The sequence below is a fragment of the Abrus precatorius genome, unplaced genomic scaffold (genome assembly GCF_003935025.1).
Source record: "Abrus precatorius isolate BTA unplaced genomic scaffold, Abrus_2018 Scaffold11, whole genome shotgun sequence".
NCBI classification, from domain to species: domain Eukaryota; kingdom Viridiplantae; phylum Streptophyta; class Magnoliopsida; order Fabales; family Fabaceae; genus Abrus; species Abrus precatorius.
The window spans coordinates 9,263,271-9,335,359 of record NW_020874303.1 but is presented as its reverse complement, the minus strand read 5'-3'; the positions used below and the strand labels follow the sequence as shown (position 1 = coordinate 9,335,359).

The following is a 72,089-nucleotide window of genomic DNA, read 5'->3' as shown; positions in this document are numbered from 1 at the left end:
CATGAATAAAATGGCAAGACTTCCTTATTTTCAAAATACAAGTATGACAATCATGTTAAGAATAGGAAAAACAACTTATGTATTTCAACAATAAGAATTTCAATCAAGTGCAAATCAGATTTTTATTCAAAGTAAAACAAAATCTAATCTAATATTTTCTGTTTTCTGAAAATTTTATGCAGAAATAAAGTTGAACACATGAATATAGAATTCCATGCGCTTTGATGAATCCACAATTTATTGGATTTTTACTAATCTTTTTAGTGTTGTTTAATGGAAAAAATAGATTTAGGAAGTGTAAATAACATAAAAACATCATTTTGGTCAAATTTCATAGGTTTCTTAATTTTTGATTAATTTACATTGATTTACATAGATATAATTTGCAATTTTAATTATTTGAATAATTATGTAGGAATTTCTAGACTCATTAAATGGATTTTTAGCCTTTGAGAAATTTTGAGTTGAAAGTGACCACTTTTAGAAGTGATAGTGGACACTACAACAAGTTAGATCCAAAGGGCAGGCCAGAGTAACCACTTTCAGAAGTAATAGTGATCACTCCAGAGCCAAAGGAAGCACCCAGACTTGTGTGTGTTTATTCTCGAAAATGATAGTAAACACTCCAGAGAGCCCTAGAGTTTAGGACCCTGCGCGTGTTTACTTTTGTAAACCATAGTAATCACAATGCTCGCGCGTGTTTACTCTTGTAAACGATAGTAATCACTATACTCGAGAGTGTTTACTATCGTGAACGAGAGTAACTACTCTGAAGGCGTCAACTTTTCTATATATGGATTTTTACCATTTAAGGTAAAAAAAGGGAGGAGAGCTTTTACACACTTTAAGATTGCTTACCAATTTAGGAACACTTGGAGAGCCTAGGGTGGCCTTGGGTGACAACCAAGGGTCCAACCTAGGGTTTGATTTCTATTTTCTATTTACTTCTCTTTGATTTTTGTATTGATGTTATTGATTTCTCTTTACTTTCATTTTGTAATTGTGAGACCCATCCTCATGGAGGGTTAATTTTCTTGTAATCTCTAGTGAGTTCATATGGATTCTTGAATTCTTGGGTTTTTGAATGTTAATGCAAATCTTTTTCTTCCATGAATTTCTTCCTCCCAAACTCTTGAATTGAATTAATTGTTGAATGAGGGGAGCATTGCGTAATAAACCCTAATTCGTTTTAAGGAAATTCTAAATTTGAATATCTTAATTCTTGTTTAATTCCAAGATTGCATAATCAAAGAATGAGAGATTGGAGTTCATTGGATTGCTTAATTCATATGAAAACATAAGGTTGATTTTCGCTTGTTAAATCAACCTAATTCTGGGAGGAGAGGAAGAGTATTAAATCTTGAGAGGAATAGGGATAGAGTTTATATGAATGAACTAGGGGTTACTACATTTTATCGATTGAACTTCGCAATTTAATTTTCTGCTTAAGTTGATTGAACTTGAAATCACAAACCCCCCTTTTTACTTGCTTTCTAAATACATTGCACACTACATGTTTGATATTTGGTCACTCATCCAATGATTCATGGGAGACGACCTAGGCTTGCATCCTAGACTACATAAATTTTTCTACATATTTTGATGAAGGTTGACGACAAATCTTTTTGCAAATGAGAAAATATTTCGTTCATCAAATTGGCGCTGTTGCCGGGGAATCATTGGTGCTTGATGAGATATTAAACATGTTTTGTGTTCAGTTTTTGTGTTGTGCATGTTAGTATGTTAGTTTTGTTTTGATTTTTGCATAGTAGATAGATTAGAATTAGTTTAGTTGTATTACTCCCTAGTTACTTATGCATAATTTTTTTGTTTCTGCATTTATTCTGCTACTGCATAATTTTTTGCAAAATTCTGGTAGATATTTCTGAATTCTGCATAGAGTTTGCATGCATTCTATTTGCATAATATTCTGCAATATTTTTTGAATGTTGCATCATTTTCTGCATACTATCTCTGTTGCATAATTCTGCTGCATATTGTTTTATTTGGCATGATTTTTCTGCATAATTTTTGCATTCTACTCATCACACTCTGCATAATCTTTACTATCCAGTGAGTTTAATTTTGGTTCTTTTTCTACTTCTTCGTTCTCTTTTTATTCTTATTTAGATATTATGGCTGAGAGAACTTTTCATGTTGATGATCATAGAAGACTAGAGAACAAGCTAGATGATTTAGCCTCTTTGATCAAACAATTAGCATTATCACAAATGGCTACAGTGTTGTGTGAAATCTGTACTTCACCTGAACATCATACTAATTTTTGTCGTACATTGTATGAGCCTACAGGTTGGATGAATCATTCAAACTTGGGATGGGGTAATTTTTTGCAGCAACAATATCAACCTCCACCACAAACTGTTGTACCTTCCAAGAATGAGCCTTTCTTGGAAGAGTTGATGAGGGAAATGACAATTAATGATCTAAATTTCTAGTAAAGAACAGAAGCATCCATTCAAAACTTGGAAAATCAGATTGGACAGTTTGCTTCCACTTTGAATCATTTGCAATCTCAAGGTTCTAGTAATCTATCTGCACAATCAATTGTCAATCAAGAGGATGCTAGTGCCAACACCTGGAGATTAGAAAAGACCATTCAAGACTCTCAAGAGCTACAACCAACAGATGAAGATCTAAATTCTATTGCTCTAGCAAGTGATTGCAGTGCAGAATCTGCTCCTACTCCCCATGCCACTTTTACTGATGCAGAAGAAAATTTTGAGCAACCCGTTCCTCTTGCATTTCATTCAGTTTTACATGATAATTTGTTGAATGATTTAGTTGATGATAATTTGGTTGAGTTTTCTGAATTTTCTAATTGTATTAATTATCCTAACTTAGCCAAATATCCTGATTCTTTTACTTGTGATGGTTGTACTGATTCTACAAAATGTAGCGTATATGTGTATTGTGATTTTGATGTAGCTATTGCAGATACTGAGAAAGTAAATCATGATGCATCCATTGCAAATTCTAAAAAAATGAATCATGATGCATTTGTTGAAGTGCAAGCTGCACATCCGGCTCCAATTTTTACATTGCACTCCTGCATCTGAGTTGAAGCCATTTCCTGAGCAGTTAAAGTATGGATATTACATCATTGTATATCCAAGAGAGCAACGGCCTAAGTACAGCAGCAGGACATTATATTCTGCACATCAAGGCAATGAAGAACATGAAGACAAGCTCATTGAGTTAATCAAGCAGCTGGATGTCCTTCCGCGGTTATTTCTTCCATGTTCCCAATTAAATGAAGTGCTGCAGATTTTTGAGAAAAAGGAGGAATATCTAGGGATACAACTTAAACCGTTACTATCAAAAGTATCTCTTAGAACTAAAGATCATAAGACGTCAAGCTAGTGACGTTAAAAGAGCGCTCTGTGAGAGGCAACTCACAAATTTCCTAGGAATTCTTAATTATTTTTCTGCATTCAATAATGGTCTTACATTTGAGTTGTGATGATTGATGAGTTTGTTGCATAATTTTGCTGCACAAGCACTTCACTCTGCATTAAGCTTGTTAATGATATGTGTTTATGCATAACTTCAGTTTTGCAAAGAGAAGTTGCAACCTTTGGACCCAATTCTTGCTTAAATTCAAGAGAGGTTTAAGTGCAGCAGGAGTAAACACTTTCAAAGCTTCAGGTAACCACTTTGGTGAGAAAAACAAGAGTCTGTCTTGAAGGTAATCACTTTCCAAAGCAAAAGTAGTTACTCTCAGCTCAGGTATGTATCTTTGCACTCTCTGTAGTACGCATTTCTGCCCTCTGTAGTGAACATTTTCATTACTGATAGTAGTTACTTTCGAAGCACTTTAAGCATTTTTGAATTTTGCTGCCCCTGTAGTGATTACTATCGTGCACAATAGTAAACAGGCGCAATACCCGTAAGGATTCTTAAAAAAAAAAAAAAAGCGCACCAGAGTAACTACTATCGTAAACGATAGTAACTACGCGCACCAGAGTGATCACTATTGCTTACCATAGTGATTACGCATAGCTCACTCACTTCATCCACCTCTCTGGAGTGATTACTTTCATTATGCATAGTGATTACTTTGCACACCCAAACTACATAACCACTATTTTTGCATAGATTTTTGCTGTAATTTCACCTAATTTGATGGAATTGCATGTACTGCACACCGTTGCTGCTTACTTATAACTTGCATAATTCACTCACTACTTCTCTCTATGTAGCAAAATGGTGAATACACCTAGAAACACCTCAAGGACCAAAGAGGCAGGACTGCTGGAACACTTTCCTCTCTTTAAGCTCCTCAAAGGAAGAAGGAGAGGATGCAGCTGATAGTTTTTCTTCCTCCAACTCAAATGAAGACCTGATTTAGTTTTAGTTTCTTTTATGTCATTTACTTTTTAGTTATTTTTATTTCATTTCCTTGTACATATTACCCACCATTTCCATAGTTATTACACTTTATCACTTTTCTTTTCTTGCTTTATTTTTACTTTACTATTTTATATTTTAATAGTTACTTAATGCTTTCGTCTTCTTTTATATATAAATATTTGTCCAGTCTCCAGACTTCCTTTTTATGCTGAATCCATTGTGCGTCTCTCTGCAGAGTGTGCCCTCAATCCCATCAAGAAGAGCATCAATTTGATTCCTGAATTGTGAGCCATCATCCATGAAAGGGGAGTGATCTCCTTGCTTTTATTTCATGATTGCTCAATCTAAATTCCTTGCACAGTAATAGCCAAAAACATACAAAAAGATATTTTTCCTTTGTGCTTTTGTTTTTAATTTAGTCCAATTTTGTAATTTCAATTTTATATTCTAATTGCACTTCCCATTCAACTCACAATCATTCTCTATTTTGTACATATTTACCATTCGTACCATACTGAACATATTTTCTTGAAAGGTGAACTGTACTCACATGTTACTAAGAAATTATCACCTTTGCCTTGGTAGAGAATTGAGCCTTTAATTTCTTTTTTGTGTGCACTATAATATGTATTGTTGCATCTATACTCTAGAACTTGCGCTGTTTCTTAATTGAATATGCATTGTGCAATTTTTCATCTAAATGATTGAGGCCTTCTTTGTACACACCCACACACACACCCTTGCACCTAATTTTCCTTGTTCCACATTTTTTTTTTGGCCAAACTTAGTCTGCAAACATATTTCCTTACCTTAAGAGAGGTATTTCTTTTGAGTTGCATCAAGAATGAATGCAAGAAACTAAGTTTGGGGTGCTGATTATTACTATAGTTGCTTGAGGACAAGCAAAATCTTAAGTTTGGGGTGGTGAACATCATACATGTTAATAATACATGTAAAAAAAAAGTTTGAAATTGAAGAAGAGAATGATTGTCAAGTTCATAAAAAATTAATGATGAATGAATGAAAAAGAAAGAAAAAAAAAATACAGCAAGGGCCTTGAGTTAGAAAGAATCCCACATAAGGCAAAATAATGAAAAACATGGTGAAAGAATGCTTGAACCTCATAAACTGCATCATTTAATGCATTCCATTCTAGTTGTTGTACTCACTCACTCAAAGGAATTCCCTCATTTTGAAAACCCACTTGAACTTTTGTCCTTCCTTGATCAAAATTGAACCTAACCTAACCCCATTTGTGACTAACAAAGCCCTTATGATAGGTGGTTCATTGTATCTAGGCAAGGGAGATTGAGAATATGGGCAAGCATATGGTAGGATGATGCAAAATGCATGAATTGAGAGAAACACTTAGCCTGAAACATTAATGAGTGAAGAGTGAAACACTATACTATGAGCTGGATGATTTCTTTGCATTGTGTGAATTGCATGAAACCTTGCTGGATTTTTGTTTCAGTTTAGTGAGACTTTGCTTGAAAATATTTGATATGAGTGTGATTTCTTTGTTGAATGAATCCATGATTTTTGAAATATTGGAAGTGCCAATTAGAGTGTAAGATTAGAATGAAAAATTTTGAGAAAAACTTTTGGATAAATCCAACCTTTTACTTGTAACTTTCTTGAGTTTTGATTTGCTTGAAGATAAGCAAAAGTTTAAGTTTGGGGTTGTGATGAATCTAGAATTTATTGGATTTTTACTAATCTTTTTAGTGTTCTTTAATAGAAAAAATAGATTTAGGAAGTATAAATAACATAAAAACATTATTTTGGTCAAATTTCATAGGTTTCTTAATTTTTGGTTAATTTACATTGATTTATATAGATATAATTTGCAATTTTGATCATTTGAATAATTGTGCAGGAATTTCTAGACTCATTACATGGATTTTTAGCCTTTGAGAAATTTTGAGTTGAAAGTGACCACTTTCAGAAGTGATAGTGGACACTACAGCAAGCTAGATCCAAAGGGCAGGCCAGAGTAACTACTTTTAGAAGTAATAGTGATCACTCCAGAGCCAAAGGAAGCACCCAGACTTGCGCGTGTTTACTCTCGGAAACAATAGTAAACACTCCAGAGAGCCCCAAAGTTTAGGACCCTGCACGTGTTTACTCTTGTAAACGATAGTAATCACAATGTTCATGCATGTTTACTCTTGTAAACGATAGTAATCACTATGCTCGAGAGTATTCACTATCGTGAACGAGAGTAACTACTTTGAAGGCGCCAACTTTTCTATATATGGATTTTTACCATTTAGGGTAAAAAAAAGGGAGGAGAACTTTTACACACTTTAAGATTGCTTACCAATTTAGGAACACTTGGAAAGCCTAGGGTGGCCTTGGGTGACAACCAAGGGTCCAACCTAGGGTTTGATTTCCATTTTCTACTTACTTCTCTTTGATTTTTGTATTGATGTTATTGATTTCTCTTTACTTTTATTTTGTAATTATGAGACTGATGAATCCACATTTTACTAAATTTTTATACATCATTTATTACTTTTTATAGAAAAGAATAGACTTAGATAGTGTAAATAAGATGAATATTCCAATTAGGCTAAATAATATAGGTTTCTTAGTTTTTAGTTAATTTACATTGATTTATATAGTTTATTTACATGTTTTGATCATTTGAATAATGTGGCAGGAATCCCCAAGTTTATTTTGAAGAATTATTAGATTTTGAGGAATTTGAGGTGAAAGTAACTAGTTTCAAAATTGATAGTGACAACTACAACAAGCCATTTCCAGCAAAGGGACCAAAGTGATCACTTTCAAAGCTTAAAGTGACAACTACAGCAACCCAGAATCCACTAAACCTGCGCGTGGTTACTATGAATATTCATAGTAGTCACTCCAGAACATGCAGAATTGAAGGTGCTGCGCGTAGTTACTATCAAAATTCATAGTGACAATTCCTGAGAGTCCAAAATGTCCCAGTGTTGCGCGTGATTACTATGAATATTCATAGTAATCACTGCAGAGAGGCAAAACCCAACTGATGCTGCACGTGTTTACTATGAAAGAATGAGAGTAACTACTTTGGAGGGCGCCAGTTTTAGTATAAATAGATTTTTACCAAATTAAGGCAGGGAGTTCTTACACTTTTTGAACCTTTTTCTCTTCTTTACTCAATTTAGGATATTTTCCAGAGCTTAGGGCAACCTTGGGTGACAGCCAAGGGTCCAACCTAGGGTTTGGTTTCTCATTTCTCTTTCTTTTACATTAATGTTAATGAGTTTTCTGCATTTCTCAACTGCGTTTTTGACCCCCATTTCCATGGAGGGCTAAATTTTGTGTAATCCTTAGTAAGTTCGCATAGATTCTTGAGTTCCTTGAATTTAATGATAATATAATTCCTTTGTTTCATGAATTACTTCTTCCTTATCTCTTGAATTGAATTAATGGTGAATGAGGGGGGTATTGCTCAATTAACCCTAATTTCATTTTAAGGAGATTCTAAACTAAGGATTGCTTAATCCTAGGTTTAATTCTAAGGTTGCGTAATTTTGGGATGAGAGATTAAAGCCTAACAAATTGCGTAATTTCGTTGGGACCATAAGGTTGATTTTCGCTTGTTAAATTAACCTAATTCATGGAAGAGAGGATGAATGTTAAATCTTGAGTGGAATGAGGATAGAATCTATGTGGATGAACTAAGGATTGTTGTTTTCTATTGTTTGAATTAATTAAACTCATTTGCTCATTGCTCTTTATTTTGATTTGAAACCACAAAACCCCCTATTTTAATTGCTTGTTCAATTAATGCCTTCAACATGTTTAATGAAGATTAATAACCAATGTTCACGGGAGACAATCTAGGGTTACCCTAGTATTACATTAATTTGTTTAAATTTTGATGAGGATTTACGACAAATCTTTTAAACACCTCGAAATAAACCATCGTCAGAGACTCATCCTCATGGAGGGTTAATTTTCTTGTAATATCTAGTGAGTTCATATGGATTCTTGAATTCTTGGGTTTTTGAATGTTAATGCAAATCTTTTTCTTCCATGAATTTCTTCCTCCCAAACTCTTGAATTGAATTAATTGTTGAATGAGGGGAGCATTGCGTAATGAATCCTAATTCGTTTTAAGAAAATTCTAAATTTGAATTGCTTAATTCTTGTTTAATTCCATGATTGCGTAATCAAGGAATGAGAGATTGGAGTTCATTGGATTGCTTAATTTATATGAAAACATAAGGTTGATTTTCGCTTGTTAAATCAACCTAATTCTGGGAGGAGAGGAAGAGTATTAAATCTTGAGAGGAATAGGGATAGAGTTTATATGAATGAACTAGGGGTTACTACATTTTATCGATTGAACTTCGCAATTTAATTTTCTACTTAAATTGATTGAACTTGAAATCACAAACCCCCCTTTTACTTGCTTTCTAAATACATTGCACACTATATGTTTGATATTTGGTCACTTGTCCAATGATTCGTAGGAGACGACCTAGGCTTACATCCTAGACTACATAAATTTTTCTGCATATTTTGATGAAGGTTGACGACAAATCTTTTTGCAAATGAGAAAATATTTCGTTCATCACGCTCCTTGTTCAGGATTTTTGAGAGGATGATATGCACAAAACATCATAGTTATTCATTAATTATCAATCAAAAGTCAATTAAATTCAAAACTAGTAGATATTTAAAGCATAATTGTTAACCAAAGTTAAACCAAAATGTAATTACAACTGCAAAAGTTTGAACACTAATTACAATTTGTCTACACAATTCAACTAAATGACAGAAATTGAAATCCCTAAACTACTCTTCTGTATCCTCTTCATATGAGGTATCTTCCTCCAAATCATCTGCTTCTTCTTCTACAGCTGCTGCTGGTGGAGGAAAATGGGTCCTATAAATAAGAAGATCTTTGAAAAGTATGAACCTAAGGCACTGAGCATTTTCTGCCACTTCTGGTGTGTGGTATAGTTCATCTTTGGTCATTCCCATTTTCTGACCAATATTCATCAAGACACACTCCAACAACATTATTCCAGACTTCACACTGTTGTGCAACTCATTTTTCCTTTCAGCCAATGAGTTCTGTCTTTCAACAGTAAATGTTATCTTTTCCTTCATCATCATTGGATTTTCTCTCTTGAATTAGGAAGGTATAGGAGCTGCTAATGTACATGATGTAGTAGCATAGATTTCCTTCATCATTGCTACTGTAATTGAAGGAGCTGCTTTGACCCTCTCTTAATAATCACCAAAATCTATCCCTGCACCCTCACACAACACAGTTGTTAATAAAGGAAAAGGTAAAGAATCTATTTTTCTTTTCAGGATGTCTAAGATACATCTACTAATCACTTCCCCTACATCAATATACATGTCATTCATTATAGCAAATAAGAGTTCAACTCCCTTTACTGCTAAAGTGGAGCTGTGCTTGATTGGCATGAATGAACTTAGAATGAAGGCACTCCACAATTTGGCGAATGGTAGGAGGTTCTTGGAAGTGATGCAGTTGGGTTTCTCTGTTGTGTTTAGCTCCTAAGTAGTCCCCGGTCTTCTAATCCTTTGCAAGATTTCAACATAGTCCTTGTCTTGAAAGTCCCTGAAAGCACTGAATTCTTGCTGTCCAGATTGTTTTTGGGTGTTGATGTTGAGGACCCTATTGATGTTGTTAGCAGAAAAATCTACCCTCATTCCCTTAACCATAGTGTGAAATTTTGGTATCTGATCTCCCTTGAATCTCATGGCATGGGCATAAAATTCTTGTGTAATTTCTTTCCAACCTATGCCAGGCATTGAGTAGAAGGATTCTCACTCTCTTTTCTGAATGTCTTCTTTGTACTCTGGGTAATGGTCTTCAGCAATTTCAAAAGCTCTGTCCTGGACTGTTTTCGTCCTTAGAATATTAGCTCTAAAGTAGTTTTCATGAGCTATGCTTCTGAATCTTGGGTCATGTTGAGGAATTGGTCTTAAGGAAGAAGCTCGTACTAGTCTACCCCTCTTTGTCCTTGGGGTTCCCCTTGAAGATCCAACTGGAGTGTTGTTAGATGTTCTGGCCATTTCTCAGGTATCTGCAAGAAAAATCAATTTTTTTTTTAAAAAAAATGCTAAAATACGTATGAAAATTGCAAATACACATGGTCAACATGAAATGCAAAATACAGATGCCAGGCATTATTAATCAAAGGTAGAGAATTTCATCTTGCATTCACAATGTACAACATACTTCAGAAATCATATTGCCTATTCCATAGGCTTCAATTTAATCACAAAATATCATAGTAATGCAGATGAACATTTCCATAATTTTCAATTAGGCCCTTTAGTTCAACTCACTTATTAAAGATATTGTTCATGCAAATATCACAATGTAACTAGAAATCTTCCAATGAAATTGTCAATTGAAGTGAGAACTTAGCTACATTATCTTTTAATTTCATATTCAAAACAATCAATATCAGAAATTTTCTCAGTTTCCCTTTTCAGAATTTGTCCCAGAACTTTAACTATGAAGAACCCTAACCTTGGTTGTAGGAACGAAAAGGAACTTACATGGAATAGAAGTGTAGAAGTGTGGATTCAAAGCTGTTAGAGAGGAAAAAGTGCTTGCTTGATGAGCAAAGGACGAAAATCAGAGAGAGATTAGAGAAAGATGTGAGTTTAAGTTTTGAAAGTGTGTGTGCGTAATTACTCTTTTATGAGTTTATAGCCACGTGGATGCACGTGACCGCTTTTAAGAACAAAATTTAATTTCAATTAATTAATAATTTCACAAATTTGAATAATCAAATTTTCATAAAATACTTCGAAATAAGGGAAGGGTTACAAGTTAATATCAAATGACTGCTACAAGACTAGTTCAGTTACAACATTTTCAAAATAAAAGCTAAGTCCTATAGCAGTCCATTTGTTCCTTCACTGAGTCCGGTGCAGACCGTTTTGATTACCTGAAAAATAAGTGTAAGGGTGGGTACTCTACACTACCAAAACACAATCAAACATAGATTCTCACATCTAACTCATTTCTAATTAGGGATGGAAACAGGCTAGGCCAGGCCAGGCTTTACTCTAAACAGGCCTGGCCTGTAACATAATTATTAGGCCTGAGCCTGGCCTGTTACCTATTAAAAACTTTATTTTAGGCTTGACCTGGCCTGTTTAAGTGGCCTGGCCTGGTCTGAAGGCTGTTAACAAAGCCTGTTACAAAAAAAAAATTAATATTAATAAAAATATAAATATTTTATTATCAAATTACCTTATACATTTTTTTAATTTCTATCTATGTTCTTAATAATTATTAAATAATTATAATAATATTTATATAATTTTATAAATAATTTTTAAAATATTATTTAAGTATTAATTATAAATATTTTATATTAATAAAATTTATATTTATATTTTTCTTGATTTATTTTTTAAAATTATATAAATAGTAAATATTTTAGTTTTATTTTAGAAACATATTTTGTTTATTTAAAGACATCTTATATTCAACAAATAAAGTTATAGTAAATACATAAAATTGATAAAAAAAAATAACATTCACAGAGTTTGTTGAATCAATTAAAAAAATTATTATGTTTTAAAAAAAATAAATTTAAACCTAATGCAAAATATATATATATATATATATATATATATATATATAATGACAATAATAATAACTATTAAATTAAAAAAATAATTACAAAAAATAATTACAAAATTTATTGACTCAGCTAAAAAAATTATTATATTTTAAAAAGTAAATAAATATCGTCATTATAAAAATTATATATGATAAATACTTATATTATAAAATTCATAGATGCAAAAAAATAACGTATGAGCATAGGAAGAATTATTAAAATTTATATTTAAATTAAAATAATTTATATTTCTAAATTTTTATCTTAATTAAAAAATATGTGATAAAACTTAATATAAAAATTTAAACTTAATGTACTATATATATATATATAAAATGAAAACAATAATAACTATTAAATTAAAAAAAATAATTACAAAATATTTAATTTTATTTTGTTTCATTAATTTGTTATTTTAAATTAAAAAATAAATGTAAAATTAACTACACTATAATATTAATGTAATATAGAAAATATTACTGATATAATAAATTAAAATACATACTTATATATTATATATAAATTAATGAATTAACTAATAATTTAATTAAAACATGTGCACGTTACAAAAATATATATTATTATATAATTTATTTATAATTATATTATTTATATTATTTACTACATGGTTTGATTATATATATATATATATATATATATATATATATTATAATAATAATTTTTTATTTAATTTTGTTATCATGTTTTTAATAAATTTTTACTTTCAAATAAAATATAATTCAGATTTAAGCAATTTCTATTTATTATAAATAAAAAGAATTATAACATAATATATTAATATAATAATTAAATAATTAAATTAATAATAGTAAAAATAAGAGTATAAAAAATATGTTAATATAATTTTATTATTTTATTTTTAAATTTTATTTCGTTTAGTTTTGATTACGTCTTATTCCTATTCAAAGACTTAACTATTTTTTAAATTATAATATATATATATATATATATATATATATATATATATTTATATATATTTATATTTATACAGGCCGGCCTGTCAGGCTTATCAGACTTTATAAACAGCTCAGGCCTGACTTATTTACTTAAACAGGCCTTAAAAAAGGTCTGAGTCTGGTTTGTTTGTTAAAAAGGTCAGGCCAGGCCACAGGCCCCTATCAGGCGGCCTGGCCTGTTTCCATCCCTATTTCCAATGCATTTATACAGATATAACACAAACAACATTATTATACAGTACATTTGAATTTAACATCAATATACTAATGGCACCAATAACACTTCACATTCAAAATTACAATTAATAACAATCCCATGCATACACACACACACACACACCAACTACCCTCACTGTGACATTGTAATCACAGATTTACACAATGAATGGTCGCCGGTTACTCCCGCCTCACAGGTCACTCAGTAAGGATAGTAGTCAGAGGTCTAGTAAGGAAGAGAGTGTGTAGCCCATGGTGCACCCGTTCCACAGTTGGTGTCACCACCACTCCCTCTTCCCCAAGGTATTTCTACTGTCCTTATCTTCCACACCCAGTGTATCGCTGAACCATTTATAACACATTACAACGACGCTAATACGCCCCAGTCACGCATGCAATATTCATGTTTCACACGACACACAGCCCACATTTCATTCATAATATACGGCACTAGGCCCACATTTCATTTCATTTCACATATCACGACACATAGCTTACAATTATCCATTCATAATACACAGCCTTCGGGCTCACATTTGTTCACAATATTCATTCTATCATGCAACATCTAGCATACAATTCACATTCATCCATCTTGGTTAAATACACACAATGTTCACATATCAATGCATATGACCCACATTTCATTTCTCAATCAACTCTCATTATCTGCACGTTTTCTATCTTCTAACTTAGCCACAACTCCATATTCAATCAATTACACATAAAAAGAGTAGGGTAGAGTCCCCCTTACCTTGGATTGAAGACTCACACTCAAATTCGACCACGGACGTGCTCCCTACACAGATTGCGGCCTAAAACACATGGAAGAACTCAATGAGAACCCAAGGCAACCGAGAAACAGAGAAAATGGGATGAGAATTAGAACCCTAACCATTAAAACTCACTTCCAAGCATTTCCCACAAGAATTCAACCTTTAATCAAGCTCCCGAACAACTTTGGAGGCAATTAATCAGTGGAATAGGGCTTTGGGTCGAGATGATTGAAGAGATTTGGGAGGGAATTTGAGAAATGAATCTCAAATCCCTAAACCCCCTTTTAAAACCCCTCTAATTTTAACACTCTTGCTACAGCGAGATATTCTTACTGCAGCGACGCCCTCTGTCGCCACAGCGAAATCTCAGACGAAACTGCATTCTGGTTTCTGCAGAATCTCGTTACAGCGAGACCCTCTAGCTGTAGTGAGACTACTCCCAGAAATACACCCCAAAGTGTCGCTCTATCACTACAGCGAGATGTCTCTCACTCTAGCGAGAAGGCAACAGTTTCGATCCCTCCTCCTAGGGCCCTCTCGCTAGCCCAGTATTACACCCTTAACTTGTTTCCAGCATCAGAAAATCCAATTCAATCAATCATACACCCGCGCATACATATACATACATATATTCATACTCATTACACACAAAACCACCATCATTACGCCTTCAATGCAAATTTACAACATCCATTTACATTTATACGCACACATATATACACATTTATACTTATATAAATAATAATAATTAATATCACAAAATTCGGGGTGTTACATTGAGTGCTTCAAAAACATTAAATATTACATTTTCATCCTGCATTCTAAGCATGAGCTCTCTTTTTTGAACATCAATAAGAGCTCTTCCAGTTGCAGGGAAGGGTCTTCCCAAAATTAGAGGTATATTTGCATCCACTTCCATGTCTAGAATGGCAAAATCTGCAGGAAAAATAAATTTGTCAACCTTAACCAACAAATCTTCTACAACTCCATATGGATACGTGAAAGATCTATCAGGTAATTACAGTGTAATGTTGGTTAGTTTCACTTCTTCTATTTCTAACTTCTTCATGATAGCTAGGGGCATGAGATTGATGCTTGCTCCTAGATCACATAAAGCTCTTCCCACAGTGCATTTCCCAATTTCATAAGGGATGCTGAAGGATCTTGGATCCTTGAGTTTTTAAGGAAGTTTTCTTTTAAGAATAGGACTGCATTCTTCTGTTAATGGCACTGTCTTGTCATGTTCCAACTTTCTTTTCTTGGAAAGTAATTCTTTCATAAACTTAGCATAAGATGACATCTGCTCCAATGCTTCTGCAAAAGAAATGTTGATCTGTAATTTCTTGAATACATTCAAAATTTTTTCAAACTGTTCCTCTTTCTTAGGATTCTGCACTCTTTGAGGATAAGTTAACCCTTTTATATTTTTCTGGATCAATTGGTCTGCAAGCATCCTCAAAGAGCTGCTTCTTTGTCTTTCTCTCAGAACTTGTAAAAGCTTCTACCTCATTTTCTAAATGTTCTTTCTTTAGTAGCTTGAAATTTCCTTATTGTAGATCTTTTTCTATTCTTCCTTTTTCTGCTGCATCACTAAATTCCTTTTCTGCAAGTTTTGGACTGGCTACCACAGCTCCACTCTTTGTTGTTATACACTGCTCTTTTGGATTTATCACTATGTTACTTTGAAATCTCCCCTCATCTCTATTTGCTAGTTGTTCAGCCAACTATCCAATCTGAGTTTCTAGCTTCTTCATAGAAGCTTCTTGATTTTTAATGCTGGTTTGAGTGACCTTCATGAACTGCAACATTGTCTCTTGAATCTCATTCATTCTTTCATTCATAGGTCAGGACAAATTTTGATTTCTTTGATGTTGAGTAGAGGGATTTCCTTGAAAATACTGTTGTTGCTGTGAAGTTCCTGCATTCGAAAATGGAAGAGATGAGTTAGCATTTTTCACAGCAGAATTTTGAGGATTTCACTTATAAAATTATGGATTTTTGTTATATGGATATTGGAACCCAGGAGGAAATGATTGCTAAGGAAAAGATTGTTGCTATCTTTGATAATTTCCCATATAATTGACTTGCTCTTGTCGATCTGGTGTAGGCACATATGATCAATTGGATTTTTATAACCTTATTTCCTCTCATTCCTAGCTCATTAATCTTCTTTTGTGTCTAATTGGTTTGAATTGAATCATTTTATGATGTTTGAATTTTATTTGGGCTTTATTTAATTTTTCCAGTATTTGGCAAATTCTGATACTGTTTTGGTTTCTAGACTATATCTTGAGTTGTACAATTCATTTCATTGTAATTCTTGATTTTTAGGAATGCTAAGAGAAAGGTGCACAATTCCTATGAAGAGGTTAGAAACCAATTTTGATGATAAGAAGCTGAAACTGGGCCTGGAAAAAGTCAAAATGCTGCAGTCGCAGATCCTGCACAAGGTGCAGTATTTAGGCCATATCTCCGTCCACAGACATCCGATTAAGCCCATTCCAGTGGTGTTTTGAAGCTAACATCCAAGCCTACAATTGTCCTTCAGGCCACGAACCAAAAGGAGGCCGTTTTCATAGCCGAAAAAAAGGAACAAAGTGACGGACGGAATTTTTTAATTTTGAATTTTAAATTTTAATATTTTTGGCTCCTCTCCTCTTTTCTTCTCTCTTCTCTCTCTGTTTTCGTTTTTTTTCTCCCCTTTCATGAATTGTTTCCCTCCATCCATGGAGGCTTAGATTTCTATCTAGTCCAAGGATTGAAAAAGGGCTGAGACACTCTTGAAGATCGGTTTCGTAATTTATTCAACAACAAAATCGGTTTCATCTCTTCCTTCTTTCTCCTTTTGCTAATTATGATTTCAAATTGAAGTTCTTCATTTGGATTGATAATTGTGCAGTTGTTTGATTACATATTATTCGGTTGATGTATGTAATTAATTCTTGAAGGAGTGTGACATAGATTTTCAGGTTTGAGAAGTAAGATTAATGGCATTGGTGAATTAAATTAACACAAATCGATTAGGTTCTAGAGGTTTCTGAACTTTGAGCGAATTGTGTGTTAATCAAATGCATGAGGGTTCTCGTGTGAATGCTTAATTTGAATTGAGGTTTCATTCAAATTTAATGTTAATCACTAATTTGTTGGTTGATGCATCTTCTTGGAATCCGGTGATAGAGTGGTCGTAGTTCTTCTAAATTCTTGGATTAGAGTTTTTAAATAATTTTAACTTTTGATTCTAATTAGTTATTCTATAAATCAAACCCCTTCTAAAAATTTTATAATCGTATAACGTTATCATCGTTGGGAGATGACTCAGATTGCACCTCTTATTACATAATTTTTATGCAATTCAATTTTTATGAATTTGTCCGAGAGCGACACTCGCGATCAAATTTTGGCGCCGTTGTCGGGAATGATGATGTTATTTGATTTAGTAATTTTGTGTTGGTGTGATTGCATTGCGTGCTCTGTGTAGCATTTTTTTATCGAATTAGGATTCTGCATAATTAGCATTTTTCATCGAATTAGGATTCTATATAATTAGCATTCTTTATCGAATTAGGATTCTGCATAATTAACACTTTTCCTTTAACATAATTGTGTCTCTGCATTCTGTTTTGGTAGCCTTTGAATAACATAGTAGATAGTCATCTATCCTTACTTAGTATTACATCATTCACTTCTCTGTATTCTGTGTTGTGTTTATGCATTTTTGCATTTTGCATTCATCGAAAAAGTACACGGCTGTATATCTAAACGTGTAGATCTCTGTCCAAACTTAAAAGTGACATAACTTTTTGCATACAACTCCTATTTCTTATTGTAATATATGTATTTCATATAGCTCGACGAGATTTATGCAATGGTAATAGGTCAGAGGTCGGTTGGTGGTTTTTGAAAAAAAAATTATTTCTTTTCATTCTTATTTAGATATTATGGCTCAGAGAATTTTTTATATGGCTGATCATACAAGACTAGAGAACAAGCTCGATGATTTAGCTTCTTTGATCAAGCAGTTGACATTGTCACAAATGGCTACAATGTTGTGTGAAATTTGTAATTCACCTGAACATCATACTGATTTCTGTCCTACATTGTATGAGCCTGCAGGTTGGATGAGTCATCCAAACTTGGGATGGGAGAATTTTACGCAGCAACAATATCAACCCCCACCACAAAATGTTGCACCTTCCAAGAATAAGCCTTCCTTGGACGAGTTGATAAGGGAGATGGCAATTAACGATATGAATTTCCAACTAAAAACAGAAGCATTCATTCAAAACTTGAAAAATCAGATTGGTTAGTTGGCAACAACAGTAAACGAGCTGAAGTCTCAAGGTCCTAGTAATCTTTCTGCACAACCAGTTGTTGAACTACAGAATGTTACTTTGAGTTCAAGAAATACCATTCAAGACTCGCAAGAGCAGCAACCAATAGGTAAAGATCTTAATGCTACTGCTCCAACAAGTGATTGCAGCCCAACAAGTGTAGAATTTGCTCCTACTGCTCATACCACTTCTACCGAGGCAGAAGAAAATTTTGAGCAATTTGTTCCTCTTCCATTTCATTCGATTTTATATGATAATTTGTTGAATGATTTAGTTGATGATAATTTGGCTGAGTTTTTTGAATTTTCAGATTGTATTAATTATCCTAACCTAGCCAATTATCCTAATTCTTTTACTTGCGATGCATGTAATGATTCTGCAAAATGTAGCATCTGTGTTGAGATTGATACATATGTTTATGGTGATTTTGATGTAGCTATTGTAGATTCTGAAAAAGTAAATCATGATGCATCCACAGCAGATTCAGCTCCAATTTTTACACTGCCTCCTTCTCTAAGGTTCCCCTTGCATTTGAGTTAAAGCCATTTCCTGAGCAGTTGAAATATAAATATTACATCATTGTATATTCAAGGGAGCAGCCTAGGTACAGCAGCAAGACATGAGGTTCTGCACATCAAGGAAATGAAGAGCATGAAGAGAAGCTTATTAAGTTCATGAAGCAGCTGGAAATCCCTCCGCGGCTATTTCTTCCATGTTCCCAATTAAATGAAGCGCTGCAAATTTATGAGAAAAAGGAGGAATATCTAGGGATACAACTCAATTATTTTTTTTTTTCTTTTAGAAGTTTTCAATTTATTTTCTGCATTCAATAATGGTCTTGCATTTGAGTTTCTCGCCTCATGTTCTTTTTTGGTAAGCTTCGTTCTAGGTGACTTGGTCCTTATATCGTGACTAAGATTTTTTCCTATGGTGCTGTGCAGATTTTGAAGCCTGGAACGGATAAAGTACTCACAGTGAATGGCCACTACTTAAAGTCATTTCATGAGGACGTACCCTTAGAGACCACTGAGGAGGTCCGCTTACTAGCGGCCACTTATGCTTAATTAAGGAGTTCCCCTCTTCCTTTCCTTACTATATTTTACTTACATTTCTATTATACATTACATTGAGGACAATGTAAAATTGAAGTGTGGGAGGGAGAATGATAGGTTATTAATAAAAAATAAATAAATAAATATTTTTAATTTTTTTAGCATTGTTTTTGTTTTGTTTTCCTTTGTTGAATTGGAAGTTGTTAAGTTAAGGCATTAGTCATTAAGGAGGATAGAGTTCCTACATGATTTCATTCTTACTTCTTCCTCTTGATATATGAGAATTAGGTGATTGATTTTGATTTGTATGATTGAGTATGTTAGACTTTACCTTTGTGAGCTTTTGAGCCTTATTTTTGGATGGTTGAAATTCATGCCATTCTTTTCTTTCTTGTGTGCTTTCCCTCTTAGATTTTGTCATTCTAGAACTTGTTTTGATTCTTCTTTGAGGCTACAATTTTCATATGCAATTATGAACATGATAGAGGCATTTCTTTCAAATTTTTACCCACTTGGCCATATAGCTTACCTTGCATTTTGCCCTTTGTTTAGCCCCTTTGAGCCTTATTGACCATTCTTTGGCTTCTAGCACATTATAAGCTTTAAGTGGAAAACCATGTTATACCTAACCTTAGGGAATAGGGAGTGCATTGGTTTCATTAATGTTATTGCATTTCAAGTGTAGGGGTTTGGAAAGAATGCAAGAAGAGAAAAAAAATGAAGAAAAAGAAAAAAAAAAGAGAAAAAAATAAATAATAATAATATAAAAAAATTACAAAGAAAACGAGAATTTTTTATAAAGGGAAAAGAAAGTCCAAGGAAAGTAAATGGGTGTTATGGCTTGATTTGTCTATGGACCAATGTTATTCCTATTCTCTTCGGTTATATCTTGTCATATCCTCATATTTCCCTATCCTTACATTAGCCCCATTACAACCATTGAATAAAGCCCCTCTTGATTTGTTTTTGCATATGATTGTAAGTAGTGGAGAAGTAGAAGATTAACAAGCTTATGGTAATGCATTGTCTTTTGAGGTGACTTGAGTGAAATACTTTGAACATACACTTGAGAGTTGAGTTGTATACACCATTTTGTGAGATCTTTCATGCTTGATCTATACACTTTGAATGATATTGCTTGACTTGCATTTCTGAGAGGTTGGGAGTTAAATGTTTGATTGTTGTAGAACTCTTGATGCTTTATTTGATCTTGTATTCCTGAGTTCAGCATTTCTAAGGATTCATTGGAAAATTTATTTATTTTGATTATTCTGCGATTGTTAGGTTACATATTTCTATTTGCTTGACTCTGTCTTACATGAGGACATGCAAGAGCTAAATGTGGGAGAATTTGATCAATTGGATTTTTATAACCTTATTTCCTCTCATTCCTAGCTCATTAATCCTCTTCTGTACCTAATTGGTTTGAATTGGATCATTTTATGATGTTTGAATTTTATTTGGGCTTTATTTAATTTTTCCAATATTCGGTAAATTTTGATACTGTTTTAGTTTCTGGACCATATCTTGAGTTTTAGAATTCATTTCATTGTGATTCTTGATTTGTAGGAAAGCTAAGAGAAAGTGCATAATTCCTATGAAGAGGTCAGAAACCAATTTTGATGATAAAAAGCTGAAACTGGGCCTGGAAAAAGTCAAAACGCTGCAGTCGCGGATCCTAAGCAAGGTACAGTATTTAGGCCATATCTCCGTCCACAGACATCTGATTAAGCCCATTCTAGTGGCGTTTTGAAGCTAACATCCAAGCCTACAATTGTCCTTCAGGCCACGAACCAAAAGGAGGCCGTTTTCATAGCCGAAAAAAAGGAACAAAGTGACGAACGGAATTTTTTAATTTTAAATTTTAATTTTTAATTTTTTTGGCTCCTCTCCTCTTTTCTTCTCTCTTCTCTCTCTGTTTTCGTTTTTTTTCTCCCCTTTCACGAATTGTTTCCCTCCATCCATGGAGGCTTAGATTTCTATCTAGTCCAAGGATTGAAAAAGGGCTGAGACACTCTTGAAGATCGGTTTTGTAATTTATTCAACAACAAAATCAGTTTCATCTCTTCCTTCTTTCTCCTTTTCCTAACTATGATTTCGAATTGAAGTTCTTCATTTGGATTGATAATTGTGCAGTTGTTTGATTACATATTATTCGGTTGATGTATGTAATTAATTTTTGAAGGAGTGTGAATTAGATTTTCAAGTTTGAGATCTAAGATTAATGGCATTGGTGAATTAAATTAACACAAATCGATTAGGTTCTAGAGATTTCTGAACTTTGAGCGAATTGTGTGTTAATCAAATGCATGAGGGTTCTCGTGTGAATGCTTAATTTGAATTGAGGTTTCATTCAAATTTAATGTTAATCACTAATTTGGTGGTTGATGCATCTTCTTGGAATTCGGTGATAGAGTGGTCGTAGTTCTTCTAAATTCTTGGATTAGAGTTTTTAATTATTTTTAACTTTTGATTCTAATTAGTTATTCTATAAATCAAACCCCTTCTAAAAATTTTATAATCGTATAACGTTATCATCGTTGGGAGATGACTCAGATTGCACCTCTTATTACATAATTTTTATGCAATTCAATTTTTATTAATTTGTCCGAAAGCGACACTCGCGATCAACATCACATACACCATTAACATGATTCCCTCCACAAAAACCACAACTTAATTGATTGGTTGCAACATTTCCAGCTTGTAAATTGCTAATCTGCTGAGTCAAAGCCGCTATTTGCTCAGAAAATAATTGATTCTGCAGCTGATTCTGTGCTAGAAAAGTTTCTATAGCTTTAGCTTTATATCCATTACTTCTCCCTACATGTCTTGAGTTAGAATTCTGGTACATAGATGAAGCCATCATCTTAATAATTTTTTGAGCTTCTTCTAAGGATTTCATGCTTAAAGAACCTCATGTAGCTGCGTCCACCATGGTTCTAGTCACTACATTCATTCTATTGTAAAAGGTCTCCAACTGCATCCACTCCAAAATACAATGATGTGGACATCTTCTCAACAACTCTTTATATCTTTCCCAAGTTTCATACAGTGATTCTCCTTCTTGCTGCATAAATGATGTGATTTCCCCTCTCAATTTGGCAGCTTTTGATGAAGGAAAATACTTGGTTAAAAATTTGTTCACAAGTACTGTCCATGTGGTGATGCTCCCTTGAGGCTGTGCTTGTAACCAACATTTGGCCTTGTCTCTCAAAGAGAATGGAATAGCCTCAGTCTTATAGCATCTTCACTCGCTCCATTCATCCTTATAGTGTCACATAACTGTAGAAAATTAAAAATATACAAGTTAGGATCATCAGAAATTCCACCAGAAAATTGATCCTGTTGTACCAAATGAAGCAAGGCTGGTTTGATTTCAAAGTGATTAGCTTGAATGGTTGGTCTAACTATTAAAGAATTATAACCCTGCATATTTGGAATTGCATAATCTCCTAATGTTCTCATTCTATGTTCTGCCATTTCAATTTCTGGAGTTATCTGTCCTAAAGGTGAATGTTTTTTCTGCAGAAGAAGAGTACTCTGAATTTTTGGAGAATGTATAGTTTATAAATCACTATAACCTTCTACAGAACTTTCTGCTCTAGCCTCTTTTCTTAATCTTCTTAAAGTTTTATCTATGTCAGGATCAAAGACAAGAGTAGACTTATTTTTGTTTTTACCACGCATATAAAGTTAAAATGAAGTGAAAGTGTGAAAAATCAGAAAACTACAAAATTGTACATAACTTCAGAAACAAACACAGATATAGAATTGCACTACTTCAATATGCAAATAATGAAACTGCTTGTAAAAATACAGAAATCTATCAGAAATCCAGATTAGGCAAGTACAGAATTAACTACTAAATTGATTACAAAACAGAAAAATTCTAAACGTAATATGATATTACAGAAATTTAAAGAAAACAAATGCTCAATCTAGTTATTTTGCTGTTACTAATGATATTGAAAACAACTATTCCTTGGCAACAGCACCAAAAACTTGTCACCTTCTTAACAGAAGTAAATTTGACTAGCAAGTATACTAGTGTTATTGCAACAAGTTATAAAAAATGTTGAACTATGTTTGAGTCCCAAATATCGTCCTTAGGGAATAGATTTTCAATTATCACTTCACAAGTTCATAATTAGTTGAGCTTAATGAATTTCAGATGAAGTTTGAAAGTAAAAACAAGAATTATTAAATGGAGAAGACAAAACAGAACAATGAACATGCAAATATGTGTTTAACAGATGTAGAAAACATAGTTAGGGACTTGTTTCACAAAAACTTTAGTGTTGATTCAATAAAGTTCTGAACTTGCAAGCACTTAGATGGAATGACAATCAGTTTCACAATATATTAATCAAAGGTTAATTCCTTAACTCAATGAATCTGACATTCAATTCAATCATTCTAATTCTTGAGATTCGGTTCAATTAAATGTTGCATTAAGCATGAGAAACCAAAAGATTGCAAGATAAAGATGTCTTATCCCTAAGAAATCAATAATCTTGGTAATTAATTCAGATTTGAGAAACAAGTTCAACTTCTATTGATAAAAGTTCCTCTGTAATTAGTTAATCAAATTTCCATTCAACAACTACTTGAAAAGTAGAATCAATTACTCAATCCAATCCAATACTCAAAGTTCAGATCCAAAATCAATTTAACACTTCCATTTCAGATTCACAATCCCTAACTACAAAGAGTTTAAGCAACCATTACAAAATGAAAAGAGAAAGAAAGAGAAGAAGAAGATGAACGAAGAAGCATCTTCAAGCCAATCTTCAATCCGATTCCTCAAGATTTAAAGCTTGGTGTTCGTCCCTAATCTCTCTCTTAGACTCTCTCAACACCAGAAAATAAGTGGAAAGTAAAAATGAACAAAAGATTCCTATAAATTTGAGCTAATTCATATTTATAGAATTCTCAATTTTCTGGCGTGATCACTATTTTTCACTAAAGTAACCACATAGAGGCCTTTTTGATAATCTTCATGACTGGAATGATCACTTTTCTTCATGAAAGTAGCAACGTAGAGGTTTAAGGTTTGCACGTGTTCACTTTAGTGAACAATAGGAGACATACTCGACTTGTAGGGATGGAAGACTCTGAAACAATCACTTTTGTGAACAAAAGTCATAATGCGCAACTTTCTTTCCTAGAGGCTTCTTTGGAACGATCACTTTAGTGAACAAAAGTGATCACGCGCACCTTTGCTATGCTGGAGCTCTCTCTGGAATGATCACTATCATCAGCGATAGTGATAATGCCCAGGTCATCTTTCATTGTTAGGCTTTGGAACAATCACTTTTGCCAGGAAAAGTGATGACGCCAGTTCTTGCTTCATTAGACCTTGTTCTTTCCTTCCAATTTTTGCTACTTTTCTTCTATCTTTTCCTTGATCTTCCAATCTTATGAACTTAGCTCAAAATTTCTTACAAAAATATGATTAAATCATTACTTTTTACACAGAAAATTCATAAAATCTAAACAACTATGTATTTAAGAAAGATTTTAAACATTCTATTATTTTTATGAGTTTTTCAGCTTTTCTTAACATGTTTTCTTTATCAAATGCATTAAAACTAAAGTAAAATACTGGTAAAATATAGATTTATCAATTACATAAGTTTTAAGTTAACCTATATATGCATCACTATCTCTTTCAATTTACATTATCTAACTATCTGTGTTTTGTTTTATGTTATCTTTACGATACCTTATCACAAAACACCCCCCGACAATAAGTCAGAATTAATAGATAGACACAACATCTTGTCTCAAGTACTTAGTGTACCTGAGTATTATTCATGTTAAAATTGTAGGATTTGGTGTCACCCAAAAATATGCATTTGAGCTATCACTATCAACTCAACATCCATAATCTACTAAGTGGCAGAATATGAAGCATTGGGTAGCATATTTGACACAGATTGTTGCACAATTGACATTCATGTCTTTATCAGTGCAATCATCTTTGACTATTATCACTCATGTCAGGTCAAACAATGTTCATGCCTTTATCAGTGCAATCATCTTTCAACATCCTTCTCAAATGCTTTATATGGCAAAACTTGGTCTCCAATGGCCATCAAATATACCATGTAACAGTCAAATAGATAGTTGCACACCAATAAGTTCAATAACGATTCCATAGGTACTTAAAAATATTATTTTTATTTATTTATTTATGCACATTTCTTACTTTAGATTCTTAATAAATATTATGGCCATTTTATTCTCTAGGGTGACTATGATTATATGTGGCATTTGAACACCCCATATTGACTTGTTGTAAGGGAAAGAGTGTATCATACACTAGTTAGGAACACCTTACATACTATGAATCTTCCTTCAAACCATGCTAAGGTCTCAATTGACGTAGTTCAACAACATAAAGAAATTTTTGCATTGCCTCTGCCTAATGATGAAGCAAACAATTTTTTGCCTCAAAGATGTAATAGGTACTTTTGTTACCTAGCTAGCCATTATCCCTAATAACTTTACAACCAAAGGTATGTATGCAATTTTTTTATAACTTTAGATAACATGCATAATTTATAAAGGAATAGGAAAAGAATGATTTCAAATTTCACCATCATTAAGTAAAGGAATAGGAAAAGAAACAAGTCACACTTAGGAGTATTATGACATGGTTGGGAAGTAAAATATCATGGATATTATACATCACTAAAGGTTGAGTGTCTCTACCATTTTCTTTATATAAGGTAATACCATTGTATAATTTGTTATTAATAATGTTACTTTATGTTGATGTTGTTTTGATGTATTTTATTTGTTTATTTGTACTACAAAATATTTATGTAAAGCATATTTGCATGACACTAATAAGGTAAGTATGTTTTCATTTATATCTCCATATGAGCTGGATAAGAAGATCAATCCCACCCCACATCAACCTATAGTTAAAATGTTAAAAGCGTTATATAGGAGAATATTTCTTGGTAAAACACCTTATAATGTTGGGTGAGTCTTATTGTCATGCATATTTGACTCATATTTTCATTATCATTTTTTTCTCTTATAATTAACTTCAAGGTATTCAGTTAATACCTCCGATGAGACATTGTATTATATGGATCTACTTTGTTAGCAACATAAAAATCAAACACACGTGCACAACTTATTTAATAAGTCAGCATCAAATTTAGTATCATATATGTGTGTGTGTGTGTGATTAAATTGTAACATAATTCTTTGATTTATTTTGTCAGTGTCATTATCGCTTATCAAGTAAGTAAACAAATAGTGATGACTATAGATATTATTTTTGTCTCTTCATTATAGATATTTTGCATTATGAACAAATTACAATCCAAATTATAGATATTTTGCATTATAGATATTAAAGTAAGGAATTCATATCCAAATTTAATAATTTTGGTTTACTTAAATTCTACCACATTCTCCATTTAACTTGACTTTGTGTATTTGTAATGTAACGCCCCAAATTTTGTGATAATAATAATATCTTGATTTATTAATATAAATGTGTGGGTCACTATTTGAATGTGTATTTGATGTATATGATGATGTGGATATATGTGTATACATGTGTAAATATGGATGTTGATTGTGCATTGAGATTGGATGTACTAGACTAATTAAAAATAGGTTAAGTATGTAATGCAGGGGTATTCTCGCTGTAGTGAGAAGGCCACAGAGAGGAGTGCATTTTTGGATGCAATTTCATTGTAGCGAAAGGGTCTCGCTGTAGCGAGATTTTACAAAAACCAGAGTACAATTTCCTCTGAGATTTTCACTGTAGCAAGAGGGGATGTCGCTGCAACAAGGGGAGAATATCTCGATGTAGCAAGAGTGTTGCGACTAGAATAGTATTTGAGGGGTTTAGGGTTTAGAAAACACATTCTCACTCTTTTCTCTTCATCTCTCTTCTGATTTTCTCTATTCCCAACCCATTCTTACCGATTAAACTGCTTCCAAAGCTGTTTGTGAGCTGGATTGAAGGTGAAATTGTGTTTAGGAAACTTGAAGGTAAGTTCTAAGAGTTAGGGTTCCAATTTTCCATTCCTCTTCCTTGTTCTTTCGATTTCTCATGGACTTTCCATGTATTTAGGACAAAATTCATGTGGGAAGCATGTTCTTTGTTAATTTCGTGTTTGGATCTTCAATTTGAGGTAAGGGGGCCTCTACCTTATTTCCATTTGTTTTGAATCCAAATATTTGCTATAAGTTACAATGTGATTGAAATGAATATTAGACATGTGTGAGTGTAGAATGGCTTGATTGTGGTGAGGTTCTAGGAAAATAGGATGTTTATGTGTAATTTGATTGGATGTAAGCATACGTGTAGTGTGTGAAAGTGAATATTGTAATGTGATTGAGATTGTGGTTGAAACTAGGTGTTAGCATGCTATCGCTTGATGCAAAATAATTGAATGGTTGGAAATATGTGTGAATGGTATGTTGATGTTGATTATGAACGTGTTTGAATATGTTGGAAAGTTATGAATGGTTCGGCGATATACTGAAGGTGTGAAAGATGAGAACGGTAAAATACCTTAGGAAAAAAAGGGTGGCGGTGACACCAACAATGAGCGTGGGTGCATCACAGGCCACACACTCTCCTCTTGACTCGGCCTCTAACTAACGCCTTCGCTAAGGGGTCCATGACCACACACATTGTATCCGTGAGGCGGGAGTTATCTGACAACCATCCATGGTATGAAACTGAGTAAGTCCCTGAGGTTGAAGACGTCAGGAAAACTGTGATCACATTGCCACAGTGAGCATGACTAGCGTGCAATGAGCATACGTGGGTGTAAATTGTTTGATAGTGCAGTGAGCGCACTTGTATGTGGATGAGAATGAAATGCTGAAATTATTTCTTGTGTTTGTATGATGAATGATCTATATTATTTCCATCTTTGCGAAATTTATTTATTTATTAAAAATTAAATTAAAGTGTTATATGTAATGTATGTAGTATTTTCAAGAGTTTCAATTCTCAATCTTTCCTAACAATAGAATGCAGCAAATTAAGAGGAAGTGGCGTGCATATCTCTACCATAAGTTTGTGAAAGACAAATTAAGTAGAATAGATTCGTAGTGATTTTTTCATGAATACAATGTATATCCTTAAACACATTTGCATCTGTGTAGACTATTTTTCATTATAATTATATTAATTTTTTCTCTTTTATATTGTTTTGAAATTTTTAGATATTAAATTATTTTCAATTTAATTTAATTAGTGATTGTCATATTTAAATTGGTTTATCGTGTGTATTTGGAATATTAAAATATTTCTAATTATATTTAATTATTTATTATTGTATTACTTAGTCTATCAAGGGCAATAAATTTAAATTTGTTTATTTTTTTATAAAAGAAATTATAAATCAATTTGTGGAAGATAAATGCAAACTATATTGACTGTGAATGTAGAACAAAATTACTTAAAAAGAGAGATTGTCAAAATAATAAATAATTTTGCAATCCTTCGTGCAATAACAACCTAAATCATATGAGATATCATTTATAATTTGAAGTAAGACGAATTCAATTCATGAATATATAACCATGTAAATATAACAAATAAAAAATGTCTTCAATGAATAGAGAAGCTTTTTTGCAAAAAAATAAATAAATTAGAGAAAATAAATTTAATGAATTTTTTAAATTATTTTATTGGTAAGTACTTTGAACATTAATTTCCTCACGTGTAGTAGTTTAGGACCTGTTTCAATTTTCTATTCGTCATATTGTTTTCATATTTATAATTTTTATTTTTATTTTAGAGCAGTTCAAGGGTTTTTGAGGTTTAAAGCAAACTTAAAAATGAAATTTTTTTATTAATATAATAATTTATTAAAATTACTATAATTTTATTTAAAATTTAATTTTTTTATTATTAATTTTATCTATATCTATATTGTTATTTTATTCATTTAAGTAACACTTGTCTATATTTTTTTATTCATTTTTTTTATATATTTTTATAAATTTATTTATAATTTCTTTTTGTGATTTAATTAAAGTCTTGACTCTATTTTTTAAAAGTTTTGAATGGCTTGATTTATATTTTTTAGTTGACATATTTATATATTTTTATATAAAATTAAAAATTATAATATATAAAGTACTAAATATAAGTATATAAAATAAGATTAAATTAAAATAATAAAACTTGATTGTCAAGAAAATGAACTTGATCTTAGTATCTTATCTTGATGTCTCTATTTGTTCTTTAATAAATACTTATATTTAATTTCTAAATTTTAATGCTTTTCCTTGGTCTTCTACAAATTATTTTGAGATTTATAAAATAATAATAAAATTATTTTGATATTAATAATCTATCAATTGAGACAAATGATAATTTTTAATTTTTAGTTTTTACAATTTTATCTTGAACTAACATACTTAGAAGGAATAAATTAAATATCAACATTGATAATAAACTAGTTTTTTTTTTACCATTTTAAATAGAAACATACAATGACACAATGATAAGAGATAAATAATACTTAAATTAAATGTCAAATCAAAATAAAATTTAATAATAACAGATAGTAATTAGATAAAAGAAAAAGATATATATAATAAGAGATAAAAAAAAATTAATCAATTTCTTTTACTATTCAACAATTCTCTTTTTTTAAAATAATAAAATAAAAAGAAATTATTATTTATTAGTTAAGTTTATTACTTATTAAATGTTATTTTTAATACCAAAAGAAATTAATAATCACTTAAACTATTTTAATTAAAAATTATTTTTAAATATAATTTATTTTTTATTTTTAAAAATATATTAATACTAAAAAAAATAATTTTGGGGGGCTAAATTTCATTTACTTCCATCTCAATCGTTGGTCTCCAAATATGTTAAGTCCTTGATAATATTGAATGTTAATACAGTGCATATGTTACAAAACCAGAAATAACAATGTCTCTAAAATGAGATTTTGGCTCTTGTTCTTTATACATTTCTGCATCAGAATTCTCCTGTGAGTGAAGAAAAAAGGATAATAAGAATTAATTACATATGCATCAACAAATGTATTTGTTAAGATTTCTTGAAAATACGAGACACACACCATAGAAAACTTATGTTATCATTAGAGTCAAATTCTTTCTATTGGGTAATGCAAATATTAATATAGTTTTTAATTGGGCATCTCAAATGCTTTCTAATTGATTTGTATAATTATTATACTAGTGCTCAATTTGCTCTTGTAATTTTTTATTATTTTCCCCTATTTTTTTTGTGATGTTCATGAATAAATTTTTGCATTCATTCGTAACTAAATAAATGTTAGAATTCAGCATTAGGTATAACTCAGGTATTATTAGCATTCACCTTAGGTATAAACCACCAATCAACATGCCCAGAAAAATTTGGATAGATTTTAATCACTTAACCTCAGGAAAATTTAGCATCAAGAATAATAAAAAATAAAGCAATTTAAATTCTAGGACCACATCAAGCACACTCTCAATAGCAAATATAATAATGGGAAATTTTAGCATTCACCCATAATTGAATGCGTTTATTACTGTCACCAAAAATCTATGAATCTCAGCACAAAAGCTGTCAAGCAATAGTTTCATACATTTTGATCAGATCAGCTGCCATGCAGAGGCCATTAATGTCATATAAAGAGTCTACATCAAGAAAACGTTAACACAACCACACGGAGAAACTGTAACGAGTTCACATGTGATCTAATAAGCACAAAATTCTGTTTTTTTGTAAGAAAAAGAAGTGTTTATCCAAGAGTATGAACTGTGAATCATTCATTCATAATTACTTCCTTTTAATGCTTTTGGCCATAGCAGGATGTCACATTTGCTAAATCATTTTATCTCTGTTGTGCGACATGAAATAGGCAATGTGTGAACAGTGTAAAAAATTAGGCCCTTTCATGGCTAGAACGAGAATAAGAGTAAATATGATAAGATAGCATTCTATATCTAATTTTAATCAATCAAGTGTTTATTGAGTTATAAAAATAGGATTAATTTCTTATATTACCTATCCTATTAGACTAATGTAATTATTAATTTGAAAATATGGATAAGTTAAAAGAGTAAAGAAAAGATAATATTTGTCTTCTTAAAATACTCAGTTTATTTTATTCTCTCTATTTCCTTCCTTCACACTCCTCTTTTTCATTTTATTCTCTCTTCTCTCGTCTCTATTTTTATACATATTAACAACATAAAAATATATTAAATTATTTTTATATTTTCTATAAATTAAAAATAAATAACTTATATAGAATAAAATAAAAATTAAATTTAATAAATGTAAACAAAATTTTGTCAACTTGGTCCCTAACCCAATATTTCGATAGAGTAATTCTAAATTAATAAATTACATATATTGAATAATAAGAAATAATATTTTTAAAACACTTCAAAATTTTAACTAAATAATTTTTATGTTAAATAAAAAAAGTTTAAATGACATGTCTTCAAAAGGAATTTAAAATTTCTTTTATTATATTTATTTTTTTAATATAATTCATTACTTTTGTCACACTTGAATTTCATTTTAATCATTCCTTATTATTGATTTCATATCCTTTAGAACTTTAAAAATTTTCATCCAAACACAACCTTAAAAATTTGGTCTTAAAATTTGTCAAATTTACTCTCCAAAGAATTCATTTTCTGACAAATTGGGCCTCAAAGATTCTTTAATTAAACAATTTTATCCTCAAATAATCTCTAATCAATCAATCTAATCTCCAAAATAATCCATCACAACATAGTTGCTTTATGTTTTTTATTCAAACATTATCACTTGGTCACATTGAAACTGACAACCCAGACACTGTTATCTTGTTAAATCGACTATCTCACCGTTAGACTCCGGGAACTAATCCCATCAGCTATAACAAAAGATGAATTTGGAAAATTTTATAATTCAGAGTTAGACCAGATTAATTGATTAAGAACTATAAGTTCTGAGACCAAATTGATGAATTTTTTATAAAAAAATTATAAACTTCGAACAGCGTCACATTTTACGAGAGAAATAAAACGAACACAACAAGCATAGAGCCAGCACAGTGAGATATCAATGTTTCTGTTTTTCTCTTAAAAATATAATAATGAAATTAACTGGGATCACCTTTCATTAATATCAAACATAATATCAATTTTTTTTTCTTTTAAAATATATAACAATGTCAATTTTACAAGAGAAAACACAAATGAAATTAAAAAAACTCTGTAGACAATGATAGAAATCCCACTAAAATTTTTATTATCATTTTCCAAACATGACATCTTAATAACAATTACTAAAAGAGGATCCATGTCCCAATCAAACTAAATCCACATTACAGAAATTGTCAGACAAGATGAGCCAGAGTTGTTTCTTTCTTTATTTTAAGAGAAAGCTAGAATTTATCTATACGTAACCACTCCAAGTAAATATGTTATTAATTAATATTATTGATCATTAACCAAATGGGGTAATTCTCATTTAGAAAGAGTACAAGAGGATAACCCCAAAACAATAATGCCTTTATTCTAGATTCTCCCTCAAACCTAATTTATGCAGTTTGGAAAAAGTGGAAAGACAACTGAGGGTGATAAACTACCCTTTTAACTATATCAAAATCTTCTAAAACAGAAACGGCCGGAGAAGGGGAGGGCGAGGGTAATGAATATTTCTCAATGCAATCATATCGATTTTTCAATTCAACCCACCACAGTAACATCCCAATGCGCATTTTAACAATTATTAACACAGAAATGGTGCTTTGAATTTCAGGACGATTTGGCGCACAATTGCTCGAGTTTCTCCAGCGTGACACTTTTGGGCCTTTCGAGGGGCATTCCGAGAGCCCGGTCCCAAATTAACTGCGTTCAATAATAGAGAAAATGTTAATTCCGGGTTAACAAGAGGAGAAAAGTTAACTAGGAAACAATGCGACATGACAAACCTGAGGACCAACTCCAATACTCCTAGCTACACCAAAGAGAACAGTATAATAGCTGTCCACAATGTTAATAAATAATCAGATTCACAAGTTAATGGCAAAATGAAAACTATTTCAAGTCAAACAGGCGAGGCAAGAGAAGTAACACCATACTTTTCCTCAGTTAGACCGTAGTAGTTCAGTAGCACTCCACTGTGAGCATCAACATTAGGCCATGGATTTTTAACCTACATCATTGAAGACCCAAGTTCAACCACCTTAGGAATACATTACAACTAATAGCAAAAAAGAAATGAGTACATCTTTTATATGGTTCAGTGTCTCAAATTTAATGTGGGAATCTACATGAAAACAAGTGGTAAAACATCCAATTGCAAATCATTAAAACCAAGACAAGAAAACAAAAATACAAAGCAAACAGAACCAAACTAAAATGTCAAGGACCGGATCTGAATTCATCTAAAGAAATGAACAGAGCGACTGACTAAGGACTACCCGTGAGAAAAAGCCAATACTTGCTTCATAAAAAATTGTATACAAAGACCTCGACAACCCCTCTTGAATCTTTATCCACAATTTCGTTTCTTTTGAACTAAAATGCTTTATATACAAAATTCACCGTGATTTGTGGAAATGACTGATGTCATTAAATTAAAAAACCCTAGCAACTCAACAAAGAACTAAGAGTTCATAATCTAATGAGAAATGCTTGCAACACTCTTAACAATGCTACATATCAAGGAAATATCTAGGTCCATTAGGGGCTCCGGTTATTTACTGAGATATACTTTTAAATTCACCTAATATAAGAGTGCATCAAATAATGTGTTGCACTAACATTTCTCCAATCTAACACACAACCCCAAGTGGACCATCTTCCTTGCATTGTGTATAATTCAATGCCATTGCCCAACCTTAAAATCCTACTACAATCTTAGCACAAACACGGATTCATGGAATACTGGCATTTGGCAGTGCATTCAGTAAGAATAAATCATTTTGAACTACAAGAGAACAAAGTTAAGGAAAAAATAATTCCATAGAAATGTATATTGAAAAATAAAAATGTAAACATTACCTTGCCTAACTTGGTAAGAATGGGAGGCACAACCTCTTTTATTTTTGACACCTGAAAGGGTCAGAGTCACATTAGATCATGACAAAATTAAATTACTATAAGAAAACTTTGGTTGTACTGTCAGAAAGAACTCCAAAGCAAATACAACCTGGAATTAAGAAATATGTGATTACCAGCTGGAAAAGTGGATCATTAGGCAAATGCTTCAAAGCAAACTCCCTCTGGCATGTGTATCTTGGATCTGTCTTGCGCAAAACCCCATGTCCATATCCAGGCACAACCTGCAAATCCAAAAAGTGCAATGGCCAAACCCTATTATAAGAGAGGCTGACAGATATTCTGTCTAAAGAATCCTTAATGCAAAGATATGCATATTATACCATATGAAAAAACCCTTGCCTCCCCCATGTGATTTTACAAAAACCTCCCATAAATATTGTTACCTCCCCCATGTAATTTTAAAAAATCTCCCTTGAATTATATAAACGGACATGCACTAACTTCCTGTCAAAGAAGATGTATTGTAATGAAAAAATTTGTGGGCAAGTATGTGGAAAACATATAAGGGGAACTGAAAAACCATAATGCCCTCCAGCCAACAAATTATTTTGCTTAAGAAAAGATTTTGAACATAACATGTTGGACACAGTGGCATGAGTTTCTTGATTTTTTTATTTTTTCTTTCTTTTTTCTCCAAGTGGAATTCTAATCCTCTGCTCTTCCCCAATGAAGTTAGGTACTTATATTGGCCAAAACAAAAATCATTAGAAAATTTACCAATATAATTAATTGACCAAAACACAAAAGCTTAAGTGAAAACAAAAGGTTTCAAAAATACATTCACCATCATGGATTCATATCAGTTACTACATTACCTGACCACTATTCAATGTTTTATGAATGTAGTCAGACAATTGTTCAGTGCTTATGTTTGGAGTTCCAAACTCTGCAACAATCGACCTGATCCATCGTAGAACCTCCTGTAACATAACAACATAGTAGAAGTGAACAAAACTAAAAATATAGGTGTCTGACTGTACTTATCATAACATCATATACTAGTAAAGCAAAGCAGTTTTATTTATAAAAAATTATAACAAAACAATGTAGGACTGAGTAAATATTATAACCAAACATGATTTTGGAACAGAAAGATGAACTCTAGCAAATTATAAGAGATACAGAAAACTGATTATTAGGTAAAACTAAATAAGAAAATAACCTGATTGGCCAAACCATGCAGGGGCCCAGCTAAACCATTCAAAGCAGCTGCAAATGCAAGGTAAGGATCTGATAGTGGACTAGCAACCTGCAGAGAACAGAGAGTAAAATATATTAGAAAAGTAAATAGATAAATAAAAACATAGGCATTTATCAAAGCACAAGTTTTCTATATTAAAATTTATTTTTTTTATATTTTATAATTCAGAATTATTACAACAGGATGGAGAAAGAGTTTGATTAAGTGAAGTAACTCACTAGGTGAGCTGTGTGTGAACTAACATTGCCACCTTCATGATCACTGCAAATGAAATTTAACAATAAATAAATCATAGAATAAAAACAGGGGTTGCTGCTTGCTGATAGTTAAAAGAGAAATATACCACTCATCATGGTCATAATATGTGCCATCATATGTAACAGAATACGAACCTATGGATGGAAATATACAGCCTCATAAACTCCAGCATTTCTGGATCATCAAATCCTAACATGTGAGCATAGTTTGCACCATAATCCAAAGAATCATCCAATGGTATGATTTTTCCATCTTTGTATTTCCTTTAAGATAGAATAACAAGTTAATCCAAATGTAAGAAGATTGTAGAAAATTGTCAAATACTTTTGATCACTGTCATCCCAAAATATGATACATCCCATTGTTTTTCTATATAATATACCATTGCATGTTAAATTTGTAATTTTGATTAGAATGATATGCTTTACATACCGTCGATAAATATAAGCAGCAATGGCTGGCAAACGAGCAATTAAATTCAAGCTATCCTCATAAGTTGGCTCCCAGTACCTAAAATCCAAGCAGTAAACCAGCTAGAGTAACATACAAGGTTGCAAGTAACACAAACACCATTTAGAATCTTACCTTGCCTTAGCTATCCCACCCTCATATGCCTTCTGAAACTCACTCTGCACCTGAAATGCAACGAATTGATTGTGAATCATTCTTTCCTATTACAAAAACATCAATAATATAAACATTAGGCAATCAATTTATTTTACTATGTTTTTCCGGACAGATTTGAGAAAATGAGATGAGAAACAAGCACTAAGGAAATGAGATTAGAGGGTTCTTAAACTAGTAAAGTCTGTGAAAGTATTGAGGTGGAAAAACCTCTAATCCATTCAGCATAGTAATAAACAGATAGAGCTCTCATGGCATCCATAGAGGAATGAAGTGGCAAAATCCCATAATTCCCTGGATATAGGATGTCTATTCCCCTTGTTACCAATGTTTTTCCAAAATCGAGATTTTAGGTAAGATCAGAAGGGGAGTAAAAGATCGTAAATTGTAGGTAGGATCATAACATGGATCATAAAATTCTACTAAATATGCAAAACTATACTTGAACATCTATAAATGCATAAAAAATAACAGAGATAATGAAAATAACCTTTAAATCACAACATTAAACTAACTTAAACTGAAAATTCAAAAGCATAACATCCACTACCACTCATAACTCATGAGTCACAATTAGTCACATAAGTTTTTCATAACAATTAAAACACAAAAGAAAATAGTCCAAACGTTCAATTATAAAATCTAGAATTCTAGATATTTCGTGTAACAGAAAATCTCTAATGTCCTAGACACTCCCACCAAGCCCAATAGATACCACCAGCACCATCAGACATTGCTACTTCCAGATGAGAATAGATAGTCAGAAACAGACAAGAGAAAGGGCGTTTGACATAAGAGAAGAGAAGCTTCTTTCCTCTGCCATGAACCATGCTGCACCTAGATGTCTGTGTGCAAGGGTGAGGCATGACTTATGAGAAAGCAGAGGAGAGCGTGAGGGTGAGACAACAGATTACAGCAGGTGGCAAATGTAAGTTCCTGTTCTGATTAGGGTTATGTTTGGGAAGAAATGAAAGGAAGAGATGTGTGAATGAAGTTAATGTTTTCGTACTGTACAGGTTTAGAAAAAACCAAAAAACCAATAAAACGGTTTTTCATACAGGTCAGCAAACCCCAAAGATAACCCATGTCTGGAGGAATCATGCAAGCTGATCCAATTCAACAATTCTGCCATCCTACTCCGCAATGCCACTACAATTTCACATTCCCACTATTCTACTAGTGAATCAGCTCAGAAGGCAGTAGAAAAATCAGACAATTGTTCAATTTCATGATTAAACTCATAATTTTAACAACATTGCTTGTTACACATGAATTATGTGAGGACAGTTTGTCACAAATTCAAGTGCCAAAGGATCAATTTGGTCAACTAAGCAGTTCAATTACAGAAGAAAAATAATGAAACAAAAATGAGAAGAAACCATATAACTTAGATGTTGAAGAAAGAATCTGTTACTCAACCTGAAGGGCCATGACACCAGTTGTAAATTGAGTCATCGGATGAGCAGAAACAGGTAATGCATCAATTGCCTTATAAGCATAATCTGCAATTAAGAAAATAACAAATTTACAACTTTTGGGGCATTACAAGAATGAACTCAAGTGCATGAGAAACAAGCTAGCAAAAACTTTTACTTTAAAAACTTCTAGATACATTTGACAATGCGACATTTGAGCAAGGGCAAGTAGGGGATGTTGGTAACACAGACAAAATGCACCAAAGCATGTTCATATTTTTTAAGTAATAAGCAATTACATATCGATGCAGAATTTCTTACGCAAAAACCACACATACAAAAATGAACAATTGAGATGCTAGCTGTAAAGTTCCTTCACAACAAATATTCCAAACAAAACATTAGCTACTATGATAGACCTTAAGTTGTAACCATATCTACGCTCTTGAACATATTGTCATGCACTATCTATATTGTGTTAATTCACACATTAATGAGTCAATCTATTATATTACAATGAAGTATGAACAACACATTGATTTCAAGATAATCATAACCAAGGTATAACATCAAAATAAACTGAACCTGGGATAGTTGCACGACTTCTCAATTCTTGGGCTAATGAATCTACTTGCTCTTTGCTTGGTATCTGTGACAAAATGTATGAATCAAAGATTATACAACAAAATTTCAACTGCAAACACATATTAAAACACCTTCAGACAAAGTTGTGCTATACTGTATTGCAAAGTCAGTAATTATCTAAAACTATAGCTTACCTTTCCTGTCAATAGAAGCCACAGTATAGCCTCAGGCAAAGGCTCCCCACCAGGAAAAGCACCTGGAAGTTTCTTCTGGCATTCAGGAATTGACATGCCCCGAAAGCGAATTCCCTGGAAGACATGACATGCTGATATCAGAGATCCATTCAGTACATATTAACAAACAGGGACACTACTAAATCAGAGATTTATCAACTAATCAACAATTCAACATAGTCATTAGTATGAGATAATTCACTTCACGTTGATAGTTCATAAATATCTGTAGTGTGAAGAGTGAAGACTGAGTTAAATTAGATATATACCTCATCTGGGTCAACAGCTGAGCCTAGCCACACTAAAGCCGTCATTCCTCTCATTCCACCAAGCACCTTTTAATAGTGACAAAGGGTGCTCCATAAATAAGTGATATTGCAAGCTCATTGATGAGAGCAGAGGACAGTATTTAAATGCCGCTAGTACCTAAAAATAATATATCTACACAAGGATAATATGATTACCATATCAACAGTGATTTTCCCCAATTCAACATTTCCATGATCTTTCTTGAGCTTCTTAACACGTTCCTGTAACCAGGTTTTATGTATAGATTAAAACATAAGGCAGACAGACAACACACTATTGAAACATATTAATAGTAATTAGACATTTGTAAGTTGCAAGCTAAGTATGAAGAAACAATGAAAAGAGGTAAGCATTGTTTATGAACCAATCAACACTGGAATTACAAATCAGGTAAGACACCTACAAAGCATCTCATACTCGTGATACCATGTGCACAACACAAATAGCCACAACTAAAATGTGCATTGCAAGTTGAGCACAGGCAAGAATTTATTTCACACTAGCTAGCTCTCGCCCATTAGGCCCAAAGTAATTTTAAACTAAACCATGAATACAGCAATGAAGCCCACCCTTCATATATCAGACATCATAAAACTGTTACCCATCTGAAGGAAAAGGCAGACAGAAAATACACATTATACCATCAGAAAGCAGCATGGATGAACATTAATGAATCCAAAAGTAACACTATTATCACCACCGAAGCATAAATTGAAGATATACCTGATATTCTGGAACTAATTCCTTCAACTCAGAATAAAGATCCTGAAAAACAGAAAAATAACCCTCATGAACAAAAGTCAAAATAGACAATTTGATAGATACTTAACTTCATGCATACATAAACAGCGATTAGTTTCAGATATCCCGCAAAGTCCAATCAACACCACTAAACTACTGTACACGATTCCAAACTTCACCACAATAACAGTAATAGCAGCACCATCCTCAGATAACAAATTGCATCTAATAATGCTCACTAGAGACATGTCATCAAGCACCAAACATACAGTAATAAGGAAAGGAGAAAGAGAATACATTGTTACCGGAGGTCGGAGTCTGGAGCCATCTAACCGAATTGGTGACATTAGATTGCTGACCCTGTCATCAAACATAAATAAATAAACCGTTGCATAAACCAATAATAATAATAATAATAATAAATGACGAGCAAAAAGCAAAACCAAAAAATAAAAAAAATAAAAATCAGCAAGTGACAAGAAGAATGAAACAAAATGAATCACTAAAATTGAACTTTTATTTTCAGTTACCATACGAGAGCGAAGCCGAGAAAGTGCAGAAACGCTTCTGAAGAAGGCCATTAGGACAACGCAACAACCTGCATCAGCTCGTCAATGTCATGAATTCAAAAATTACGGAATAAGAAATTCATGAATTGAGGGGGGAGAAAAAAAGACGTATGGCAAAAAAAAAGGTACAAGAAGAGGGATCACGAATCCAAACAATGAGGAAGAGAATGGTTGAAAACAGAAGAAGTAAAAGGAAGCAAACTAGCTAGGGTTTGGAACCCAGCGAAGAGAGAAAAGCGTACCAGTAAAAAGCGAAGGAAGAAGAGAAGAAAGATCGTGGATCCAGAAAGTTTGCGAATTGTATTGGTCTTTATAAGGAGAATGATATTAACGTGGTGCTGCTGAGTCTTAAGAGTTTAGTGGAAACACGGGTTAAAAATAGGTGTTTGACCTTGCAATTTTAGACAGGGATGGTAGCAACGGAGACCAGCCCACGCTGTTTTTCCTTTTTGGTTTTTTCTCTCGTTACATTTTTTCGTAATTTCTTACATTAGTTTGAAGATTAAGAGCATTTCCATGCCTTCTGCATCATGATTATTAATATTATATTATATATAATAAATAATAAGTGATAATATGAAAGGGTGTCATTGTCTAATACGTTTTTGTCTATTTTTTTCAAAAACAAATATTGTAATCGAATAACTTCTTTAATCCCACATTAACTAATCCAAGAAGAACCTGCGTGTTTAGTTTACAATTGTTTGTAAATGGAAGTTGAGAAGAAAAAAAGTGTAATTTGATTATTCTTTAAGACAGTTTTATAATCATGAAGAAATACTGGTCAAAAAAATATAGCTGCGGTTTAGAGCTGAACTTGTATCTTTGTTTCTAGTGTTATAACTTCTAGACCTCAATTTTTTTTTCCTTCAAAGTTCCAAAAGGATGAATAGTTAAGTTAGGTCGCTCAAAGCTGGAAATGTAGTTTTGACCTGTCTAAAAGGGTTGGCTCCTAACACAGATGCACACGTACCTGGAAATTATTAAAATAAAAAAAAGGTACAAAGCTTTTTTCTCTACACTGAATTATTATTTTTATTTAAATCATGTCATACTGATTAATATTATAGGATAGTTATGTTAATAAGAGAGAAATATATTCAAATTTATTTTTAATGTTATTATTGTTACATAAAGAAATGTGAGCGACACATTTTTTTTAAATTAACTGTATATTTTTATTAAAAGCTAAGATATATAAAATAAATATTAATTTAAAAATGAAAAAGAGTAAAATGGAATTTGTTTCAATTACATATTCATATTCTCTCTAGAAAATAAGAACCAAAGTTGGCCATTCTTTATGGCGAAGGATCCGCATCCGATGCTTGAGTTTTTGGTGGGTATTATCTATTCTCAATTCGGCTTGTTGGGGTTTAAACATTGCGGAATCCCTTCTCTAAGGCTAAAAAGCAATCCTTCAATCAGAATATTTCTATACAAAACAAATAAATCCTTTACAAAATATCTCTAAAACGTAAAAAACAACGTCAAAAAAAATATTAGAATCAGAATATTCTCCAACAGAACAGATTAAATTAAAAGTAAAAGATAAAAGACAGTATTGATATAAATCTAAAAATCAATAAAAAATTAAGAAAAATTTAAAAGAAACTAAAAAGATTATATAAAAAAAACAAAATAAAACTCCACAAATTAATGAAATAATACAAGAGAAAAAATAAAAACAAAAAATCAATAAACTAATAGAAAAATTAGAAAAAACTAGTAAATGATTTTATTAAAAAAATTAAATATTCTAGAATCTTCTTTTGTAAAAGATAATTCTACATCTAAATCCCCAACTATAAAAGATCTACAACATAAAATAAAACTAATAAAACAAGAAATTAATAGTCAAAATAAGGACTCTAGATATGAAGAATTATTAAACTCAATAATAGTACATAGAGGTACTATGAAATACATTTAATATTAGAACAAGAGAAATATAATATGATAGTTCTTATAGACTTAGGAGCAAATATAAACTGCATACAAGAAGGACTTATACCAACAAAATATTATATTAAGACTACAGAAAAACTAACTTCAGCTAATAGATAAAAAATGAATATACAATATAAGTTATGTAAAGATTTGTAAAGATAATATACATTGTTCCTGTTTCGGAAACACTAATCTTCTAACCTCTGCCTGGGTAGGATGACGTCTTTCTGTACGTAGATGACATGGGGAGGGTACCTGCAAAAGACACTTCGATGCTGAAGTCAGATCTCGGTTCTGAGTAGCAAATACTATTTTAATAATTAAAAGTCAATGCTTTATTTGTACTTCCTACCTTTCTTTTATAGGCATCGTTATGCGCTAATGAGCTTGCTGAATCAGCCTTAGTTTTGGCCCTTTAATTAAAGTAAATAATATTCTGATTATTACCTTCAATTGGGTTAATTACCTCCTAATCCGATAAGGGGTGTTTGGTCATATTAGGTCGAAGGGGTACTCGGTTACCTTTTTCTACGAGTAGGACCGAGTAAGGCCTTATCCAGTACACTAGCCCCCAAGCTCGAAGAGGTACGAAGTGAGGGCTTAATAACAATGATATAAACACCAAGGGTATGTAGATGAGGAAGTACTCGATTTTAAGAGAAAGTAGGTATACCGAGGAGGTACTAGGTTTCTGAAGCGGCTAGTATATAAAGAAAGTATTCGGTTTAAGGGAAGGCCAGTAAACCGAGAGGGTATTCAGTTTAACAAAAAAGGTGAATAGGTCGAGGGGTGTAATCATAAAGAAAATTATAAGGTGGAAAATAAAATAGTAAATAATTAAATAAAGATTTCGGTCATATCCGGTCAATTTTTAGGGTTTCCTCGTAGTATGTGTCTGAAACGAAAAGGTGTCTGATCTAAGCCATAGATCTGGAAAAGATCTAAAGGTCCAGAGGGAGTGCAACCTTTCGCTTGCTCGATGCCATGTACTCTATAAATACGTGATGGTCTAGGCTTCAATTTGTCACTTTTGTTCTGAACCGATAGGTATACTACTGCTCTAAACCGAGAGGGTATTGGGGTGTTTGCTTGCCAAGAGCTCCTCTGAGTGGGAGGACTCTTTATCTGATTCGTCGGGGCCGACTACTGTTGAGGTTGAAAGCATTAGAAGAATCGAAGAGGGTGAGGTTTCTTCAAGACCGAGTAGGGCAGAGGATGAAGTAGAACGGGTAGTTAGGGAAAGCAATGATGGTGCTGAACCGTCAGGTGTAGCCGATAACTCTGAATCTACTCAGTCATTACCGAATGTCATCCCCCCTAGGGAAAGACCAGTATTCTCTCCTTGTACAGTTCCTAGATACGAGTGGGTCCATGGGAAGGTGGCCGCCTACTTCTCTCACTTTCAAAGGAACCGAGACCTTCAATCTTTTGTAGATCACTGCGATATTTCATTATGGGAGTCTTCTACTCCCTATCAATAATGATTGACACTTACCGAGGGAACGACTTCGACAATCCCGATCTAGTGTTCGTAGGAGGTGTTGGAATGGCCGACACCTTCTTAGTATATGAGTACATGTTTAGGGAATTAGGTATAAAGTTACCCTTTGACGACTTCCAAATGCAAGTGTTGAGGGTTTTAAATGTAGCGCCAACACAACTTCATCTGGATGGGTGGGTGGCTATACAAGCCTTTAGAATCTTATGTAAATTTCATTACATAGAACCTAGTGTAGGTTTATTTCTTCATTTCTTTTGTACTCGTCCTTAAGATTTAGTAAGGTGAGTATCCTAAATAAGGCAATCTGAATTGCCATTATTCAAGCCTTATACTTCATCTTTCAAAGGTTTTAAGACCGGCTACTTCAAGGTAACCGTGCACCCTGTAGGTAGAAATTATTTTTTTGATAGCAAAGGTAACACACTTTTCCCCTTCCACTGGACTCGGGTACCTTGTCAATATGACATTTTACCCGAGGACATGCTATCGACTGCCGAGGTGTTGGCCTTGGAATACTTGAAGTCTCTTCGTAGAGAGCTTTTTGCCCGAGCCCTCATTCTCTTATAGAAGTCCCCTCATCCACGTCTAGACATGGATGGTATGATTCGTTTTTATAGTCTGTTATTTTTTTGAATCAAATTGTATTGATTTGACTCTACATTTTTGTTGTAGGTTTAATGGCGCAGAAAGGGGTAAACATGCTGACCTACCATCATGGTCTAAGAAGGCGGACTCCAGGTGATACACCAGTTGAAGATCACCAACACCCCCCTCTTGACCATGTTCCCAAGGTAATTGAGCCTCGTCCTCCACCCTAAGATCTTGTCCTTACAAAAGGGCAAGGAGAAAGTAGGGGAGAAGGAGAAGAAACGGAAACACTCCCAGTCGGTCTAGCCGATTGGTGTTGATGGGGCACGAAAGTAGGCCCGAGTTGCTGGGACAGGTGGGGCCAGTAGCTCTTCAAACTCTGTGATTCCCCCAGCGGTTCTATCCGACTCCTTCCTAGCTGACGGGGTTTGGGCTGGACGAGTGGTTGCCCCCAATTTAGTCTCTTATTCGGGTAGGGACGTTGTCAACAATTTAAACCACTAGTTTTTGTGGCAATGCTACGCCGAGCTTCAAGCCCGAGCCATGGTGATGCTTCGAAGGCTGGCGTTGGAGCCCCTGTTGGAGTTGGAGAAGGTTCAAAGGGCTATGCAAGAGAGGGAAGAGATCCAAGCTGCCCTTGCCGAGACCAACAAGGCTCTGGAGACCGAGGTCGCTCAACTTAAAGAACATTACAGTATAACAGAGCATCGACTTCAGAGCACCGAGCAGGCTCTGAGGGCTAAGGAAGCCGAGATGGAGGAGGCTTTAAGGGCAAAGTCACTGGAGATGGAGAAAGCTCTCAAAGCTAAATCCCGCGAAATGGAAGAGGCCTTGGCTCATGAAAGGCAGAAAGTGGAGGCTGAAATGAAGATATTTTCTGACAAATGTTTAGACAAGATGGTTGTCGAACATGAGGCAGGCTTCCAACATGTTGTCCGCCAATGTCGTGAATTTTGCCAAGTTCCAGCCGACTTCCATTCGACCTAACCAGAGACTTCTTCGGCAGAAGATTCTTGCGATATGACGAAGTAGATGATGACATAGAACCTGACGCCGAGGCCCCTAGCCGAATCCCAACAGCTGAGAATGCCCCTGGTCCTGATGCTGGGGAGGGGGATTTAACAAAAAAATTTCTTTTTTATAATTTCCCTTTGTATTCATGGGCCGATAGTGCCCCAATTTTGTAACTCCTTTGGTTTAATCAATACAGATGCATTTTTTCTCTAGTCTTCCTTGTTACTGATGAATCCACTTTTTATTATATTTTTACTTGCCTTTTTGGTGCTCCTTGATAGAAAAAATGGACTTAGATAGTGCAAATAATATAGAAATCACATTTTGAGTAAATATCATAGGTTTATTAATTTTTGGTTAATTTGAATTTAATTTTCTTGATATAGATTGCAATTTTAATTATCTTGATAATTTTGCAGAGTCCCCAAGTTAATTCTGAGATATCTTGGCCCTTGGATGAAAGTTGCCCCCAAAGTAGCCACTTTTAGGAGCAAAAGTGGCAACTACAGCAAGTCTGGGCATTAAAGGTTCCAAAGTAGCTACTTTCAACCTCCAAAGTAGCAACTCCAGAGAGCTCCAGGGACGCCATTTGAGAAGCATTTTGCGCGTGGCCACTATTGCCTTTCATAGTGGCTACGCGTATCCAAAGTAGCCACTTTCAAGTCCAATAGTAGCAACTCCAGAAAGCTCCAAGACGCCATTTTTGGAAGCAATTTGTGTGTGGCCACTATTGCCTTTCAAAGTGGCTACACGCATTCAAAGTAGCCACTTTCAAGTCCAAAAGTGGCAACTCCAGAGAATTGGCAAGCTTACGTAAATATGCGCATGGGCACTTTCAAGGCCCAAAGTGGACACTTTGCTGACATGTCCCCCACTATAAATAGATTTTAGGAATTAGGGTACGGGGACTTGAACATTTATTTTTCTTTCATTCTTTTTGCCAAATTAGGACATTTTCTTTCCAAAGCTTTAAAGCCTTGGGTGACAGCCATGGGTCCATTATAGGTTTTAATTTCCAATTTCCCTTTGATTCTCATTGATTTTACATTAATGTTGCTTACGTTTCTGTATTTCTTTCTTTCATTTGTGAAGCCCATCCATATAGAGGGCTAAATTCTCTTATAATTCCTAGTCAACTCATATGGTTCTTGAATTCTTAGGCTTAATGGCAATATTACTCTTTCTTTCCTTGGATTTATTAACCCCAATCTCTGAATGAAATGAAATTTGCATGAAGGGAGCATTGCTTAATGAACCCTAAATTACCCAAACGAAATTCTAATCCAAAATTGCTTAATTTTGATTAATCTTTGAGATTGCTTAATCTTAGGGATAGAGATTAGAGCCCATTAAAATGCTTAATTTTAATTGGGATGCTAAAGTTAATTTACGCTTGATAGATTAACTTAATTCAAGGGAAAATTTGGGGATTATTGAATCATTCGAAAGAATAGGGATAGAACTCATTGATTGACTAGGGATTATGCTTCTTAATTGATTGAATTTCACTAGTTTATATTTTGCTCTTGATTAAAATTTGTAAATTGACAAACCCCTCCCCCATTTACTTGCTTTAAAATCTATGTTTACATGTGTTCGATGTATGTTCCCAACCAAAAATTCCTTAGAGACGACCTAGGACAACACCCTAGTACTGCATTCATTTCTTTGCATATTTGATGAGGATTAACGACAATCTTTATGCATAACGAGTAGCGAAAATTCATTCCATCATTACTTAGCTGAGTACTACTACTTATATTGTAAATAACATATATAGCTTGACTTTGATTAGAGTGAGTATATCTGACTAGTTGATATAATGAAATTTTCCAATATACTGAAGACAGATTGTATTTTGCTAAGGTAAAAAATAAAATTCATTCCTCTTTGACCGAGTAGGGTACTCAGTAGGGAAAGAATTCAACCTTGGCCAAGTAGGAATACTTGGGAGGGAATTTAGTAAATGATTCATCCTTAGCCGAGTAGGGGTACTCGGGAGGAAATTTAATTAATTTCAACCTTGGCTAAGTAGGAATACTTGGGAGGGAATTTAAGAAATGATTCATCCTTGGCCGAGTAGGAGTACTCGGGAGGGAATTTAATTAATTTAAACCTTGGCTGAGTAGGAATACTTGGGTGGAAACTTAAGAAATGATTCATCCTTGGTCGAGTAGGGGTAGTCGGGAGGGAATTTAATTAATTTCAACCTTGGCGAAGTAGGAATACTTGGGAGGGAATTTAAGAAATGATTCATCCTTGGCCGAGTAGGGGTACTCGGGAGGAAATTTAATTAATTTCAATCTTGGCCAAGTAGGAATATTTGGGAAGGAATTTAAGAAATGATTCAAGACAACCGAGTAAGTGTAGAGGAAATATTTTATTGACAATGTGCCTCGTTAAAAACCTTCCCAGGAAAACTTATTTTTCACATTCTTTTAAGAGAACAAAACCTGGTGAGGAAAAGAGTGTTATTCTAAGTCCTTGGTATCGTCTTCCCTTCCAGTGTCTCAAGCCTGTATGACCCATTGTCTAGCCGAGTCGTTACTCGAAAGGGCCCTTCCCAATTAGCAGCCAATTTCCTTTCTCGTCGGTCCTGGCGTGCTTTCCTTGTTACTCGCCATACCAGGTCATCAACATAGAATTGTCTTGGATTAATTTTGAATTAAACTTCCTTGCCATTATCCTTTTGCTAGCTTCGACCACTATCGCTGCTTGACCCCGTACTTCATCCAATAAATCTAGGTTGATGGCAAAGGATTCGTCGTTTGCCGATTCCTCGAATTTTTGTCTTCGAAACAATGGCTCTTCAATCTCGACCAGCACCATGGCATTAGTACCATAGGTCAACCAAAAAGGTGTTTCTTTTGTGGTGTACACCAATAAGCCCATAAGATCTCGAACAACTTTTCTGACCATTCTCCTTTTTTGCCGAACCCAATCGTCTCTTAAGTTCATGTAGGATGTGATGAACGAAAATTTTCTCGTTTGCAAAAAGATTTGTCATCAACCTTCATCAAATATGCAGAAAAATTTATGTAGTCTAGGATGCAAGCCTAGGTTGTCTCCAATGACTTTGGTTTGTAACATACATTGAACATGTTGTAAACATTCACTATAAAAGCAATTAAAACAAGGGAGTTTTGTGTTATTCCAATTTTAATGTAAAGGCAAGTGATGAAATTAATGAGTCCAGTCAATGAAATGTGCAATCCTTAGTTTGTTCATGTAATTCTATCCCTATTCCTCTCAAGATTCAATACTTTTCCTCTTCCTCTGAATTAGGGTAACTCAAAAAGCAAGAATTAACCTTAAAGTCCCATATGAATTAAGCAATTTACATGGGCTCCAACTCTTTTCCCCAAGATTACGCAATCTTAGAAATTAACTTAGGATTAAGCAAACCAAATTAAGAATTTCATTAAAACAAATTAGGGTTAATTAAGCAATGTCTCCCTCATTCAACCATTAATTCAATTTAAAGAGTTGAAAAATGTAAATTCATGAAGAAAAGGGAATTATATTGACATTCATACCCAAGAATTCAAAAATCCATAAACTCACTAAGGATTACAAGAAAGTTTAGCCCTCCATAAGGGTGGGTCTTACAAATTCAAGATAAAAACAAAGGGAATCAATATCATTAATGCAAGAATTAAAGGAAAATGAAGAGAAATTGTAAATCAAACTCTAAGATTGGTCTTGGCTGTCACCCAAGGGTCCTAAGCTCTGCAAAATGCTCCCCAAAGTGGCAAAAGAATCTAAAAGTTATGAAAAAGCTGCATACCCTAATTTCTCAAATTCTATTTATAGTGCAGAAATTTTCGCCCATAGTAACTACTATGGTTTCATAGTGATAACACGCAGTGCTCCATAGTAGTTACTATCGCTCTATAGTAGCTACGCGCAAGTCTTGTGATTTGGGCCTCTCTGGAGTTATCACTTTGGTATCATAGTGATAACGGACAGTACTCCATAGTGGTTACTATCTTTCCATAGTAACCACGCGTAAGTCTGGTGCTTTTGGGCCTCTCTGGAGTTATCACTTTGGTATCAGAGTGATAACTTTGGCTGCTCCAGAGTGTCTACTATGGATCCAAAGTAAGCACGTGTAGCACTTCTTCAAAAATGGGTCTTTGTAGTTGTTACTATGGGTTCATAGTGATCACTTTAGTCTGCCCTTCTGGATTTAGCTTGCTGTAGTGTTCACTATGGGATCCAAAGTGATCACTTTCATATCAAACTTTCTCAAATGTTGAAAATCCATAGAAAAAATCTAGAAATTTCTGCACAATTATTCAAATGATCAAAATTGCAAACTATATCTATGTAAATCAATGTAAATTAACCAAGAATTAAGAAACCTATGTAATTTTACCAAAATGATGTTTTTATGTTATTTACACTTCCTAAGTTTATTTTTTCTATTAAGAACCATTAAAATGACAAGTAAAAATCCAATAAAATGTGGATACATCAAGATGACCTTGTTCGCGGCCTCGACCTGTCTATTGGATTGAGGATATTCAACAGATGTAACCTTGTGTTTGATATGCAACCCTTCCAAGAATTCGTTGAATCGTCGATCTGTGAATTGTATCCCGTTGTCTATGATCAGGGTATGAGGGAGACCGAATCGTGTGATAATATTTTTCCAGGTAAACTTTTGTACATTGTTAGCCATGATGGTGGCGAGCGGCTCTGCTTCAATCCATTTAGTAAAATAATCCATGGCGACAATCAAGAATTTACACTGTTCTTTTGTTAGGAGAAAAGGACCGAGAAGGTCCATTCCCCAAATGGCAAAGGGCCAGGAAACACTGATGGGATAGAGGGTGTTGGCAGGTTGGTGTATGTGAGGACCGTGTTGCTGACAGGGAATACACTTCCTTACAAAGATGTCGCAGTCTTTGGATGGTGTCTACCAGAAGTATCCGACTCTCAGAATCTTAGCTGCCATGGTTCGTCCACCCGAGTGGGTACTACAGATGCCTTCATGAATTTATCTCATTACATAATTAGCCTGATCCTCATCAAGACATTTCAACATGGGTGTTGAAATTTCTCTTTTATATAGTTCTTTACCGAGAATGGTGTACATGGCTGCTTGCATTCTTATTTTCCTAGCCGAGGTCAGATCATTTGGCAGGCTGCTATCAGTAAGATACTGGACAATTGGGGTCATCCAATTCTGAGGCATATTTTCTATGTCAATACACTCTTGTTTAGAAATGTTTGGTTTATGGATCTCCTGATGAATCACGGTTTGTAATTGCCCTGATTTCCTTTGGCTAGCCAGCCTAGCAAGCATATCGGTTTGTTCATTCATGGTCCTCGGTGTGTAATGAACATGTACCTCGTCAAATTCCTCTTCCGTATTCTTGAATTCTTGGTAGTATTGGAGCATAACTGAGTCCTTCACCTGAAAAGTTCCATTGACCTATTCGGCCACTACCGTAGAATCAGTCCAACAAGTGATGCATTTGACTCCAATTTCCTGTGCCAGCTTGAGGTCGGCCAGTAATGCCTCATACTCGGACTGATTATTAGATGCTTTGAATCCAAACTGAATGGACTATTCAATCATTATAGTGTTCGGTCCTTCTAGTATAATTCCTGCTCCATAACCTTGTCGGTTTGATGATCCGTCTACATGCAGGTTCCACATCTCTGTGCTGGTCTACTTCTGGGTGATGAACTCATTGACAAAATCTGTAAGCACCTGAGCTTTAAGAGGGTGCCGGTTTTCAAAATGGATATCAAATTGGGATAGCTCAATTGTCCATGCCACTAACCGACCAGCTAACTCCGGTTTTCTCAAAATTTTGGCCATCGGGCAGTTAGTACGTACAATAACCTAGCGGCTTTGGAAATAATGTCTTAGCCGACGAGCTGTGTGAACTAGAGCCAGCACTATCTTCTCCATCGGCTAATATCGGGTTTTAACACTTTAGAGCGTTTGGCTAATAAAGTATACTAGAGCCGGTTCAGGTGTTTCTTGTAATAAGACTGAGCTGATTGCATTTTCTGATACAGCAAAGTAAATAATTATATCCTGTCCAGGTTTTGGTTTTATCAACACAGGCAGTGCAGTTAACACGTTTTTATACTAGAGAATTCGCATTCATCGAACCAAGTGAATTTTTGCGATTTCTTGAGCAAATCAATAAAAGGCCGAGACCTGTCTGCCATAATGGGCAGAAATCTGGCGAGGGCAGCAATCCAACCGGCAAGTCTTTTGATCTCCTTGATATTCTGAGGACTGGTTATTTTAATGATGACTTGACACTTGTCAGGATTTGCCTGGATCCCTCTTTCAGAGAGCATGAATCCGAGGAACTTGCCACTGGCTACTCCGAATGTGCACTTCTCAGGATTAAACTGCATCCTATGTTGCCTAGCTTCACCGAATACCTCCTTTAGATGAGCGAGATGTTGCTCCGAGGGAATGGATTTGACCAACATGTCATCAACGTATACTTCCATGCATTTCCCTATTTGCCACCGGCTACTCCGAATGTGCACTTCTTAGGATTAAACTGCATCCCATGTTGCCTGGCTTCGCCGAATACCTCCTTTAGATGAGCGAGATGTTGCTCCAAGGAAATGGATTTGACCACCATGTCATCCACGTATACTTCCATGCATTTCCCTATTTGTTTTTCAAAAAATTTATTCATTAGCCTCTAATATGTTGCCCCTGCATTTTTCAAGCCGAAGGGCATCACTCGGTAACAGAAATTTGCTGAGTCCGTGATGAATGTCGTCTTTTCCTCGTCCGGGGAATACATCTGGATCTGATTGTATCCAGAGTAAGCGTATAAGAAGCTAAGTATCCTGTGACCAGCTGCACCGTCCACTAATATGTCAATGTTTGGAAGAGGATAGGCATCTTTTGGGCATGCCTTGTTGAGGTCCGTGAAGTCAGTGCACATTCACCATTTCCCATTGACCTTCTGACCATGACTACATTGGCCAACTAGGTGGACTATCTTACTTCTCAGATAAAGCTGGCCTGTAGCAGCTTATTGGTCTTCGCTTTGACTGCTTTCGCTCTATCACTTTTGATTTTTCTCTTTTTCTGTGCTATCGGCTTGGCTCCCTTATACACTGAGAGATGATGACAGAGCAATTCTGGGTCTATACCAGGCATGTCAGACGCTGACCAGGCAAATAAATTAGTATTTCGCAGCAAGACTTTCTAAAGGTCCTGCCTTTCTTGTGCGGATAACCCGGTGCCAAGATAAGTGATCTATTCAGACTTCAGTCCCAACTGGAAGGGCTGCTTATTTTCGTTGAGCTCGACTCAACATCCCTCGTCAATCTTGGGATCCAACTCTATATCTAGATTTTCTTCTGACCGAGGGAAGACAATATTGACGTCGCGCTTGTACCCTTGGAACGGTTCTAAGCGCAGGCTTGGAAAATAGCATTCTCTGGCCGTCTTTTGGTTAGCATGGATTGTAACAATCCAGCCCCTTTCTGATGGAAATTTAATAGCCAGGTGAGGAGTAGACACTATGGCTTTCAATTTATTAAGTGATGGTCGACCGAGTAGTATGTTGTGCGAAGTATTCACGTGCACCACCAGGTAAGTGACCTTGATGCGTTTTCCTTCATTTTTGGACCCCGAATGAGGTATACAGGTCGATACAACCATGAGGTTCTACTCGTTGCTTAGAAAAACCGACCAGTGGTTCATGGTACTCTTTGAGTTCATCTTCTGGTATCCCCAGTTGTTTGAATGTGTTCCAGTAGAGGATATTGGCTGTGCTCGCTTGGTCAATTAGTGTTTTCCTGATGGTGCAATTGAGGATATCTACACTTAAAACCATAGGGTCATTTTGCACTGGATGTATCCCCTGAAAGTCGTCATCAGTGAATGTGATGGGGGAATCCGGATTCTACTAGCGATATATTGTTAACAGAGCGAACTTGTCTCAGATGTCTCTTTCTGGTCGACTTGGTGGGTCCTCCACCTGCAAACCCATCGGCTATGGTGTTAATAACCCGCTTCGAGTATTTCTCCCATTCCTCATATCGTTTCACAGGAGGTTCTCTTGACCGTCTTCATTGTTGTTCGGGTTGTTTATCATCATGCCTTCTTGAGGAGTAGGGATATCGATCTCTACTTCTTTCAATATGACCAGTGGGATTTGTCTACAGAAATCCTCGAAGATGCCCTTCCTTGATCAGATCTTCGATTTTATCCTTCAGGGTCGTGCACTCTTTTGTGCTGTGGCCCCTATTGTGATGATATCGACAAGATTTTCTTTTGTCTGCCCGCAGGGGGGTATTAGCACGCCTGAGCATGCTCAATATTTCAGTAGCGAGAGCTTGGTCAAGTACCCTAGACCGGTTGGTGTTGAAAGTAGTATATAAAGGATACTTGGGACTTCTAGGCGGCCTCTCAACATTATTTCTTCTAGTTTTGTTTTCTTGTCGAGACTTGAAAGTTTCTTTTTTGTCCGCCTCTCTTACATTGGACCCCCATGATCTATCCAAACTTGGTTCCGGTATTCAGTTAACTCCTCCATTTGCATATATTTGTTTGCCCGACTCCTTAATTCGTCTAGGCCCATGGGTGGTTTCTTACATATGCTACTAACAAAAGGTCCTAGTCTAACGGTCATTGTGAGGTGGTGCATGGCCACGGCTGGTTCTAAATTGTGGATAGAAAGGGTTACTTTGCCAAAGCATTCTATGAACGCTCTAAGTGTTTCTCCTTTCTCCTGGCAAATGTTGACGAGCGCCAGGGATGTCAGGGGGTAAGGTCTGCTTTGCGAACTGTAGATTGAATCGTAGTGTAAGGGTTGCGACAGAGTCAATGGAGGAAAGGGGAGTCGGGTGAACCAACTAAGAGCTGGTCCTCGAAGGGAAGTAGGGAAACTTCTACACCATAAGGCCTTGTTTTTTGTATATAGACCAACTTGGGTTATGAAAATATCCAAGTGTTCTCTTGAGTCAGATGTTCCATCATACTTTTCTAATGTTAAACCTCTCCAGTTATCGGGTAATTTGGCCTCCAAGATAGGTTGAATAAAAGGGTTTCAACCTGAGACATCGTCTCGTTCAGTAGGGGTTCCAACTTGTGGAGTTACCTTGGGCTTTTCTTACAATGTCGAGAACTCTCCCTTCTCTTGAGCGAATGGGGTAGTCTGAGAGGCTATATGGGTTTTAATTTCCTCCCTCAAGTTAGCGTTCTCCCTCCTTAAGGCTGACATCTCAAGAGCATCTCTCTCTCTGGCCTGTTGCATTTCCCTCATCTCGGCCTGGAGCTGTCTTACTATAGAAGAGAGGCTTGCATCTCCCCCTCTTTCGGCCAAAACTTCAGGGATCTGGTGATTGGGTGTGACATCTTCCTATTGACGAGAAGTTCATCCTTGATAATTCTATCCCTCCTGTTGGCTTCTTGTTAATACCCTGATGACTGGAAAAGCGAGGCTATTTGTGCCCCACAGTGGGCACCAAAATGTTTCTATTTGGGAAACACTAATCTTCTAACATCTGCTTGGGTAGGAAGACGTCCTTCTGTACGTAGATGACGTGGGGAGGGTACCTGCAAAAGACACTTTGATGCTGAAGTCAGATCTCAGTTCTGAGCAGCAAATACTATTTTAATAATTAAAAGTCAATGCTTTACTTGTACTTCCTACCTTTCTTTTATAGGCATCGTTATAGGCTAATGGACTTGCTGAGTCAGCCTTGGTTTTGGCCCTTTAATTAAAAATAATAATATTCTAATTATTACCCTCAATTAGGTTAATTACCTCCTAATCTGATAAGGGGGTGTTCGGTCATATTAGGCCGAAGGGGTACTCGATTACCTTTTTCTACGAGTAGGACCGAGTAAGACCTTATCCAGTACATATACTTTACAACATCCTTTGTATTAGTAAAAATATGACAAATCAAATAATATTAGGTACACCATTTTCAATATTATTATATCCATGTAATATTTGTAATAAAGGAATTATTAGTCATGCAATAAAAGAAAAAATAATAGAATTTAAATTCTTAAATGCACCAAAAATTGAAGAATTAAATAAATTACAACAAGTTTTCATATCACAATACTAACTATTTGTTATTTTGCAGAATGGAGCAAAAAGAATTTGGCAAGGTCAAAATCCCTATATTACCTTTAAACACAAACAAAAGTTTTAGACCACCAAAGGATATAAAAAATTTAACAAAAAGTCAATCTTTTTTACTTAACAGCTTATGGAAAGCCTATAATAGTTCACAAAAACTTAATTGCATAAATATTTTAGCATATTGCCTTTCTGAAAAAAAAAATCAAAATAGATGTATAGAATCTTTAAACTATTTTCTAGCAATAAATGAAAACTTTGCTAGAATAGTTAGAAGAATTGAAATTGCCAATATTTTATGTATTAAACTTAAAGGAGATATATTCCTCTTTGATGATCTTCAAGATACATGTCAAAGTGTTAGAATTTTTGTGGGATTAAATTATTCATAGAATCATATTGTATCAATATAGAAAAAAAAGCTATCAAAAAGAAATTGAGAGCTTGAAAAAGAACTACGAGAATTACAAAATATGATTATTAGACCCTTACGAAAAAGGCCCTCTCTACATACTTCAAATGATAAGAAATCTTCTATTTATAGAGGATCTGATCCTATTGAGAGATTCTTTCTAATCTCTTGTACTGTTTTCTTGCCCTGTCTTGTTTGCTATTCTGGATTCTGTTGAGAGATTCTTTTTTATCTCTTGTACTATTTTCTTGTCATGTCTTGTTTGCCCCTTTTCTGAATTGTGCTTCATCTTTTTATGGTAGTGTAGTCTTGTCGTGGTTGCTTGTCTTTTATTGCAGTCTTGTCGCGGTAGCATTTTCAATCTTCTAGATATTCTAAGTTGTCAAAATTTAACATCTTTCTTGTGGGAGTCTTTAAAACATCATTATAATGTAATAATGGTTTTTTTTAGATAAATGTGATGTTTTTCACCAAAAGCTAGCTGATAATTATTCATATCTTGATCTTTGATATCTCGTATGTAATGTTGTTTATGCCTTTTACTGTAAAATGCATCTTCTATATCTTCATCATCTTTCCAAATTTTTGTAGTAACTAGTGGTATCCTACTTTTCGAAGTAGAGATGGTTATGTTGTTTGGAGTTATACATATATGATTGAATGGTGGAACTATCCCAGTCAATTCTTATACAGGTGGTATTGATGAGAACATAACTTTTGTTATATCAGTATGGCTGAGAGTATGCTGAATACTACATGAGGTTGTTATTTGTCTTCCCAAAGATGAAATTTGTGATAAACTAGTGAATCTCATAGTATTTAGAAATTCTAAATTCATGAGAACTTGAATTGTTATCTTTTTATGAATGGTGGGCATTCTTGGTGGAGTATAACTTATAACTTTTTATTGAAACACTAATAAGTCTAGAATTATTTGGGGTCAGGAAGTAGCTGGTAAATCTTTTTGGGGTCTTTCCAAGTAAAGACTTTTGAAATATAATCCAGGAATTTCAATATTGGATATAATATTGTATATAGATAAAGCTTTAGTATAAAAATTGGTTTTAGCTTTTGTCCAAATAATTTCTTGTATTCAGCAAGAAAAGAAGAGATTATAGGAATAGGCATAAAAAATAGTCTGGGTATAAGATTTTTGTGACTAAGATTAATGGTTTGTAAAGAGGGTCTTTTTTGTAAGGGTCTAATAATCATATTTTGTAATTCTTGTAATTCTTTTTCAAGCTCTCTATTTCTTTTTTCCAAACTATCATATTTTTCTCTTTCTATTTCAATAGCTTTTCTTTTCTACTTTTTGATAGCTTTTTCTTCTATATTGATACAATCTGATTCTATAGAATAATTTAATCCCACAAAAATTCTAGCACTTTGATATGCATCTTGAAGATCATCAAAGGGAAATATTTCTCCTTTAAGTTTAATACATAAAATATTGACAATTTCAATTCTTCTAACTATTCTAGCATAAGTTTCATTTATTACTAGAAAATAGTTAAAAGATTCTATACATCTATTTTGATTATTCTTTTCAGAAAAGTAATATGCTAAAGCATGTATGCAATTATGTTTTTGTGAATTATTATAGGCTTTTTGTAAGTTAAGTAAAATAAACTAACTTTTTGTTAAATTTTTTGTATCCTTTGGTGGTCTAAAATTTTTGTTTGTGTCTAAAGGTAATACAGGGATTTAGACCCTGCCAAATTCTTTTTGCTCCATTCTGCAAAATGTAACACCTTAATTTAATTTCAAAATGATAAATATCGCGAAATGAGAATAATAAAATTTTTCATTTAAATATAATTTTCCAACACAGTTTTATCAAAGTATTTCAAAATAATAAGGGTTTACAAGTTTTGATCAAGTAACTGCTACAGGATTACTCTAAATACATCACATTTTCAAAATAAAGTCTAAGCCCTATAGTAGTGTCATTCATTCCTTCACTGAGCCCGGTGCTGATCTTTTTGGTTACTTGAAAAATAATGTAAGGGTGAGTACTTTACACTATCCATCACACACAACATAGAGACTCACCAGCACACCCACATGTATTCTAACATGTTCTACTAAAGTATTATTAATCACAAACAACACTGATCATACATTCCATTTCATATTACAACTGGTGCAGTCACTGCACCAACAACATTTCATACATGTGTGCTCACTGCATGTAGTCATGCTCACTGTGGCACTATGATCACAGTTTTACACCATGGATGATCGTCGATTACCCCCGCCTTACGGATACAGCATGTGCTGTCACAAGTCACTCGGAAAAGGTGTTGGTCAGATGTCTAGTCAGGAGGAGAGTGTGTGGCCTGTGGTGTATCCACGCTCATTGTTGGTGTCACCGCCATTCTCTCTTCCCCAAGGTATTTCTACCGTTTCCATTTTCCACATCTCCAATGTATCGCTGAACCATTCATTGCATATTCATAATTGCATTTAACATGCCTTTTTTCACACATTTTCAGCCACATATAGTATTTATTTTCATACACGGCATACATGCCCACATTCATTCACAATACACGACACAGATGCCCATATTTATTCGCATTACATTTAACGCACAACAATTCCATACACACAACATTTTCAACATAATCCACATTCATCAATTTATTCCATCATACACATTATACTCTATTCAATCTTTCCACCACAATCTTACTACAGTCAATCAATTCCATTAAACACTCGCATTTTTGTTTTTTCTCTTGTATTATTACATTAATTTGTGGAGTTTTATTTTGTTTTTTATATAATCTTTTTAGTTTCTTTAAAATTTTCTTAATTTTTTTTATTGATTTTTGGATTTATATCAATACTTTCTTTTATTTTTTATTTTCTGTTTTTAATTTAATTTGTTCTATTGGGGGATATTTTGTTTTATTGAATGTTGTGCTCGATCTTTCCCTACTTGGTATCATAGCCAAAACGAGTTCTGATTTTGAGGGGTAATAGAGGGTAAGGTAAAATCATCACTTCATCTCTCTTAATACTAAGAGGTTATAAATTTCAAGGGATAATTTTCTTAGAGTTCTTGTAAAACTATTTGTTTTTAAGAAAAAAGTGTCTAAGTGTAGCAGCAAGAGCTGTTTAGGCGTCAGTCAGCCGTGTTTGGTATTGGTCCTAGTAATAAGGCCAAGGGAGTGGCAGTAAAACTGTTGGTCAGCTATGGTGGTCCCATCGTAGTAAGGACACAAGAGTCTTAAAAAATGACTAGTTTATCAAGAACAATAAGTAAATTAAATCTAGGAAGAGATAACCAAATAGTAAAAAGAGAAATGAGTGAGGAGGGAACCTCAACCCCTAAATCATTCCCACAACAGATACCATAGAAGAAATAAAGCAGTCTTTACATAACTGGTCAATACCAATAATAAAAGAAAATGAGGTTTACATTAAAAGAACTTTGTGGAATTTTAATAATAATAAACAGATTCACAAAATAGAATATTCATATCCAGGAACTCAAGGTAAAAAAGATATACAATTATTAGAAGATGGTTTATTAGAAAAACATAAAAAAGATGGATTTAACTTTATTCATTTAGGGGTTAATCCAATTAGCAGTAAAACCAAACTTTAGATTAGGAATATACTTTACTATTCTTGTATTATTAAAAATAATGAAATTAGTCTACCTTATGAAGAAGGTTTTAGTGAAATTAGTCTACCTCATGTATAGGATATAGAGATGACTAATGTTGTTAAACAAATAAAAGCTTTGGTACAAAATCTTCCATGTCTAGGAATTCTTGATCCAAACGCCTTTTTAATAGTAGAAACAAATGCTTCAGACTTAGGATATGGGGAGTATTAAAACAAAGATTACAAGATAAAGAACAAATAGTTCAATATCATTCAGGGATATGGCATCCTACACAACAAATTTTACAAAAAGATGTTAAAAACCTAGTCTCAAAACATATTTTTGCCAAATAGCAAGCCTTATTATCAAATTTTGATTTTGAAATAGAACATATAAAAAGAAACAAAAATTATGTACTAGACTATCTTACAAGAGAATTTTTACAGGATAAACATGTCAAAAATAACTAGTTCTCATTATGGTACTCCAAAAAAGAAGAAGGATTCAAAGCCTTTCTCTCCTCCTACTCCATCAAAACCAAAACTAGAAAAAGGAAAAAAGGTTATGAAAGCTTTACAAGTTTTACAAACACCATCCCAATCCATAAAACCAATTACTCCTTTACACATTATCCAATCAGCCAATAAATTTGTAATACTAGGATCTCCTAGTATAACAAACCAAATACCTCTAGAAAAACAATACGTTGAAAAGGAAGGGTGTATTCCAATAATAGCCATAGAACCATAATGATTTTCATTGCCTAAGAATAAGATAGTTAAAAAAATCTTTCCTCAAAATTGTCATGTTATCCCTTCATTAGCACAACAGAGACGAGAGTTCTATGAACTCATTCTAGTAGATACTTAATCTATTGAGTTAACTCATTAGTGAGATGAGCAAACTCAAGAGATAATATTCTCAAAATTTAAAATAAACAGGATTCTGACAATATAGGATTGGGGTTGCCCCCTTTTCCATTATAAGTTATTTACAATAAACTATCAACCTGCACAATATAATTACTTTGATTATATTAATGCTTGGAGAAATATAATGTATCTACGACCAGCAACTTATTCTTGGTTCATCTGGTTTCAAAAAGGAATCTCTCTCAAATTCCCAAGACGGTTTCACTACTGGTTCCATGATTTTGGACCAACTCTACAAATTTTCCTTGAAACAGCCAAAACATCTTTGCAATATTTCATTAAAAATACCCATTTTACTTCAGAATGTCAGTTAATATCTTTTGTAGCAAGCTTTGGAGTAACATGGATTACAATGTGGGAGTATGATTCAGCCAAGCTAGAAGATACGCTAACAATACAAATGTTAGTCCGAACCATTAAAATAAAATGATGGGCTAAATTCAATATGGATTTGAAGAAAAAGAAACAACAATTGCCCGTTTCTTAAATGGGTTGAACCATGACATTCATGACATAGTGAAACTTCATTCCTATGTAGAACTTGAATATTTGGTTTACCAAGCTATTAAAGTAGAAGCACAACTCAAAAGAAATGGGACTTTGAAGAAGAGTGTCTTTTCCTATAACTCACAAGGATGGAAGGAAATAGTGAAGAAGGAAGAAACATTAACTAAAGACACAATTGTCCAAAGCAGTAAATCCTCACATAAAACTTCTTTTAATTCTACTAATGACTCTGTTTCTTCTACTTCTGGACATAGGAAAACTAAATGCTTCAAATGCCTTGGAAATGGCCACATTGCATTCCAATGTCCAAACAAGAAAACTATGATTTTGAAAGAGAATGGCGAAATCTCAAAGGCAAGTTTATCTCAATTATCACATGCTTCAAGTGAATAAGATAGTGAGTTTGAAGCTTTATGTCACGAGGGAGATTTGCTTATGGTAAGACGTCTCTTAGGTAGTATAGCTAAAGAGGATGACACTGCACAAAGAGAAAATATTTTCCATTCAAGATGTTTGACACTTGGAAAGGTTTATTCTCTTATTGTTGATGGTAGTAGTTGTACCAATGTGGCTAGTGTTAGACTTGTTGAAAAATTGAATCTTATTACTACTCCTCACCCCAAGCCCTATAAGCTACAATGATTGAGTGATGAAGGGGTGATGGTTGTTAATAGATGGGTTTTGATTATTGTTTCTATTGACAAGTATGAGGATGAAGTCTTATGTGATGTGGTGCCTATGGAAGCAAGTCATACACTCTTAGGAAGACCTTGGCAATTTGACAAGAAAACTATTCATGATGGTAATTCCAACAAGTTTACATTTGTACATAAAGGGTGCACAATCACTTTAGTGGCATGACTTCTAATCAAGTACATGAAGATCAAATAGTCATGAAGTTAAGAAGAGAGTAAGAAAAAAAGTTGAGAGAAGAAAAGAAAAGGTGAAGACAAAAATCAATGTGAAAAGAGAGAAAATTTGCTTATGACAGAAAAAGAAGTGAGGAAAGTTTTGTTGGCCTATCGACCTACTATTTACTTTTGTGTAAAGAATGTCCTCATAGTGAATTTATTGATTTCTTTGCTAACAATATTTTTCCTAGTGGTATTTTTTCTCTCTTGCAAGATTTTGAAGATGTGTTCCTTAAAAAAGTATCTCATGATCTACCTCTAATTAGAAGGATAAAACATCAAATTGAAAAGAAAGTGGAGCAAGAAGCGAAGTATGTCAAAAAGAAAGGAAGAAAGTAGCATTTGAACCTGGAGATTGGGTTTGGGTACATATGTGTAAAAAAAAGTTTCCTGTGCAAGGAAAGTCAAATCTTTAAATAAGGGGGATGAATTATTCTAAGTCTTGGAGATGATTGGAGATAATGCATATAAAGTGTACTTACCAAGTGACTATGATGTTAGTGCTACTTTTAATATATTTGATTTATCTCTTTTTGATGTAGGTAATAAAGAGTCAAATTTAAAGACAAACTATCTTGAAGAAGGAGGAATTGATGAGAATCAAAGAATGCACATTGAAGACAAAGACTTAAAGGTATTAGAAGGAGTCCAAGGACCAATGATAAGGGAAAAACAAAAAGAATAAAGGAAGGTTTAGAGAAAATAGTTGTTTTCCTATTTGAAAGAAAGCCTAATTTGGAGTTAAAAGAGTCCAAAATGGTCCATTACATATTATTAGAGAACTTGTACTTCAATGTGTTTCATCATGATTTAATTACTATGTTTATTTTATTTATTTTAATATTACTCATTACTTATTTTGAATTTTTATTTAGGATAAAATCTTGTTATTTTATTTAGTTTATTTAGATTTGGGCTTATTGCCACAACAAGCCCGTTAGGGTTGTGTTTGTGTTGGTTTAAGTGTTAGACATATATATGCTCCTGTACACACACTTTTATTTAGTTTTGAATATAATTGGAGACTGAAGACTCTTTTGAGAGCGTGTGACTCTAGGTTCTTAAGAGAGTCAATTTTTTTTTAATCTTATGAAGAGGTCAAGACTCTTGTGGCAATCGTCTTTTGGCTTATCAATCTTGTGAATGTAGCGCCATTTTTAATCTCTATTCTATTTCTACTTTTATTAATTTTCTTCTTGTTTCAATTTTTATTTATGCCCTAATACTTTTTGTTTTTTGTTGTGTGAAATCCAATTTAAGATCGTTTAATTTGGCAACACAGATTATGATTGTCATCATTTCCAGCATAGAAATTTAATATTATTTCGAACCTCACATCTTCTCTCAACTTTTTTTAAACTCTCACTTCCTTTTCTCAAATAAAACCCCTCCAAACTCTGATTACTCCTCGAATCCAAACTTAGGCATCAAATTTAAACGATTCCAAGTAAGTTTTTCTGGCTTCAACTCTATTGCATCTATTCATTTCTCTTCTTTTTCATTTCCCAAGGATATATATTGATACTCAGGAAAACTTCTATTGTTGAGTTATAATCTTCATCAATATCTCTCCGAATACTCAACTTGAGGTAAGGAGAGTTCTATTTTATCATTTTATCAAAGTGTATATTTTGTGCTCATAGGAGCATTATCACATAAGAGTTGTATGAAAATATATGTTTGAATGATCTTTCTTGTGAGGAAAATTGGTGATATATGTGTTTGAGTGTTTGGCTTGAGTTTTTACATAAAATACATAATGAGATTTTGTTACTGTAATAAAAAGGTTGATGATATTGGTATAAATGATTTAATTATTGAAATTATATTAGGATGATGTGAGTGATGTGGACCTAGTCCGGAAGTACTTTACTAAGCACAACCTTGTGAATGAAGAATGAAAAGTGATTCTTGGGATGGGCATAAGTGCTGAATATGGAATGAATCTAGTGTGAATAATTACATATATACACTGGGGTATAGAGTCCAGAGACGATAGAAAATCTGAAGAAACATAGAGTAGTGAGTGACATTCGCGTATGTATATACACTATTTCTGTGAGCGAATGCATCACATTATCTCACACTTGTTTCTTGACTAGACTCCTGACTATACCTTTGTTAAGGGGCCCATCATTGTACACGTATGTTTGTACATTGGCTAACCAGCAACTATTTACCTAGTTGAGTAAGACCTCAAGAAATGTTAGAGGCATTGTTGTATGTGATAACAGTGCACTGAAAGTGTGTGTTTAAGAGAGATATAAGATGATTTATGACAAACTTATGTGTCAAGACTATATAATTATTGTTGTTTTATGAATTAATTGTGGAACGATCATGTTCTTTTTCTCATATGTCATAACTATGATTTTCTATAACGGTTTATAAATGGTAGAATAGACGCTTATCCTTATTAAAATTTTCAGGAGACCAGGATGATAACACCCTGAGAAAGAATTAGATCGATAAATAGTTATATACAATGTAGACTTAATTATATATCTAATGAGTATCAGAGGACTTGTTATTTTAAGTTGACCATAGACTGTGATGACGTGTCCAGTCACATTTACATTTTGGAAAAGGAATTGTATTATAGTATTCCTTAGATTTTCTTGTAAATAGAATTCATCACACTTTGTGCATATATATCTATAGAAGTACGGTTAGGACCCCTGTAACCCCATACCTTTCTTTATCTTAAAATATTAAGTTTATAAAAATTTAGAAAGAATAATCAAACTTTTCTTTATAACAATTAACCAAAATTTCCAAAGTTAAAACCTTTCATAACAGTTAATTCGTATATAAGACAAATTTAAGAACATAAATTGTATGAAATATATTATAAATTAATATTGATATATCATTATCCAAAATATATCAAAATTTACAACAGTTCATACTCATTTCTACATACTGAGGACCTAAAACTATTCATCTATATCATGCCAACCTTCAATTTCTGCCAAGTCATCAGTGGTTAATTCATCATCCTCTCCAACATAGGCATCACTAGAGTCCGCCATCATTTCTATACTAGGGAATCTCTCAAATGTGTAGCTATTAGGCCTTTCTAGTAAATCATGATTATGATAAGTAAATACATTATTCATGATTCGAGAAGGTCTTTCTATTCCCTGATATCGATAAAAATTAAGAGACTGATTAATTTCACCACTGATTGGGAAATCAAAAGGAACTGCATAATTATAGAGTATTTCTAATGTGTAATCCCCATCATTTCCAAAATATACTCTAAAATGTAAATATACAACACGTTTATATTCCCTAAATACATAATTCAATCTACTACTAACATAAACATTTACTATATCAATCTGCACGGGATGTGTCGTCATCTTTACTACCTGTAGAGTGGTGTAGAGGTGAGCATCTATTCTATTTTTCTAATATAATATAGAGATATCATAACATTTATCATAACAATATCATAATTATACAACTAAATAACAATTCGTACCATGTTACCACATATCATATATCTCATTCATCACACAACCTCATTGACATTTACATTCCCAAATTCGTACTTTAAGTGCATTGTGATCACAGTCATTCGATGCCTACAGTAATTCTTGAGGTCTTACTCAATCATGTAAATAGTTTTCAGTTAACTCATGCAATACAGATACAACATATGCAATCACGAGCCCCTTAGTAAAAGCATAGTGAGGAGTCTAGTCAAGAAACAAGTGAGGCCATGTGGCGCATTTGCACTCAACAATAATATGTGCACAATAGCAAATGTCGCTCATCACCTTACATTTTTCCAAGATTTCTTTATCGTCTCTGTACTTTATACCCCAATATATATATATCTGTAACTATTTATTAATTTATACCAAACCATTCAGCTTCCATATTCATTTCCCAATTCCATCACAAGATTGTGCTTGATAACACTTCGTGACCAATCTCGTATTACTAACTCATGGTCTCAATAACCACATTATTCAATAAATCATCAATGACTCATTCATCATATTTAAATATTTATCAATAATAAAGTCATATCACATTCAGTACATGCATCAAAACTTGTTCAATCATAATATCATGCTTTTTCATCGTATATTTCATATTTACACAGTAAAATCAGTCAACCAAATATCAAACATATTCTTATTAGCAATCTTTCTCTATTAATACTTGTTGCTTATGTATATCTCATCAAAATTGCAACATAAACATGCTCTTATGAATTCAACATATAACTTACATCATACAATGATAAAATAGAGCTCCTCTTTTCTTATAATAAAGATTTAAATGGAGATTGATATGAAGAACATCCTAAAATAGCACTTCTACCTAGATAACATGAATTTATTCCTTAAGAACAATATTCAAAGAAACCGAACAGTAAAAATATGATTAAACCTAGGGAAACTTACTTAGGATCGCTTAGAACAAACGTAATTGGAAAATAATTAGTGCTTGGAGAGGTTTTATCTAAGAAAAGGTAGAGAAAGTTCAAAGAAAACGAAAGTGGGAAGTGAAATAGATTGAGAAATGAGTTTTTCATGCATGAAAACTCTTAAATACCTTCATAATCGCGACAATCTGGTTATAGCGAGCCTTTTTCGCTACAATGAGAGGTTAATCGTAACACTCCTTGTTACAGTGAGGCGCCTTATTGTTATAGCGAAAATATTAGACAAAATTGCACTATGTTTTCTTCACTTTTCGCTACAGCGAGGGATCCTCGCTACAACGGCATTTCTCGTTGTAAGTAAGGCAATCTTATCCACTTTTCTTGCTACAGCAAGAAACTCTCATTACAATGAGAAAGCTCAAGAATGTACCAATTTTACCGCCTTATTTTCGCTACAACGAGAACCTTACAATTCTAACACTTCAAAACTCTTATAACATTGCTCACATGCATATTTATCATAACAATGCAATTTTACTTAACATAAAAAAAATAAGAATGTTACAATCCCAGCAGCCATAACTTATCTGTGCACGTATTGATAAATTCACATTTTACTACATTTTTAGTATAGTTTTTGTTAATAAATAAGTAGTAAAGTACAAATAAACTTGGAAATACCATAAAAGTTGCATTGACATTCTTAATTGTGTAGTTAGTTTGGAATTTTGGATTTTATTCTGATTCTGGAGAAATTTAGCTTTAAAAGAATTAATTTTTTTGCAGAAGATTGGGCTGGGACTTTGAAGTTGATATTGAAGTGAAGAAGTAGAAAGATTAAGCTTAAAAGATCAAGAATCAAGTGATAAATGTTGAGGTAACCACTTTGAGTGCATAGAGTTAACACTTTGAAGAAGAGAATTTATGAAGATCAAGTGCGTAGCAACTCTAAATGTTGAAAGTTAACACTCCAGCAACAGAATTCATGAAAGGCTTGCGCATTAACACTTTATCTGCTGAGAGTGATAACGCTCAAGGCTAATTTAGCCACGTGTAGATTTGTGTGTTCAATCTGGCTACTAAGAATAGCCACGCGCAATGCAAAAGTTAAGAAAACAGCTACGCGTTAACACTTTATTCACTGAAAGTGTTTACGCAAAATAATGAAATTCTGGAAACTACTTTTAAATGTCAACATTGGACGATTTGAGTTCTTACTTCAGTTATAGAAGCTTTTAGAAGGCCTTTCATGTTATAATTCTTAGAGATTAAAGTGTAGAAGTGAAAAAGGCAAGAAAAATATTATAAATAGTAGTTAGGAGTTCATATTGGAGATTTTTTTTATCATTTTTTCATATTTTTACTTTGTAACTATTTTAACTTCCAAGGAAAGTCAGAGAGAAAGATTGAGAGTGACTTTCAAGCTTCATTGCTAGAGGAATCAGGGTAAAGATTGGGTCTTGTAAGATGTTCTTCTACTCCTTGTCTTCTTCTTCTCTTACTTTTCCTTCTTCCATTGTAATGTTGTTTTAAACCTTTTTGGCTATGGATCTATGGATCCAGATTTGATATTGTGATGTAAATATGGATCTGGACCTTGAGGTTTTAATTGAATTGAGTATGTGATTATGTTCTTAATACAATTGTGAACTAATCCTTCATTCAATTAAACTTAGAAGAATCTTCATCAATGGAAATTAAGTTTATTTCTTAGATCTGAATCATATGCCTAGGTTATTATGATCTTAGGAATAAGTATCATAATCTAGTAATCTTATAATTTTCAGAACTTAATGCAATATTTGATTGAATTTCACCTAAAGAATTATGAATGTTTAATTAGGTATTAGGATCAATGAGGCAAGGAATTGTCCTTTGGTTAAAGAAGTGAAATTGGTTATCAATCAATTAGAATTCTTAAGAGTCTAGAACAAGATTACATTGCAATTGAAAATCTAGTGAAGTGATTCCTAACTACTTTCCACATAGCATTTTCAATATCTCATATTCTATTTTACAGCATTTTATTACCTTTGATAGTTCTTGTTTCTCATATTTTTTACATGTTACAAATCTTCTAAATGAATTGCGTGGCTCAATAATTGTCAAATTGTGAAGTGGTAATTGAAAATAAGATCCTTGTGGACGATACTTAGGACTCATATTGATTTTCAAAATTTTATTACTTACTACAACTACCTAGTACACTTTAGTGATTTTACACAAAGCATATTGTTGTATTCTGAACCACAACACGTATCATGACCATGATCATCTTGGAAGGCCAACTCGAGTTACCTTTAGCGAGTTCCAGATGTTAAGGTTGTAGCCAATTCGAGAGATCTCTACCTCGGCTTAGATGAGGATCTCAATTCCGAGGACCTAACAGAGATAGATAGATTGCACGGTGATTATTAGCATCGAGTCTTCAAGGTTTTGGATATGGTCTAGAACTGCTCTAGTAATTAGTTTATATTGGTTGTGTAATTATTATTCTAAGCTCCTTATATTTTAATGAACATTTTGGGACAAAATGCTCTGAATTTGTTATCTTTTTATCTAATCTCATATTTGTGTATTACGATTGTGATTAACTTTTATGTGGTTAGAATTTAAATTAGGATTTGATTGATATTTTAATCTGATAATTAATTTAGATTATGTTAAATGATAATTTAATTTAATCTGTGATCTAATTTAATTAGGTTATTCAATTGAATTAATAATTGAATTAAGTAATCGTACAAACTAAAATTAAAATCCTCAGATACTGTGATAATCAGAATTACATGCATTTAAGGTTCTATGGACTAATGATTCTCAATCTGTTTTAATTCACATTAATTTCATTCGTAACTTTAATTTAACTAATTCGAAGTTTTCAAATCCCCAAACTTTATTTGCATTATTAAAGAACCTAAAATTAATATGTGTCTTTGAGAATCGACTTAGTTTAAGCTCTATATTGCAAAATTCTTAGAGAAACTTAGTTGTTTTAACAGTGACTCGGCATCGTTTATCAATCCCACTAAAGGTATCCATAAATTGGGAAATAAAGATGAACGAAAGGTGGATAGTTCCAGTTGATTTAAATCCATAGGGAAGGATGCTTCCAAGGCTGTTACTCCTAAACACTTCTAGATCTCTTAATCAACCCAAACATAATATCAAGATGGAAAAAATTAGCAAAGAGCTAAGGGAGGACTCTTTATCCAAAGATATAGATTTACCTAATGAGGGGAGAATTGCCTTGATAATTCTATAAATAATGATAAAGATGTTTTATTTTTAATGAAGCATATACTAGAAAACATTAATCAAAATTTTTTTGATAAAGGATTTATTCAAGACCTCCTTGGAATTAATTAAAGTAATTACTAGGAACCTTATAATTGTTTGGAAAATGACTTGGATCCTAAGCCTCCTAACCCTGGGATTTGGATTTAGATGCAGTAAAGGATATGACCTTGACACATACTAAGGCCTCTATAATGAACTCTGATATGGATTCCAGTATTGCTATTTCAAAGCATCTAGAGGATGCTTCTTAACATTATCTATATGATCTTATGAATTATTTTCTCTAGAATTGTAGAGGGGGCTGGAAATAGAACTTTTTCTAGGTTAGTTAATAATTTGATTAGCCTTTATAATTTAGATTTATTGTTATCCTTAAGCCTAGAGTTTGTAAAGAAAAAGCAGATGGGATGGTTAGGAAAATCAAATTAGATGGGAGGGAGAAAGTGGATGTTGTTGGTTTCTCTGGAGGCATTTGGTGCCTTTGAAATTCAAGTAAAGTTAGGGTTTTTGTTTTTGCTAAATCCAAATTTTCTATTCACCTTAAAATTATAAATTTTGATAATAAGGAATGTCTCCTTTCTTCCATCTATGTCAACCTTATTAATAGGCTGAAAATTGAGTGCTGGAAGGATATAGTGGACCTTAGTAATTCAATTAACCTTCTCTAGTGCCTTACTGGGGATTTTAACACTATTCTTTTCAATCAAGAAAAGGCAAGAGGTGGTAACATAAACTGCTGTCAAATGAACAAATTTGCAAACTGCCTAAACTAGTGTAACATTTATGACTTAGGGTTCAAAGGAAACCCTTTTAGTTGGCAAAGAGGCTAGCTTGAGGAGAGAATAGATAGGGTTGTTATTAATAAGGACTAGAATCTTTCTTTTCCTAATAGCTTAGTTGTCCACATTCCTATTTTTAAGTCAGATCATGTAGGCCTTTAGCTTAAAATCATGCATAGGGGTCACAAGGTGGAGTGTAATAAAAGTTGTAAAGTCTTGGCCACCTGGATATCTTACTTTAATTTCAATACCCAAGTTAAAAATTCTTGGATTACTTCCTCCTCTTGGATTGAGAACATCAATATGTTTAGAACCAACATTTCTCAATGGAATAAAAATGAATTTGGCAACATATTTAATCAAAAGAAAATGTTGTTTAGTAGAATTAAGAGTATTCATAGGAAGGTGACTCAAGGCTATAATCCCTATCTTTATAATCTCAAGCATTCTTTTTGGCTAGAGTACCAAAAATTCCTGTATTATGAGGAAGTTTATTGTTATCATCATAATAATCTAATTTGTTAAAATTAAGTGACAAAAATACTAAATATTGTCATAAAGCAGTTGTGATTCACAGAATAAAGAACATCATAGAAGCTCTTAGGAATAATTTGGATCAGTGAGAATTTGATATGGATAACTTGAAACTCTTGTTCTAAATTATTTTAAGGAGATTTATTCTAAACCTTGTCTTAATCCCTCTGGCCTATATATTGAAACCTCATTTCCTCCATTAAGAGATTTTGATAGAGCTAGGTTAAATGCCTTTATTTCTTTGGATGAGATAAGGGTCTTCTTGCTTAGTATTGAGAACTTTAAATCTCCTGACCCAGATGACCTTCATGCCTTATTCTCCAAAAACTAATGGAATGTTTTAGCCCCATTTTTGCTAAATTTTATAAATGACATTTTTGAAAATCTTGCTCATATAACTGTTGTTAATAATACTTGAATTATCTTAATTCCTAAAATTGAGAACCCTGAATACATTAATCAATTTAGACTTGTTTCACTTTACAATATTAGCTATAAAATAGTTACTAAATTAATTGCCAATAGGATTAGAGGGGCTTTGCCCCACCTATTTTCTAGTAATCAATCTAGTTTTGTCCATGGAAGATAGGGCATTGACAATGTGATTGTACTACAAGAACTTGCCCACTCATTTCACCATCTTAAAAATAGAGATGGATACATAATTATTAAACTTGATCTTGATAAAGGCTATGATTGTTTTAGGTGGTCATTATAAAAGATACTTTTCAAAAAATTAAAATTAATCCTAATCTTATTGAGGTGATCTATCAATGTATTTCTACTCCATCCATGTTTATGAACTGGAATAATAGTATGATTAAGCCTTTCAAACCCTCTAGGGGTATTAGACAAGGAAATCCTCTGTTCCCTTACATTTTTGTTCTTTGTATTGAAAGATTAACTTATCTAATCAATGATAAAGATTCTAATAATGATTGAATCCCCTTCCATTTTAGTAGGCAAGCCCTCACATTTTTTCACCTATTTTTTTGCAAATGATTTGATTCTAGTTTCTAAAGCCTCTTGCCAGCAAGCCAACATTATCAAGTCTATATTGAATGATTTTTGTAATTTTGTTGGTTTAAAAATTAATATTAATAAATATGCTTTGTTTTTCTTTACTAATATTAACCCTTTACTGGCTTATTTTTTATGAACGGATAATTT

At 33.4% G+C, this 72,089-nt stretch overlaps 1 protein-coding gene and 1 non-coding gene across 2 annotated transcripts; one reads left to right on the top strand and one right to left on the bottom strand.

Annotated features, from left to right (window-relative positions):
* Positions 1-22,344: 22,344 nt before the first annotated feature.
* LOC113856685 lies at positions 22,345-22,451 on the top strand. The gene has a single exon (XR_003502916.1). It is a non-coding gene; the product is annotated as a small nucleolar RNA R71 (small nucleolar RNA).
* Positions 22,452-32,506: 10,055 nt separating this feature from the next.
* On the bottom strand, positions 32,507-40,734 carry LOC113853775 (citrate synthase, mitochondrial). Its single transcript, XM_027484378.1, has 20 exons — positions 40,616-40,734; positions 40,335-40,402; positions 40,102-40,164; positions 39,787-39,828; positions 39,219-39,284; positions 39,024-39,089; positions 38,716-38,829; positions 38,522-38,585; positions 37,941-38,023; positions 36,483-36,532; positions 36,330-36,407; positions 36,032-36,160; positions 35,858-35,900; positions 35,601-35,687; positions 35,254-35,358; positions 34,552-34,659; positions 34,379-34,429; positions 33,454-33,527; positions 33,304-33,355; positions 32,507-33,220 (listed from the first exon to the last, which is right to left on the bottom strand). The coding sequence occupies exons 2-20, from the start codon at positions 40,383-40,385 to the stop codon at positions 33,128-33,130; spliced, it is 1,419 nt and encodes a 472-aa protein (XP_027340179.1). The 5' UTR covers positions 40,386-40,402; positions 40,616-40,734; the 3' UTR covers positions 32,507-33,127.
* Between the last annotated feature and the right edge of the window lie 31,355 nt (positions 40,735-72,089).

Excerpts from the sequence above, each read along its gene's own strand:
- LOC113853775 (XM_027484378.1), bottom strand. The coding sequence starts at position 40,385 with ATGGCCTTCTTCAGAAGCGTTTCTGCACTTTCTCGGCTTCGCTCTCGT. Across the intron at positions 33,356-33,453 it reads TACGGTCTAACTGAGGAAAA|CTATTATACTGTTCTCTTTG; the intron begins GTATGGTGTTAC and ends CATTGTGGACAG. Across the intron at positions 33,221-33,303 it reads GTATTGGAGTTGGTCCTCAG|TTAATTTGGGACCGGGCTCT; the intron begins GTTTGTCATGTC and ends TATTGAACGCAG.